General features: G+C 37.4%; 2 long non-coding RNA genes across 2 annotated transcripts; both read left to right on the top strand.

Moving 5' to 3' along the window:
• Positions 1 to 13,771: 13,771 nt before the first annotated feature.
• Positions 13,772 to 17,277, top strand: LOC118546382 (uncharacterized). The gene is made up of 3 exons (XR_004922559.2): positions 13,772 to 13,873; positions 14,483 to 14,571; positions 16,900 to 17,277. It is a non-coding gene; the product is annotated as an uncharacterized LOC118546382 (long non-coding RNA).
• Positions 17,278 to 41,538: 24,261 nt separating this feature from the next.
• LOC118546383 (uncharacterized) lies at positions 41,539 to 60,138 on the top strand. The gene is made up of 4 exons (XR_004922562.2): positions 41,539 to 41,656; positions 43,958 to 44,033; positions 59,794 to 59,949; positions 60,050 to 60,138. It is a non-coding gene; the product is annotated as an uncharacterized LOC118546383 (long non-coding RNA).
• The last annotated feature ends 11,951 nt before the right edge of the window (positions 60,139 to 72,089 follow it).

The following is a 72,089-nucleotide window of genomic DNA, read 5'->3' as shown; positions in this document are numbered from 1 at the left end:
GTGGCATTCCTATACAGCAACAACAAGACAGAAGAAGGAGAAATTAAGGAATTGACCCCATTTACAATTGCACCCAAAACCATATGATACCTAGGAATAAATCTAACCAAAGAGGCAAAGAGTCTGTACTCAGAAAACTATAAAATACTCATGAAAGATATTGAGGAAGACACAAAAAGATGGAAAAACATTCCATGCTCATGGATTCGAAGAATAAATATTGTGAAGATGTCAATGCTACCTAGAGCAATCTACACATTTACTGCAATCCCTATCAAAATACCATCCACTTTTTCAAAGAAATGGAACAAATAATCTTAAAATTTGTATGGAACCAGAAAAGACCCCGAATAGCCAGAGGAATGTTGGAAAAGAGAGAAAGTTATTTAAAGAAATAATGCTGTACACTAGAAACTAATTTAATATTATATGTCAACTATAAAAAAAGAAAAGAAAAAGTAAAGAAATAATGGCTGAAAACTCTCCAATCTGGGGAGTCATTTGGGTATCCATGTTAAAAAAGCTCCAAGGTCACCAGACAAAATCACCTTGAAACAGTTCTGTTTAAGACACATTATAATAAACTGACAAAAAGACAAAGGGAGAATCTTAAAAGCAGCAAAACAAACAAACAAACAAAAAAACCCCAAAAACCAAAAACCAAAAACTAAGAAAAAAAAACCCCACAAAAAACTTGTACCTCACAAGTAACTCCCCATAAGGCTATCAGTGGATTTCTCAGCAGAAATCTTATAGGACAGGAGAGAATGGAATGATATATTTGAAGTGATGAAAGAAAAAAAATGCCAATCAACAATAATTTACTCAGCGAAGCTGTTCTTCAGAAATGAAGGAGAGATAAAGACTTCCCTAGGCAAACAAGAGCTGAAGAAATTTATTACTGCTAAAACTGCCTTACAAGAAATGCTGACATTTTCAAGCTGAAATGAAAGGATATTAATTAGTAACATGAAAGCATATGAACATATAAAACATACTGGTAAAGGTAAGTATATAGGCAAATTCAGATATCTCTAATTCTGTATTGTGGTGGATGTTAACCGCTGAACTCAGTATAAAGATGAAAGGACAAGAGTATTAAAAATAACTATCACAAAAAAATAACTATAGTTACAATAACTTGTTGATAAACACGATATGAAAAGAAGTTTGTGACATCAAAACCATAAAATTAAGGGGGAAGGTAGAAGGGTAGAATTTTTGTATGTTATCACAGTTAAGTTGTTATCAATGTAAAATAGACTGTTATATATCTAAGATGCTTTATGTAAGCCTTATAGTAATCACAGAGCAAAAACCTACACTGGATTCACAAAAGAGAAAGAGCAGGGAATCAAAGAATACCACTATGGAAAATCATCAGTTCACAAAGGTAAGGCAGCAAGACAAGAAGAAAGAAACAAGGAACCACAAAATGGCCATAAAATTGTAGAATGGCATTAGTTAAGTCTTTACCTATTAATATTTACTCTAAATGTAAATGGATTGAATTCTCCAATCAAAAGACAAAGCGGCTAGATGAATAAAAAAAGATCCAACTGTATGTTGCCTCCAAGAGTCTCACTTTAGCTCTGAGAACAGACATAGGCTCAAAGTGAAGAAATGGAAGAAGATATTCCATGCAAGTGGAGATAAAAAGAGAATAGGGGTAGCTATATTTATACCAGACAAAATAGACCTTAGGCCAAAAGTGGTAACAAGAGACAATGAGGTCATTATATAATGATAAAAGGATTAATTCATCAAGAAGATAGAATAGTTATAAATATATATGAACCCAGTGTCAGAGCACCTAAATGTAGTAAGCAAATACAGGTCAGAAGGGAGAGAAATACACAACAATACAATAATAGAAGGGGATGTTAATAACCCACTTCCAATAATTGATAGATCATCCAGACAGAAAATCAACAAGGAAACACTGAGCTTGAACCATACTTTAGTCCAAATGGACCTAACAGACATATATAAAGCATTCCATCTAAAAGCAGCAAAATACACATTTTTCTCATGCACACACAAAACATTCTCCAGGATAGATCATACGTCAGGCCATAACACAAGTTGTAGCAAATATAAAAAGACTGAGATAATGCCAAATATCTTTTCTGAACATGATGGTATCAAACTAGAAGTCAATTACAGGGTAAAAGCTGAAAAAACTGACAAATATATGAAAATTAAGCAACACATTTTTGAACAACCAATGGGCCAAAGAAGGAATCAAAAAGGAAATAAAAAAAAAAAAATCTGGAAATTGAATGGATAAAGAAGATGTGGTATATATATACAATGGAATATTATGCAGCCATCAAAAGGAATGAGATCTTGCCATTTGCAATGACGTGGATGGAACTGGAGGGTATTATGCTGAGCAAAATAAGTCAAACAGAGAAAGACATGTATCATATGACCTCACTGATATGAGGAATTCTTAATCTCAGGAAACAAACTGAGGGTTGCTGGAGTGGGGGGTGGGGTGGGAGGGATGGGGTGACTGGGTGATGGACACTGGGGAGGGTATGTGCTCTGGTAAGTGCTGTGAATTGTGCAAGACTGTTGAATCTCAGATCTGTACCTCTGAAACAAATAATGCAATATATGTTAAGAAAGAAAAGAAGAAGAAGAAGAATGTAGCAGGAGGGGAAGAATGAAGGGGGGGAAATCGGAGGGGGAGAAGAACCATGAGAGACGATGGACTCTGAAAAACAAACTGAGGGTTCTAGAGGGGAGGGGGGTGGGAGGATGGGTTAGCCTGGTGATGGGTATTGAGGAGGGCACGTTCTGCATGGAGCACTGGGTGTTATGCACAAACAATGAATCATGGAACACTATATCTAAAACTAATGATGTAATGTATGGGGATTAACATAACAATAAAAAAATTAAAAAAAAATATCTGGAAACAAATGAAAATGGAAACTCAACATAGCAAAACCTATGGGATGCTGCAAAAGCAGTTTTAAGAGGGAAGTTTGTAGTGATAAATGCCTATATTAAGAAAAAAGAAAGATTTTGATAAATAACCTAACTACATCTTAAGAAATTAGAAAAAGTAGGACAAATTAAACCCAAAGTTAGCAGAATGATGGAAATAAAGATCAGAGCAGAAAAAAAATGAAATAGAGACCAAAAAAAAAAAAACAAAACAAAATAAACACAATCCATGAAACTAAGAGATTTTTAAAATGATAAACAAAATTGACAAACCTATAGCAAGATTAACTAAGAAAAAAGAGAAGACTCAAATAAATAAAACCAGAAATGAAAGAGACATTATAACTGATAGCACAGAAATACAAAGGATCGTAAGACTATTATAAATAAAATTATACACCAACAAATTGTATAACTTAGAAGAAATGGATAAATTTCTAGAAACATGCAATTTACCAAGACTGAACCATGAGGAAGTAGAAAATATGAACAGACTAATAATGAGTAATTCGCAGTCAAAACCTCCCAAAAAGGAAAGCCCAGGATCAGCTGGTTTCTGATGAATTCACTGGTGAATTCTACAAATATTTAAAGAAGAATTAATGCCAATCTTTCTCAAACTCTTTCAAAAAGTTGAAGAAGAGCAAATACTCCCAAACTAATTTTATAAGGCCAGCATTACTTTTATACCAAAGTCAGATAAGGACACTACAAGAAAAAAGAATTACAGGACCATATCCCTGATGAATATAGATGCAAAAATTCTCAATAAAATATTAGCAGACTAAATTAAAATCACATTAAAAGGTTCATGCACCATAATCTAGTGAGATTCATCCCTAGGATGCAAGGATGTTTCACATATGCAAATGAATAAATGTGATATACCATATTAATAGGACTAAAGATAAAAATCATACAATCATCTCAATAGATGCAAAAAAAAAGCACTTGACAAAATACAACATCATTTCACAATAAAAAACACTCAACAAATCGAGTGTAGAAGGAACATGCTACATTATAATAAAGGCCATACATGACAAGCCCACAGCTAACATAATATTCAGTTGTGAAAAGCAAAAAGTTTTTCCTCTAAGGTCAGGAATAAGACAAGGATGCCCACTTTTATTCAGCATAGTATTTAGAAGTCCTAGGCAGAACAATTAGGCAAGAAAAAGAAATAAAGGCATCCAAATGGAAAAAGAAGAGGTCAAATTGTCACTATTTGCAGATGACATGATATCATATATGGAAAATCCTAAAGACTCCACCAAAACACTTAGAACTAATAAATGAATTCAGTAAAATTGGAGGATACAAAATCAATATTCAAAAATCTGTTGCATTCCTATACACTAATAAGGAAAAATCTGAAAAAGAAATAAAGAATACAATTCCCTTCACAATAACATCAAAAACAATAAATATTCAGATATAAATTTATCCAAGGAGGAGAAATCTCTATATACTGAAAACTATAAGACTTTGATGAAAGAAATTGAACATGACACCAACAAATGGAAAGATATCCCATGTCAATGGATTAATAGAATTAATATTATTATAATGTCCTCACTACACAAAGCCATCTAGAGATGTACTGAAATGCTTATCAAAATTCCAAAGACATTTTCCACAGAAATATTAAAAATTGTCCTAAAATTGGTATGGAACCAAAAAGGACCTCAGATCACCAAAGCAATTCTGAGAAAGAACAAAGGTGTAGGCATTACACTTCCTTATTTCAAACTATATGCTAAACTGTCCTAGTGTTAAGTGCCTGACAATGAGCTTTTTTGATTATAATTTAAGTGACTGACATTAAGCTTTTGATTGCTAAGACATCCATTTCAAAGACATCCATCTTGAATAAACACACTGCCAGCTACAAAACTAGATAAAGAGCCAGGCTGCCCCATCCATGAATTTCCCTTTTTAGAAAGTCCCGGGAGGCCTAGAAAACTGACTGCTTGCTTTTCCCTTTCTGAATTTTAATTACTGCTCTGATGTTTTAAGTTCATTAATCAAGAGTGAACCCCTGAAAGACCTTATCCTTGACTCTAATAGAGATAGAACCCCAGGTCTATGCTCTCTCTCTGTCTCTTTGTCTCTCTCTCTCTCCTCTTAACTTTGCTGGGTGGCCCTGAGTGTGCCCTGTACCCTCCAGGACTTGTGAGAAATAAACCTCATTTTTTCAAAGTTCCCTGCCGGTTGTTGCTGAGGTACATCTTGCAATTATAATTAGAACCACAAGGGCTGGACCAGCCACAACACCAGTTCTGGTCAGGGTAATATCTGTGGGGGTTTTCCACGAGTAGTATGGGCCCAGGTGAGTGCACCAGGCATTCCTACCTGATAGCATCACTATCAAGAGGTTGCGACTGAAACAAAACAGCTTTAGTAATCAAAGCAGCATAGTACTATTGCAAAAATAGACACATAGACTAATGGAATAGATTCTGGAGCCCAGAAATAATCCTTTACATATATGGTCATCTCATATTTGACAAGAATACTCAATGGGGAAATGCTAGTCTCCTCAATAAATGGTGTTGGGAAAACTGAATAAACATATTGAATAAAATTAGACTCATATCACTCACAAAAATTAACTCAAAATGAATTAAAGGCTTAATCATAGGACCTGGAACTATGAAAAAGACATAGGGAGAAAGCTTCTTGATATTGATCTTCACAACAAGTTTTTTGGATATGACACCAAAAGCACAAACAATAAAAGCAAAATTAATTATTAAGACTACATCAAACTAAATTAGTGGGAATACATCTTTTGCACAGGGAAAGAAACAATCAACGAATGAAAAAGCAACCCACAGAATGGGAGAAAACATTTGCAAATCATATATCCAATAAGGGATTAATATCCAAAATATATAAAGAGCTCCTACAAGTCAATAACAACAACAACAACAATAAAACAATCTGCTTAATAAAATGGGTAGAGGAATTGATTAGATATTTTCCCAAAGAAGACATACAAATCACCAACAGGTACATGAAAGGTTGCTTGACATCAGTCATCATGAGGGAAATGCAAATCAAAACCACAATGAGATATTACTTCCTACTTGTTAGAATGGCTAAAATTATGAAGACAAGAGATGACAACTGTTGGTGAGGTTGTGGAGGAAAGGAAACCCTTGTGCACTGTTGGTGGGAATGCAAATTGGTGCAGCCACAGTGGAGATTCCTCATAAAATTAAAAATAGAACTACCACGTGATCCAGCAATCCTACTTCTGTGTATGTATTTAAAGGAAATGAAAACAGGATCTCCAAAAGATATCTGCACCCCTATGTTCATTGCAGCATTTTTCATAATAGCCAAGATATGGAAGCAACCTAAGTGTTCTTCAACAGATGACTATATAAAGAAGACTTGTTACATATGTAAAATGGAATATTATTCAGCAATGAGAAAAAAGGAAATCCTGCCATTTGTAATGACATGGATGGACTTTGAGGGGCTAGTGAATGGGGGAAATGGTGAAATGTTGGTTAAACGGTATAGACTTCCAGATATAAGATGGATAAGTCCTGGGGAATCCAATGGACAGCATGGTGATTATCGTTAATAAAACTGTGTTTCATACTTGGAAGTTGCTAAGAGAGTAGACCTTAAATATTATCACTACTAGAAATAAATGGAAATTATGGGAAGGTATGGAGATGTTAGCTAACACTGCAGTAGTAATTATTCTGTAACATACAAATGTATCAGCTCAAAGTGTTGTACCCCTTAAACTTAATGTTATATGTCAATATCTCAATAAAGCTGGAAAAAAATCAAATGGGCAATTGGTAAACATCACGTCATAACAACAGAAATTAGTTAAAATAAATATTCATTTGTATGAGGTTAAGATAGCTTGACATATTCCTTTAATAATGGGAGATAGACTCACCTGTAGAATTTGAAATACTGAGTCAACTGATATCTAACATTTTGCATCTATCTATAAATGAGGGATGCCTTTGTTAACTAGTGTTAAAGATTTTTTTTAAGGATAAAATGATGACTCTCATATAGGTATCAAATGAATATATATTAAAGAATTTATACTTATTCAATGAAAGAACCCAGCTAGTGTTAAACCTGGTTTAAAAGGAAAGTAAGAAGGTACAAATGTATTTGGAATAAAGAAATTGAATTGCAACTGGAGATGAAATGGCTTTCTCCACAGTGGGGGGAAGGGTGGGAGGGTGAGGAAATCAATGGAAACGCTACTAGACAAGACAGAATCAGAATGCTTATCAATATAGAAAGAGTTGCAAAATAGCCCAAAGAAAGTGAATGGCTAGAATCTGACAACGTGGAGGGATGTGCTGTATATAAACATGTTTCTTTCCATTTAGGCACAATTTTTGTTGTAGAACTGAAGTACTTGAAACTTTGATTAAAGCTTCCTGTCCCCTAGGAGGAACATATTGCACATGCTGTTTGCTCTGTGTATCACTCTAATGTAGGCTTTCATAGCTGACCAACCCTCCTTTCATATAAAGGTTCTTAAAGTATGTTAATATGGCAAATCAGGCTTTACTCCAATCTTGCACTCCTTGTAACCCATTTTGTTCTTTCTGTGAAGCTCTACAATCTTGGTCCAATAAATCTCCCTTGCCTCCTAATATATTTGGTTCCTGGGTCTTGGATAGCAAGAACTCAGATAGTGAGGTCTCATAGCTAGTCTAAATCTATTTGATTCCCAAGTTTTGGATAATGAGTAGTAGAAATGAGAATTTAGAGAGGGAACGATCCAAAATTTTATCTGGTGTATTCAAGATAGTACATGTTTAAAAAGAGAGAGCTCACCTTTCAGTTTAGCATCAAAGAATGATCACAATTTCCTTATTTTCAAGCTCTTAGACTGTTAAGTAGTATCAACAGAAGTTTCAGTTGAGGGGCGTCTGGGTGGCTCAGTCGTTAAGCATTTGCCTTCGGCTCAGGTCATGATCCCAGGGTCCTGGGATCGAGCCCCCCATGGGGCTCCCTGCTCAGCAGGAAACCTGCTTCTCCCTCTCCCACTCCCCCTGCTTGTGTTCCCTCTCCCTTGCTGTGTCTTTCTCTGTCAAATAAGTAAATAAAATCTTAAAAAAAAAAAAAAGAAGCTTCAGTTGATGTTCAGTTGGTGTTCAGTTGTTAATGGTGTGATTAAGGTCTGAGGGTCATTGGTAGAGAAAGCTATGGAGCTTTGAGATGAAGGAGGGTGAATTAGTGCGAGGGCTGGCACAATATGGGACATACTTTCTGCCATGTTTCCTGTAAAGTAGATGCTAAAATGCTTTGAGTTGACGCCCTCTTGGTGAAATGTTACGCGAAAGAAAAGACTATATGAAAATAGTGAATTAAAGATACTGGATCTGAATCCTTAAGGTCACCGGTAAGGTGCAGGCATGAACCCTAGAGATCATGAGGTAAAAGAACTGAAGTGGTGATGAGTGGTCTAATGTACTAGAAAGAATCAGGATTAGAGGAGCCTTTGAGAAATGAAGGGAAGAGGAATGAGTTTTTCTCATGAATTTGAGGGGGATTTGGGACCATGAATTAAATGACATAGTAGGAATGATCTTCACTTTAGCCTTTGGGGGAATTGGGTCCTTGGATTGCTGGGAAGATATTTTGGAGGAATGAGGCCTTTGATGTGCAAGAGCCATGGGAGGGGATCTGCATCCATCTACCTGTATGACATTGGTGAGGCCTGATTTACATGACCCAGGACATGAGAGAGACTTGAGTTCCATTGGTCTTTGAGGAACACAGGCTTTTGGCAAATTGAGTTTAATTTCATTCAACTTAATGACTTTGTCTTGTTCCCAAAGCACAATTCCATTTTCAGAGGTTAAGGATTTGTCATCATCAAGGACATATAGGCAGAGTACATTTTGAGCATTATTACAATAAGGGCATAGCTTTACAAGGTGACTCCTTTGAAGTGGCTAAAAATCATATATATGATTTGTAAAATTCAGTCATACTGCTTTAATACTTTATATCTTTTTATGCTTTATCACTTCTTTATGCATAGTATACTGTATTCTATTTATGACGGTCTGCAGTAAAAATTGGATTGATATATCATTTTAAGATTTGTTTGTCATAAAATCCTCTTTTGTCAAAAGGTACCTTTGTATAAATAGCGCCTATCTTATATTAATGTAGTATTAAAAGGTATTGTAACTAAAAGGAAACCCTTTCTCAAATCCCTCTTATCATTTTAAAACAAAGCTTTAAACATAAGCCATTGACCTGCTCTTGTAAAAATTGCCTTGGGGAATCAGGCTACCTGATTCATAGAATTGACTATAATAGCTTCTCCAGTGCCATTGTATCCTGTCAGGCAAATTCTTCTTCAGGGACTTCTCCGAATGCACATGACAGATTAAATTGTTTAAATACGTGCTTAGCGAATTTCTCAGAAGCCTTTGTTGGATCGAGATTGTGTGTACCCTGACATTAAATCCTGTGTAATATGTTATCAATCTCCTGCAAGAGTTTATCATGAAGTTACATGGTATTCGGGGTATTCTTGGTCTTCTGTGCCAGTGGGGTTCCCAATTTGGGGCATTGAGTAACAATGCTTTACATAGTGCATTTGAAGATTCATCTTGTCTAAGTAAAATAACGTCTTTTGCTCTTTTTCAATTCAATTAAATATACCAAATTTCTTATTCTTAAACAAAAAGTCTTAAAGTGTTGGTTCAGCTGCTCAGTGATGCCATCAAAGACCTGATGTTTTTCTCTTCTTTTGATCTAATATTATTACCTGTTGGCATAGCTCTAAGCATCACAACCTGGTATAAATATTCCAAGCAGTAAGGAAGGGACAGAGGTATAAGGTTTTGTCCTTATGAAGCTTTGCCATTTTATTCAGGAATGGAAATCTCCCACCATCCCACCCTGCCATTCCTTTGCCCTGACTTTCTCTTAGACCTCATTGGTCAGAATGGGGACAAACGCCTTCCCCTAGACCATTGGCTGGTATAAGCCAATCCTAGAGCAGAGGAGGGGCCAAAATCCTCTGGGAAATAGTGGTGATGGGAAATGGGAAAGGTGATTATATTGTTGGATAGGCAATAGACAATGTGCAATGTGCAACTGACAGAGGTATGTGAGGAGTTGGTCAAGGGCAAAACTAAGCTGAGGTAAGATTTGTTATTAAGGAGTATAGGTATGCACATTGTAGCGGGATAATTTAGAGGCAGTGAGTAGAATTAGGGAAAGCGTGGGTTTATAAGGGCAAAATAGTAAGTATCTATATTAGGCTGTGGTGGTCAGAATCAAGGAAAAGGAAGTAATCCAAACTTTTGAAGGAAGAAATGATAGCACCTCATGAGGAAATCAATACAAAGATTAAGAAAAGGTGCCAAAAGAGTAAAAGAAGTCCCAAAGTTCTTATCCAGGGGTCTAGAAGACAAGTGCTGTCACTAATAGCCTGTGGTGGTTGAGATAGGGAGCGATTTGGGGGAAAGGAATGAATCCAGGCTTAACACTCAATTCAACACAACCTCATTTATTGAGGACTTACCATCTGAAAGCAGTGTGTCAGACAGATTTTCAGGATATGAGAAAAAGGTTGAAAATCTATGATTTTCCCATTGGAGAAGAGATCGATCAACCAATGCATGATGTTTAAGAAAATTTTTAGCACCTGCTCGTGTACTAAGGTGGGCAGGCTTTAGGTGGGGGCAATCTGTGGCTATGTGGTCTCTTCATATAGTGAGATTTTAGGGGAATCTGCAAAGGACTTTAGAGAAAAACAAAACAAAAATTTCTATTATTAAGGACATATTCTTTGGTGATACGCATCCTTTTATGTCTATTTTAGAATGAAAATACTCTGTAGAGGGGAGACTATGGAAATCTGAAATAACCAACAACTTGGTGTAATGGGGAGTCAGGGAAGGAGAAAAAAAATTGGGAAGAGTCCAAACAGGAAGTTATGAGGATTTTCATCCATGCTGAGGGCAGCCCCATATTCAGGCCCATTACGCCCCCTGGTATCTCGTTTATGTGCTTCAACTGTCTAAATTCAGCAAATTCACCAAATAATTTCCAGCTTTCCACTATATGATAGTGATCCAGCTCAGGGAGAAAGGAGGTGCTTGGACAATTTAATGGAAAAGAAGTCTTGATGAGAACAGGTATTTTTAAAGACAGAAAAACAAAAACAAAAACAAAAAAACCCTGACATTGTAATCAGATTTAGCTAAATGAGACTGGAACCTCAGGAGAAAACCAAAGACCAGCCTGGGATAAAAACAGAAATAGCATTTTTTTTATTGGTGTGATAAATTTAGTAAACAAACTCTGCATCATTGTGAGGCATATCTACACTAAAAGAAATCTGTTTTGATTTTAGACATTTTTTAGAAGGTTATTTTAATTTAATTAATGAGAAATCATAGGTTAATTGCCTCCAACTTTAATGTGAGGGTATTATGCATGCAGGCATATTTTATTTATATCCCGACTGTTTGATGTACACAATCAATTCAAAAAGGGATAATGAAGAGGTGTTCTGTCCTGTGTGGAATAATAATTAGGGACTCTAGTGCAGAATATTTTTTATTAATTGTGCAGCTCAGTAAACATGTTTGACATAATACTGAGAAATACATTTGTCAAATTTTACTAATATTTTTTCTTTGCTCATTCCTTTTGCTTTTTCTAGCTTTTTTTTTCAGGATCTTTTTCATACTGACCCCATTTTCCTAAGCTAGGAGCCCCCCCAAAAGCCCTAACAGTTTGATTTAGAGACTTAGGACCACCTGCTAAGTTAGTTGCATTTTGAAATTCAGGAAATCATATTGGACATCTGACTGCTGTTTCAACAAGGTTCATCGAAGTTGTTAGGGAAATGGAAATTGGATTTTTTTTTCATAGATAAGTAGACTACCTCGGTCTATAATGCAGAATAAATAACATTAGTGAAATCTGTATGGTCTTTTGATTATTGTGTAATTTGCTAGGCAATTTACATATGATCCCTAGTTCCTTAGACAACGTATTTTCTTTACTAAGGATTTGGAAGTGTTATCACAGGTCCATTCCCTGCCGCCGCCCGCCCCATGAAACACAACCATGGATGGCTCTTTGTCCAAAGTACAAACTATGTTTTCAGAATTGTTAATGAAGCTACTTTATAACTCTTCTGCCATGCTTGGGGCATCAGCCAATTTAACAGAACATTTCCCTCAGTTTTAGGAAGTGATTTAAACTCTTGAATGTTCTCTCAACCTCCTGGTGCACATTTATTGATAAATTTGTATTTGAACCTTTTTTTGTGGGCAATAAGCCTGTCTCAAAGTTTTTAGGAGGCTTTTTCTTAAAAATCTGTATAGCCAGAAGCAATTTTCAAGGGCTTGGAATATGTAGCCAAAAATGTGCATGTCTTGGCTCCTTTTGCTGCTTTGGCACTTGCCTCTTCTGACAACCATTTTTTACGTTTTTCCCAACCCCCAACTCCATCACCACATTCGAGTCTTTTCCTGTAGCTGATTTTTCTACATTTTTCCTCTCCAAGCTTTCCATAAGGACATCTCAGCAGGTGTAGTATGTCTTGGTTAAGCCAATTGCTTCTAGTTGCCTCACGATGCAGAACTTCTGCTGAGCCACCAATGCCCAGGAATGAGTCTTTGGCCTCTAGTAAGTCATACATGTGAGATTTATAGAGAACCATATTGTTCTGAAAATCAAATGTGAATTTTACAGCCTTGCCTCCTAATGTCCAGTTCAAATAGATATGAGGTGAAAGTGACTATAGTAATAACATTCAAATGTTGTCACCATCTGGTGCCTGTTTGGTGGCCTATGTTATATGAGCAGGTGGTCCTGTGTATCTTTGAGTGGCCAGCTGTCCACGTCACAAAAGCCACTGTCATATTTAGTGTTAATTGGCATCTTGGTTGTAATGATCTGTGGAGAGGCCAAAGCTTGAACAGACCTCAGTATATTATTCCTCTTTGTCTTAAGAGCTCTGGGTCAAGGCTGACAAGCATGTCTCTCTGTCCTCTTTTCCTTATTTCTTATATGAAAGTCCAAAAGGGTTCTAGAATAAAGCATCATCATTCAATTTACTGAACACCAAATACACATATTGTTATGTTAGTTAATTCTTAGCTGAGGTAAGAGATCCACCAAGGAATCTTCAAAGAAACTTCTTGGAATTTAGAAAAGGTCAGTTATCTGTTTTGGCTGCCCTGGAGATGATTTGTCTACCTCCTACTTTAAATATTAGGATTTTAGAAATAAAAGTAGTCTTTCTTTTAGAAGTTTAATTTGGGGGTGGGGGAGCAAGTCTATAGATAGTGGCTATAGGCAGTGGCTACCAGAAGAACCAGATGGAAAAGAGTCTCATGCTCTACAACGAATCATATACAATTACTGTTATTTTGACCTACACAACTGGCAGTTTCCTATGGCTTAACTTAATAGTTCTGCTTTACGGTTTTCAGGTTTTAAGGAAATATCTCTTAAGTGAAGTATTCCTGTATCATAAATTCTTGGCCACAGGATTAGTGTTTAAAATAAACTTGCCCAGACTGAGTTGAGTGATGTTTTCTCCATTGCAGTAAGGTTGGTCATAAGACAGTATTAACACATCTTCCAAAATGATAATGCCTTCTGAGTTCAAGTTACTTGCAAAGAATAAAGAATTTTACTTGCATGAATTTTAGTTAGAATGGTAAGCTCTATTCAAAGTCAAACACACGCAAATGTTGACATTTAGAGTCAACTTTCAAAAGCAAGCATTAATCTTTTTATCTTATTCCCATCACACAGAGAGAAAGAAAACATACCCAAGAAGTTAAATAATGTTCCAGATGCAGCAGAAAATTTTCTGTTTCGTAGTCAACAAATTGGCTTGAAATGTTTGCATCAAAATAACCCATAGGTAAGTGTATAATCCTATCTCTGTTCACTAAGACTTCCATGGATGCTCCAATCCTTGTTTCTCTTTTCTTCACATGTCTCTAAATATCACTCAATTCTTTGTGCCGCACAATGTAGCTCTTGATTAACTGTTTTGAAAACTTTTTTTGTTTCATATTTACATTTCTTATGTCTCTATCTATATTACTAGATACTTGGAGTGAGGTATTGGTATTTTAATTATTCTGATTCCTTCGAGAATCTAACATTGGGCCAGGTTAGTAGGAGGAAACTATAAATACTAAGCATTTATTAAATATTCATTGAGCAAAAGTACAAGACAGGACAGTGAGCTTGATAAACAAATTAAACTTCCTAGGTCAGATTTTAAAAATGGAAATGAATAAAATAAGCCATTTGCACATTAAATGTCTTCAAGATATTGATCTCTGTGTCAAAGGTTAGAATTTGGTGTAAATTGAACCTTCATAAGAAAAGTAAAATTTAGACTGTCCATCTTTTATGCATTCCACTAAGAATTTTATAGTTCTGAATCAGCACTAACTGCATTAACAAATTATGTATGCTGAATTAGTCACATTACTCAAGTCCTATTCTTTTTCCTCCACAGAATATTTGTCACACAGATATTTAAATGGAATCGGAGCTGTACATAACCATGACACAATACTTTGTCAAAAAGAGAAAAAGGTTAATCAGGTTGGTGAGTAATCACAGACCTCCTTCCCTACCCCCTCTTACAGGCTCACAAGAAGTAGACTCTAAAAGAATAGGTCATTATTAAGGAAACAGAATCAGAGCATCTCAGTAAAATATAGTAAAATCTTAGTCATTAGTCTATGTACGATATTTTAACTCCTTTGACAATTAAGCATTCTTTGTTATAAAAAAGAGGTTCTATTTAGTGTCTGTCAAATAGTTCTTGAAAGAAAAATAAAGTACAATATTTCAGTATGAAACAGAATGAATCATAACTGGCATGAATTAAAAAACTAAATTAAAGTCAACTTCCAAATTGCCTTATTTGATTCATCAACTTAGGGAACTTCTTGAAAAGGCAGATTGCTACTCTGGAGGCATGCAAAAGAGGAGTGTAGAATATGGTATTTTGACTTTTGCTATTAGTCCTTTTCCTCAAGTTTTCCTTGTTGAGCTGAAGAGTGTTTTGTTATGGTTGCTGCAGGGATATGTTGGCCAAGAGCTTCCCTTCATGTCAAATGACTGCGCAGGGATACAACCCAGGACAGCAAAGAAGGGAAGACTAGGAAGATAATTGTGTTAGCAAGCCCAGACTGCCATACAAATGGCAGCAGAAAATGGAATGCTCTGGGAAGAAAGAGACACTGGAAAAATATGGCTTGATATTACAGAGGAAAATGAATATATTAGGGAAAAATCTTGAGTTCTTAAAATTATGAAAAAGTTAAATAATGGAAAGAAAATAAGAAACCAATTAGGACCTCTAGGAAAAGTAAAAAGCTGTATAAGAAAAAAGAATCATATTATACTATTTGGGTAGGGTGAAAAATAGTTTTGTGGTCATAATTTCATATTCACTGCCTTAGATTTTCAACACGTAGGATAAGCCTTTTAGGATAAAATATGGCTTATGTGTTTGTGATTGAAAACAGAATGTAAATGTTATCACCTTGGCAGATGACAGTGTTTGAAAGGAAAAAAGTGGAGAGAGAACTAAAATGAAGGAAAAGGACAGGAATGTTCTCATAATACAGAGTGATGAGTCAAGAGACACCTATTAGTTGATAGGATAAGAAATAAAGAAGAAACATTATTTACAGTTATGAAAAGCCTAAAAAATGTGACAAAACTATTTTAAGTGGACGGTAGGTGAAGATTGGGGGTGACAGTGAGCTAAATCTTTATCCATTATAGCAGAGAGTGGACGGTTAATGCGTAAAATTCCCGAATTCATAAATAGTATAAACATACTACTTGTCAACATGAACATAATCATGGGGAAAATACAAAAAATGATTTTCCCTGTGGATCTCTCCTAGATGTATAGATAGTGAATTGGGTACTATTTTTTTTTTATTATGTCCTACTCCATGAAGTGATTTTAAAATCATGTTTATGTATAATTTTAATAAGTATTTTTTTTAAAAAAAGCTATCAGAAAAATGGAAAACTCTCATTCACTGATGATACAACCACTGCACATTTATTTGCTTCTGTGTGTAGATTTAAACTATTCCAAGCTGGTCAGGATGTGTTCAGCACCATGACTTTCCTGGAAAAGCTTTCTGTGTATTTAGACCTGCATAAATTCTCCTTTCTTTCCATTCAACTTCAAGGGGTCATCAGTTTTAGGAGGGGAATTAAAAAAAATTATTTAATAATAAATAATGTATTTATCTGATTCAAATTCAAAGGGCACAAAATGAAATATAATGAAGTCTGAGCACTATTGAACTGATGAACATTATTTATGCTCCCCATCTACTCAATGTTAAAATTCTTATTCTTATTCTTATTCTTATGAATGAGAGGCATCCAGAATTCTTTTATGCACATAGAAGCTAATACCCACACATGCATGAGTACACATAGGAATTTCTGAAAACCTGCTGGATTACAAGTTTTTGGATGGTTGGAGCTTATAATCCATTATTTTTAAAAGGAAAAAAAACAGTATGTTCTCAGGCAATCAGAAACTCCCAACTTATTTCTCCAGTGGTTATATAGTAATTCACCGAAGATATCTGCACTATAAAATATCAAGAACCAAAATGTTTAACACTTAACGAACACATTAATGAGTATATTTGTGTGCAATGTGCAGTGATAACATTTATTCAAAATATGATCCATGAACTAGCAGCATCAGCATCACCTAAGAGCTTGTTAGAAATGCCCAATCTCATACCCAAACCCAAATCTAGTCAATCAGAATCTGTCTTTTGCTGAGATACCCTCTCTCAATTTGCTTTATCATTCAAACTTTTTTCTTATGTATGAGCTTTTCCCTACCTCAGGCTCACCTATTTTCTCCTTTTCCAATTTTAGGAGATATCTTTACTTACGGTATGTGGAAGATAATGATAATAACACAGAATTTGGTTGGACAACATCAGCAGAGACTCAGTTTTATCTAGAGAACACCTGAGAAATAATGGAAACTCACTGTAGTCTTGCCTGGAATCAGGCACCATGTTTATTGGTGCTTGCATGTAGATTCATTACAGGGGTTTCAATTTAGGTAGGGAATATTGGATAAACATTTTTGACAGTCATTATAGTGACTCTTATGAAACTGAGAGATCAGATAGCAAGAAAAATCAGTGATCCTGCCCTTAGCTTTAAAAAAAAAAATCAAATAGTACAATAATATAAAGACTGTGCTGTACTTTCATTTGTTTCCTTAGACATCAATAAATGTCAGTACTGAAAGAAACTTCCTCGGCCTTATTTTATGGCCACCAAGCACTGCACTGAGTAGACAAGCCATAATTTAATAAAATAGACCCCTTTTGATAGACATTTGGGTTATTTTTTAATATTTTACTATAATAAAAATTGTTGCATAAATAACTGTACATATGCCTTTTCATATGCATGAAGTTCTGTCTATAGAGAAGAAGAGAGTAGTTAGGTCAAATGACATGACCACTTGCAATTTTGATAGCATTGCTAGTTTGTCCTCCACAGATACGTAATTTACACTCTACATGAGTGAACAAGGTAGTTCTCGACACCTTGTTCAATAAGAGTGTGTTATCAAACTTTGGAATTTTTTCCATTCTGAACTGTGAAAAGACATTTCAGTGTATTTTTAATTTATGTCTTTGTTATGAAAAATAAAAATATGTTCATATGTTTCATTTATGAGCCATTTACTATTCTTGTCCTGTAAACTATCTATTCTAATCTTTTGCTTATTTTTCTATTGGGTTGTTGGCCTTTTTCTTAATAATTTGTTGGAATACTTTACATTAGGAAGATCAGATTTTTAAATGTCATATGAATTAAATTTTCTCCCCAATTTGTTATCCTTTGACTTTTCTTATGGTTGCTCTATCATCTATCTCTCTATTATCTATCTATCTATCTATCTATCTATCTATCTATCTATCATCTATCTACCTATCATCTATCATCTACTACCTATCATCTATCTCAACAGCTTTTATAATATGTTTAAATATTTTACTGAATCAATCTCTTCCTAGTTTATAGCTGTTTCAATTCTAAGATGGTAAAAGAATTCTCACATAGTTTATTTCTTGTTCATTTGTGGTTATATTTATTTACTTTACTTTTTAGTTTGTGATCCATTTGACTTCACCCTGTTTTAATATGGGGGGTACGGACTCAACTTACTTTTTTTCCCTCAGGGTTTCTCAGTTATCCAAATTCTATTTACTGAATGATACATTTTTACACAAAGAACTTTTCAATAATATAGTTTCCCAGAAGCCACATTCAGATATTAGTATTAATATATTATTTAGTATATTTTGGTGAGGCACCAAAAGAAAGTCCCAGGCCATATGTGAAGTCATATTTGTAAATCATAACAAGGAGGCTCAGTCTGCAAGTGAAGGTGAGAGAATTTTGTTTTTCTTAATGAACATGATCCGAATGATTGGCTGGAAGCCTACCCTTTATTTGGAGAAAGCAGCTGTTCTCCAGAAGAGGCTCAGTAATATATTTGCCTGGATTGGTTCCTATTGATAAGACACAATACCAGCAAATTTATATAGCGATTAGCTACCCCTCAAATGGTTCTTTGAGTTTCTATGGGTGATAGGAGTAGTATAAGTGTTTTCTGAATTAGGACCAGTTGCTGGGTAGATGGAGTAGCAGATCTGAGAATGTTCACAAGACTCACTAACATGTAGGTAGCTTCCCAATGACCTGACATGAAGCACTGATATTCATCCTTGGACACTTATTCCTCAGGCTGGGTAGCATAGTTGACTCATATTGAGGGAAAGTAGGAGTTTATGTACTTGTTTTCTAGCAGAAATCTTAGCTGAGTATTATCACCATTAGTTAACATCATGCTAATTCTCAAGCCGAGCTGCATCTTGACATGCATGGAAAGCATTCAAAAATATTGATGCTTGGACCCTATCTTTGGTTAAACCACTCTAACTCAGGACCTCTGATTTAAGTCCAGAGCTTCTCCTCTTCCTCTGTATCATAAGCTCCTTCAGCAGAATGAGACAGAAGAAAATGGGAGCATGAGGAAGGTGAGAAAAAAGATCATGTCATAGAGCATCAACATAGTTCTAGAGACTCAGGGGTTTCCAAGAGATGGCAGAAGGGTGCTAAATGGGGCAGGGGAAGGATGCTGAAGATAAACCTCATATTTCAGCACCTTTCTCCTCTATTTAGAAGGGCGAGTAGGACACTGCTACCTCGAATGTGATGAAGAAAATTGCTCCTTCAGTGGGGGACAAAATGTGGAACAAGTATCCGACTTTCCAGAGAAAATTGCTGATGTTCTCTGTACTTTGTTTTTCAAATGGTGTGCTTCCTCAAGGCCTTGACTTTTCCCCATATTTAGCCCTATAAATACCGAGACGCTTTTTAATGCCTCAGTTCTGAGGACTTGTTTAGGTTTTCTGCAGGACTTGATGCCTCTCATTTTCTTGCAGAAAAATAATGAAATCTTGTTAATTCATAATTCACAGGCTAAAATATTTGCTAGGATTTTGGATGCTCTAAACAAGGGCTTATCTTGGCTTTCCAGCTTATATTTATAAGGAAGTCTCTAAAATATTTTGCAAACAGTACGTGGGCCTAAGAAACAGTTTAAATCGTGTCATTCCCGGCAGGTCAGTGCCTTGTCCCGAGGATCGACCCAATGTTGTGTGCCGAGTAAACATTTATAACACACAATTGTAAGCGTTTAATGAGGCTGAAGTGCTTTTTGATTTTAAAAGATGGCTACTCATTAGATCTGTATCTCATTACAAACCCATTCAGAGAAGCAAAGGGTTGAGGTTGCAGTAGGGTTAAGCCCTTCGTCTGGTTGGTGCAGAGCTGGGGAAGCCGTAGGTAAACTCTTAGCCAGGCCCCATAGACAGTGCTCCAGTCATGGGGTGACTGACTTCAAACTGGGATGTGGCTGCAGAGGTCTCTTTCCCAATCCTCTCCTGTACTGACACAACTAAGCCTCTCCAAATTCTTCCCTTTCTAGTTCCTAGTTTCTTCTGGTGTCTGAGTCAGTACTGTGGGGCCTCAGCAGTACATCTCCCATCCCACAGCCAGTGTCTGTGTAGCCAGGGGGCTTTTTCTTCTTGTTCCCCATTACAGGTCCCATATCCTTCGTCCACCATAAAAACTGAGGAACCTTATCAGTCTCCTGAAATGCTGGAAATAGATGTGTCACAGTAGCTGGGACTGGTCAAAACTGCATGGATCTGGCACTTTTTTTTTTTTTTACTTTGCTCTAAGGCTCTTGCCATTTATGGAGCTGAGAGGATGCCGCTGCTTACAGAGTGGTGTGTTAAATAACGGAGTAATAAACAGGAGAGGAAAGCCATTTAGAAAAGAAAAACATAGTCACCTGTGAGATAATTCTTATAAGATTCCTATTTAATAATTTCCTCTCCTATTCATATGATCCCTCTTGGCAATGAATATATGGATTCCCCTCCCCCCCATTAGATTATGAACTATGAGAGCAAGGATTTCTTTTTTAATTTTTGTATCCCCATCACCTAACATCCAGCCCATCAGACAGAAAGTTCTCACTAATTATATGTTCAAGAATAAGTGAAAGCCTGGGCTGGCATATTTATTTTTTAAATTCTGACGTCTGAATGTTGGACGCTGCCATCAACTACAAGGTCCTCCACACCCCCTGTGGCCTGGCTGAGAAAGTTAACAAAACACCTAGCCTGGAGAAGCTCCTTAATCAATTTTAAATATTCACATTTCTACCATTCCTTGGGTGCATACCATGAGCAGGCCTTCGGCCCCGGGCACCTTATATACATTAGTGCCTTTAGTCAGGTCAACAACCTTAGGCAGTAGGTCTTCCTCTTCCTGTTTCACAGAGGGTAAAACTGAGACCCAAGGAATAACAACTAAAAGCCATATAATTGTTACAGAATTCATATAATTGAACCAGAATTCAAAGATGTGGAAAAGAGAACTCCTGCTTAGCGTTACTCCCGCACCTGAGTTTTTAAGGGCAACTACAGACTATTTTTTCCCCTTGGAGGCCAGGGAAAGGGGAGGGAAGGACAGACCAGAGAGCTGGGTGAGGGGCCCACAGCGCCCTCTGCTGATACCAGTCACCCCTCGCATTGGCTCTTCCTAGCTGGTAGCTGTGGCTTTCAAGATATCACTTAGTGAGAACATTTGAGAAATCACTTGAGGGGGATAATCTATAGAATGTGATGTAATTATTGCTCACTGAAGGGCGGCCCTGAGGAGTGACAAAGGCCCATATTGAAGCAGTTTGTGAAGAGGACTTGAACGCTGTACCAGCTGCATGTCCCTGGCTTCCTCCCAAGAGCTCCTGATGGGATATTCTCCATGATTTTTAAGACCACCTGGAGTTATTAGTCCCTTGAGGACTCCCATAAGACTCATCATTATCGTTTCCTCTGCTCCCCAGGTGCCTTAACTTAGGATCTTATTTATTGTGAGATGAGAAAATCATGCACGTGCAGGTTTTGTCTTAGGTGGCCATAAAAATTCTATTACTGCTGATCCCTACATGTAAATGACACAGGAAAGCTATTTCTTTTTTTTAATTTCTTTTTTTATTTTATTATGTTATGCTAGTCACCATACAGTACATCATTAGTTTTTGATGTAGTGTTCCATGATTCATTGTTTGCGTATAACACCCAGTGCTCCATGCAATACACTGTTGATGGGAATGCAAGTTGGTACAGCCACTTTGGAAAACAGTGTGGACGTTCCTCAAAAAATTAAAAATAGAGCTACCCTATGACCCAGCAATTGCACTACTGGGTATTTACCCCAAAGACACAGATGTAGTGAAAAGAAGGGCCATATGCACCCCAATGTTCATAGCAGCAATGTCTACAATAGTCAAACTGTGGAAAGAGCTGAGATGCTCTTCAACAGACAAATGGATAAAGAAGATGTGGTCCATATATACAATGGAATATTACTCAGCCATCAGAAAGGAAAGCTGTTTCTTAACGGCAGTAAATCTAATGTCTGTGTAATTCAAGGACCAGAAATCTGAACCCTACTTTTTGGCTAACCAAAAATTGTTCTCATTGTGATACTTAGGACGTGGTTTGTATGCTTTGTCTTATTACAGTAAATTCTGTTAATGTTTTAAAATCTTTAAATTGTTTTTCTTTTTAGACTTGAGTTTTGAGGCAACTTTAAAAGTTTGTTCCTAAGGAGGCAAGAGTTGTGTTTCAAAAAAGAAATAAGTCTTTGAGTCACTGGCATTTTTTTCCATGCATCTTTTCCAACACTGGAGTATTAGAAATATTTTTGAAAATGTTTGTGTAATAAAGGTCTATTTCTAAAAAAAACAGCACTGATGGGAAAGACATGAAATTTATGTAGAAAGAATTTGAAAATAAATGTAAAAACTTTTCACCAAGGGCACACAAAATAATTGGCTGAGAATGTGGTCAGTTTCAGTAATATTACACTAATAATTTCTAACTTCCTACACCATGTACACTTTAAATTTTTTATTAACATGAATTCATTATAGAACAAATGGCTGCACTTAAACATTAAAGCTATTTATTTATTTATTTTTTTACCAGTTCTCCTTCTTCCATGGAAAATATGATTCTGAATATAATGAATAAAACCAGAGGTGATTATGCTAATTTTGACAATGTCTGTGGAGTAAGTGCGTGCCATTTTCAAAGCTGCAATACTTCTTCTTAAAGGATAGAGGGCTAGGAGAGGAAGGGGAGGGGAAGAAAACCATCTTTGCATTTATCCTGTGTCCGAAGGCCATGTACTTTGCATGCTATGTCCTCTGTAACCTTCCTCAGAGCCATTCTTGGGCAAGTTTCCCATCTTCCCTTTGAGGGAAAACTGGAATCCAGGCACATGTTTGATGCCAAAGTGCATTTATCCTACTATCCCTCTATGTCTTTATGGGAAGCTTCTCTAAAAAAAATTTGATGGAGAAAGGGGAGTAATAAGAATTCTAAATGAAAGTAACTGTTAAGTTCAAAATAGTATAAGTAAGCCTGAATTTTACAATGGGGCTTGATAATAGTTTGCATGTCTATGTTTTAATGGAAAGTTAAAAAAAAAAACAGGTGGTATAAATATAATAATTGCCACCTAACGTAAAATGTTGGCAAGCACATAAAGATGAGGGGTTAGGTCTGAGCAAAGAAGAGAAATTAGACAATACTTGAATTAGGTTTTATTTGAATTCTAGGGTCAGTGGTATTTTGGTTGAAATGCAAGGGTTTTAGTTAACTTCTGCATCTCTTCTCCAATCTGATGAAAGCCATGGTAATGTCTGCCAAAAAATGCCCATTAAGACATAATCATTTTTGCATAAACGTTTTTTGAGGGGGTCACTGATTCCCTAAAGTTCATCCATGACCCCCTTCTGTCACCTTTTCCTGGGGTCCAAGGGTCAACATGGAAAACTTCTTTAAGTGTCATCTCAGATGTCATTCTCTAAAATATTGGCTGAATTTTGTTTTTTTGGAATTTTGCAAGGCCTGCAAACATAAATCTTTCATTAACACCCTAACTATAGCTGGGTCCTTGTTTAGGGAAGTATACAACTGGGGAAGTAGAAAGATATGGCAATACTAACAGTTCATGCTTATGTAGAGCTGAAGGATGGTTTCTGTGTATTGCAGATGTTTCCTTGTTAATCATCACAAGCTCACCATGTAGGAACGTTTAGAGAAGGTTAGTAAGTTGTCCATGGCTTTCTAGCCTGAGAAAGGGGAAACCAGAAATCCAAGAAGTCTGGCCCTGGAGTCTATGTTCTTCATTATGATACCTTTCTCGGCTGGTTCAAAACACATGTTTTGATACACAATTAATAAATTTACTAATTCATCTGCTATGGATGGTTGGAATTTGGCCCTTAGCAGCAGTTCCCCCCTAAAATGTTATAAATGAAGAAAATTAAAATTCAGTTACCTGAAATGTCAAAATATCTAGATGTCTTGTTGTACATGTGACTGAGCAGATTTATTAGATTTCTATGAGGTGTTGGGCTTTGAGTGCCATAGATAGTTATATACAGTGGGTGCAAAATTCCCAGGTCAACCAGCGTGTGGACCAGCTGGTGTTCTCTTTAACAATCTCCGTATATTCTTCAATCCTTGAATAATAAACACTGAAATGGCAAAAATACATTTTAAAATGACAGATAATTTTAATAGGACATTAACAATTTTTAAAGTTACGATCAGAATTATGTCCCTTAGTAAAAAAGAAATAATAATAACTCTTTTATAAATATTTCTAGACTCATGGCTCGAACCCAAAAGCAAAGCCTCCACTTCAGCACTGGAAGATACGTGAAACAGTTTTCAGAGCACAGAACTCTATGAGCTCAACACCAAGAATTGGTCTGCAAGGTCTTTAGAAGGGCAGGCTATTTGTAAACTTCTTTTGTTTTAGCTGGCAATATGCAAAACGTCCTTTTTCTGTGGTTAAATGATACTTGAGAAAAGGAAACACGTAGTAAATCTGGGTATTATATCTACTTGAAATACAAATGACTCCCTTATTTCTGCATAAGCACAATATACCACTTATTGGGGAAAAAACCGAATTTATGAATAGGCATAGGAGCAGGTTATGGTGCATTTTCTTATTCCCCACTGGGAGTTATTACTCAAACACTGTGTTTTTACCTGTCTTACAACACCTGTCATCCTTCCTTGTACTTTATGGCACTTTATCAACCTCTGCTATATTCTTAGCTTCTTCAGGGTGCTTATCACATCTTTATTTATCTTTGAACACTCTTCCTATGCCCTGCCCCTTTTCCTGAACCAATTTCTGCTCCCCTTGGAATTTTGTGCTCACAGGTGCACCATGAATATTTATGAGATTAAATTGAATGGTCTGTTACCAATTTGGGAATTTTTGGACCCATTAGTACAAATTCTTCAAAATATTCCCTTTCCCACTGAGGTAGTGAAGCTTCTAGATTACTTCTCACTTTTTGCCTCTGAGGATGTGAAGACCAAGGCTGTTACCTCCTCATAATTCCATGTGTCTGTCCTTGATTACCACTATCATTGTGGTCTCTCTCTACTGATTCCTCTTTGACACACCCGTCTTGGGGGTCTTTATAACATAATGGCCTCTGTTGATTCCCATTTTGCTTAAATAGGCATTCATCTAAATAAGAAAGTGTTTGTTTTTCTAGTGAGCTAAAGAGCACAGAAATTTGGAGCCTTCTTGTTGTCAGGAGTGGTGATGAGCTGATTCATGAGAAATATGTCACAACTGTGGTATCTCTTTTCAAAACAACTCTTCTTCCATGTCATAGTGCTTTGGTATAGCTTGTCTTGCATGCCTTCCTCCCTCCCTTTCTCCCTTCTTTTTTCTCTTTTTCTCTTTCTTCCCTCTTTCTCTCCTTCTCTTATTTCCTTCATGGAGAAAACCATTCAAAATGCTTCAGGTTGTGATTTCATTTTAGAGTCTTTTATTGACTTCCATTTTGGTATGTTAGGGGTTATGTAAAAAAAAAATTTTTTTTTGGTTTTAAAATGTTCATATTATTTCCTTATTTTTATATTATTTTCATATTAAAATGGTTCTAGATAGCTCCAAAACAGAATGCAAAATTCACATGAAACTTTAAAGAAATTTTCTTCTAAGGTACCTTTGGACTATATATCCAGAAAGACTAGAAGCACAAGATCTCCTTCCCTTCCTTTTCCTTTCTGTCATTAGGGATATTTCTGTGACTTTTTTTTTTTTTTTTTTTTGAGAGAAAGCAGGGGGAGGGGCAGAGGGAGAGAGAGAATCTCAAGCTGGCTCCACGTCAAGGGTCGGATGCGTAACCAGCTGAACCACTCAGGCGCCCCTTCTGTGACATCTTTGAGAAGCATTCAAAACCTCTTTGTTAATGCAAGCTTTTCTTTAGGATCTTACCTCCTTTAGTTCGTGTGTCTCAGGCTCTCGGTAGAATCCCACCATTCTCTCCTCAAAGCCCAGCGGATCTCTGGAGAGCCATGGGAGTAGGTGGTCGGTGGAGGTAGATGGGCTGAGCACACAGTGGTTTGCTGGGGCAGAACCTGTGCTGTGCTGAAGAACCATTGGAAGGGCTCTGGAAGAGCCAATTTTTAGCACTTCTTCCTGACTCCTCTATCAGTGAAATCAAGTTGGTAGCTTGAAATTGACCATGGTGGGAGTTATTTACACCACAGAAATTCGCAAAGGCTATAGATCAGGGTTTTTCCCCCCCGCCCCCCCAAGACCTAGTTGTTAAGTACGTACCAGCACACCCTGTAAGGTTGATGCTTGGTTTAGGTGTCTTTCTTATTCTGCTTTGTATGTTACTGCTGCACCCTCAACCACTATTGTGCCTTAGCCTCTGGGGATAAGGGAAGCAATCAACCTTTGCCCCAGGTTTCACAAATGGCTTGGTTATTAATCAAGTGGTCATTTAGCTTCGTTCCCTTTGTTCAATGCCATGCTTGCAAGTATGGAAATGTTAGCTCTAGACAGAATCATAGATAAGGGAGCGAAAGCCCAGAGTGATTAATGACTTAACAAGGTTACAATTCTAGTTAGAAGTGAAACTGGGACAAGAATCCAGGTTTTCTAAGTCCCAGGTAGGTTTTGTTGCTCTTCTTCAACTCTGCCTCCCATAAGTTAAAAAATCCTAAATCATAAATGTTCCATTGTAATTAGCTTCAGAAAACATTGCCGGCTACAGAATAAAATACTAGGTCTAATAATATTAATTTTTGCTTCTCTTTCTAACCTGAAAAAGAAGATACATTAAGAGAAATAGAAAATGTACATGTATGGTTAAAAAAAGAAAAACAACCCAAAGCTCTAATTAAATTAATTTGTGTTAAGAGACACGTACATTTACCATCTTCATCTGCCCACATTTTAAAGGCACGTCTAAATCTAGTTCTCATGACTTTAAACCAAAATGATATAATTTCCCTTGTTATTTTAATAGTTTCTTCCAAATTACTTGTCTAGCAAGAAACAGAAAGATAGAGGGCAGCATGGGACCAGCGTGCTAGCTGCCCTTCAGGAGAACAGGACTGTGTAACTCGCACATCTGAAGAGGTAGCCAAGACACAGAGAGAAGTAGCAGGCGTACCCACATCCTCTCCCCGACCTCTCCAAAAAATAATGCAGCGCCTTTTTCTCATTGTTTAAGAAGAAAAGGGAGAACTTGGACACACAGCCAATGAAGGATAAATGAGTGCTCTGCTAGTTCAAAGTCAACGTGCAGATTGGACAGAGGAAGCGTGCAGAGCTCAGAAGGTATTATTTTTAGAGGGTACAAACAAGAGAACTTGCCTGGCCGAAGGGGCTTTTGCAGGCCCTTCCAGCTTCTGTAATTGGATAGGTTTGGCAGCCTGAAAGAGGGGTTTGTGGTTCCTGATGAATGCTTCACTTGCACCCGGGCGTGATTTAGCGTGCTGCTGAATAAACACATCGTGGGACGGGGAGGTGATAACCACCAGCCTCAGCAGAAAGAGAGCCTATAAATATGCCAGGGGGTCAATAGAAGTGATTTCATTCTGCCTTCACAGGACTGCTGATGAGGTCTGACAGGGCAGCTCTACTTCATTACTGCATCACAATGGTGAAGGGAGTCTGAAGGGCAAGAAAGAGCCGTAGCCAGTGGTCCCAGCAGCAGGCTGTCACCTGAGCGGCAGCTCCCAGGAAGGCCAGGCGAGAAGACCCAGCGACAATAGTCTGGGATTTCCTGCCCTGGTTTTACTCTCCTTCCACCCTCTCCTTCTCTCTGTCTCCTGTCTCTGTCTCTCTGCCTACTCCTCCCTCCCTCCCTCCTTCCCTCCCTCCCTCCCTTTCCATCCCTTTGCTATTTTGCTATTTCTAGAAAGAATCCTTTCTCTTGCTGGCAGAGCATTTGTAACAAAGGAAAGAGAGCCGACCTAGATGCTGGAGCGGAGAGTAGAGAGCTTTTAACTGCAGGAGTGTTAGGATCTGAACACTCGGGTTAGGCTAGAAAGGAGAAAATCCTGGGGGAGTGTGTATGCTGAACTGTTCAGAGGAAGGGAAAAATCTTTCTAGGGAAATCACCCATAAAACAATCAAGGAGCTGAAATAAAGCTATTCTCCTGCACCTCGCGTTCCCTTTACTTCAGGAAATAACTAATACATTTCCCCAGACACCTCTGAGTTACCCCATTGTTCCTGGTTTTTTCTCTGGCTCAGGCTGCCTCTCTCCTCTTTTTGCTCCCAGACATCCATTTGCCTCTTGATATCATGTCTCCTTTTCCAAGGCCAGAGAGTATCTCTCACGCACCCTCTTCTGCCCTGCTCCTTCAGGGCCTGTCCTTTTCTGGCTCAGTCTGACAAACGGAATGGCGGCCGCGCCACCCGGATTGTTCAGCCATCTTAGCCCCGGGTTCTGATTGCTGCCTTATCAATCTGCCTGTGGACTGTCTAGAAAAATGGGAAGGATGAATGGTCGTGAAATAAATTCACTAGTCTGCTTGGCACCTTCCTCCTTTTCTATGCTTGGTTCGTGCACATGACCGCTGTTTATTTGGTCTGTGCAATTTTCAGGAACGTGAGGGGGTCAAGAAGGGGGTATTAAGGCAAGCTGTCCTACTTTTCCCTGGACGGTCTGCTTCCTAGCTGCATCTGTCTTAACACTGCAAATTACGTGCACATTTTTAGGAGCCGGTATTAGAGTCTTTTTAAAGATCACCATTCTTTTGGATTATTTTAGAAATAGAAACACGTATTACCTGTAGTGCTTAAAATCAGGTTTATTTTCAGAATTAGAACTTTCTTGGCGATGAGTTGTTCATTTTTCTTGGCCTGCTGACTTAGACCCATTTTCTAAGGTTTGTAGGTTTAATGCAGTGGTAATGGAAGGTTCATTGTTTGTGTTTTGGTGTACTGTGCTTTTGGTGTATGGTCACAGAGGTGATAAGCAGCAGTGCTACTGTGTGTGTGTGTGTTTTATATTTGAACGAACTATTCAGAAGAATACCCATGGATAATGAAAGCACTTGTCATTGTTTGGCTTGGATTTTGTTTAGTTTAATCTTGTCTCACTGTCCCTACGTTATAGACCTCCTGTGGGAAGTGCCAATGTCATTCATCTTTACACCCCCCAGTAGGCCTAGATTGGTGTGTGTGCACAATAGGGTGGAATGATTGTTAGTTGAATACAATCTAAAGCATATTTTAAGTATTTCAACTCCGGTAAAAACCATATGTAGAAGTTGTGTAGTGGGGAGGGAAGACAAGAAGGAAGACTAAAAACGTGCTTAGCTCAATTAGAAATTTAATTTCAGATTTTTACCAGTAGTTCCATTTATTTATTATTATCTAGAAAAGAAAATACATGAAATCACAAAATAGTCAAAATCTAGCTAGGAAATTAAAAGGCTCTTTAAGAAAAATAAATGAATAAGACTACTGATCAAGCAAAGTGCTGAAGGAATACCTGCAATTTCTACTTCATAAGCACAAAAAGAGCAAAAGGAAAGATAATTGATAAACCTCTTTGTCTTACAAGCTTTGGAAGTGATACATATCCCACTTCTCAAGCATTTTTGTTTTCGTTTTTTTTTAATTTGAACAGGAGAAAATCCTGTGACACAGATAAACAAACAAACATAAATATCCACACTGAAACAGGTAATATTCCCATGAAACAGAATATTAAGGCCTGAGAGGAAGAAGGCGGACTGAAGAAATCAGGCAACAGAATAGGGAAGTGGGAATATAACTGTGACTCTCAGTACTGGCTTCATGCTCAGCGTGGTTGGTAGAGCTCATTGCCGGCAGAGGCATGGTTTTGTTGACCTTGACTTAGTGCATGAAATGTTAATATATTACCTTAAAGATTCTTTGGCAGCATCTCTGCCTTCTTACCTAGGTAATATTTTTCTTCTTGCTTTCACCTCTGATCTAGTCCTTACCTATCCATATCTGTGATTTCTTTAAGATATGTATAAAGTCCAACCATTGCAAATGGACCCAGAGCTTGTTATATAACAAAGAGAAAATTAGGTAAATGCTTTAGTTTCCTTATCATTAGTATTCTTCATGCTTCTTACACTTGGGTTCCATTAAGTTTCCTGCAAAAGTGGGTATATAATTTTCATCAAGTGTAGAACAATTTTAAACATTATCTCCTCAAAGATATTTTTTTTCTGTCCTCTGTTCTCATTCCTGTGCCTTGAAAGCTCCAATTACACATATATTAGGCCATTTGAAGGTGTTCCACAGCTCACTGGTGCTCTGTTCATATTTTTGTCAGTCTTTTTTCTCTGTTTCACTTTGAGTTGTTTCTATCGCTTTGTCTTCAAATTCACTTTTCCCGGCATTTTCAAATCTGCTGTTAATCCCGTCAATTATATTCTTCATCTCAGTCATTGTCATTTTCATCTTTAGAAATTTGATTTGGGTCTTTTTTTTAATTTCATCGTCCCCTCCGTTCCTATAGCTTTTTGAATATATGGAATACAGTTGTAACCAAAGCAAGAGAAAATAAAGACCAGATAGGGAAGGGTCAGTGGGATTGAGAAGAGGGGGAGATTGAGGATTTATATGAGGAAATGAAATCAATGGCAGTTTAATCCTGACTAATATGCACAGTGGTGTCATGGAGAAGTCAGGGAAGGCTCTCAGGAGCCTGCATGAAAGATGGAGGGTGCTGCATCACCTTCCCTTTCCCTTCTACTCCACTCTTCTGCCCCTCCCAACTTGAACATATGCTCCCCAAGATGCACTTGTCTTTTTGTTCACTGCTGAGTCTTTATATTTAAAACAGGTCCTGGCACAGTCAAGTTTTGCTGAACAAATGATTCCGATTTTGCAAATATCGTCTCCAAGGATGATGGTATTGTCTGGACACTGCCTGCTTTGGTGAAATTTCACTGCTTTATGTGTGGTCTATATTCCAGTAGGGAGGACATCTATGTCCAAAGTTGAATTAATTCTCTGTACTTGCCCGTTCTGCTTACGCTAGTGTTTTGCAGCAAGTTCAGGGGTTAAAAGTGCGTCAGAGTAAAAGATTTCATATATATATACATACATATATACATCACATACATATATATATGTATATGTAAGAAGTCTGATCAGACATTCACGATGGGGCTTCCATATTGCACTCGAATAGACATAGAATGTCAGGACTGGAAGGGGCCTTTAATAATGATTGTAGTAACTAGTATTATTGAGAATCTAGTATGCATTAGAAACTCTGCTTTGTACTTTATATGGATTATTCATTTAATCTTCATAACAACTTTTTAATTTAATCTTTAAGCAACCAAATATCATTTTTATTTTTAATTTACAAATGAGAAACCTGATGCTCAGAAGTGTTGTACAACTTAAAAAGTTTCCACAGCTAGGAAACCACCTTCTTGGTTCTAATTACAACTAAGGAGCCAGCGTTAGGGCTGAACATGAGTGCAAAAGCCCTGATGGTCCAGGGGCCAGTCCAGGAGAGGAAGATCTAAGGAAATCCCTTCTCCTGTGATGCTCTTCTCATTTCCATGCTCCTGCTTGTACCTGCCCAGTTGCTTGCTGGCATACAGATGATAGCAGCTCTCAGAGTACAGATACACAGTGCTCCCTTCACTTGATGTTCTAAATCTATCACCCAGAGAAGTATTTTAATAATAACTCTGAGTTAAAAGTAGATGGTGTCTGATCAGCCAGTCAACTCATGTCCCTTGGCATGAGGAAGTCAATGTCCAATGACATTCTGGGATCTTAGGCATGAGCACAAACCATGGATTCCAGATATGTGTGCTCCTAGCTGAGACCAAACTCATGGTTCCAGAGAACAGAAGGTCAGAGCACTAAAATGGGTGTATTAGAATTAAGCTGGCTTCCATCAGAAAGCTTCATACAAATATTACACCCAGCTCTATAAGACACTCAATGTTTGGTTTCTGAACCTATTAATATATAATGAGGATATGATGTAATTAATATCATTTGTTTTGATTTTCTGTTAAATCCGCTTTAGTAATAAGAATGCAAGGTAATTATTCAGAAAGGCTTTTCAACAAATGTCAGTTTTCATTGATTAAAAATCAAGTCAGTGCTTCATTTGAAATGATATTTACAAGCATGCTTTAAGCTGAAATGAATAATTATCAGGTTATTGAACTGCAAGTTATCTGCAAAGAATTGTCTACTTTTTTTTTTTTTTTCATTTTGCACTAAGGCTTACTCTCAAATAATAATAGAGGACAAACCAGAGGGTGTGGAGAAGAAATGCCATGCTTTTGCTTTATGGGATTTAATTTTCTTTACGTAATGTTGAAGGCGGCTTCCCGTTGGCTGTAGCATCTCCCCAAACTGAAGTTTTGGAGAACCAGAGCCAGACATTGTTGCTTGGGAGGCACTTGGAGCTGTTCATCATGCAGCAATCTAAAGTTTCTGTTTTCCTGGGGTCCTGCTGCTGTGAGTGGTGGTTGTGCCAAGCCAATGTGGGCATTTCTTTTCACTCTAAAATGGCTTTTTCTCCTACATATTTCTCTTTCATTATTTCACATAAAACAATGGGAAAGTAGTCTGTCATCTGTTACTCAGAGTCGTACTGAAGGTTATGTGAATTCACAGCCATTTGTTTTTCCAGTGACTAAAGAATGCACACAGCAACAACCCCAACAATTTAGACTGCAGTGTATTCATATTTACAAATAGACGTGTACATATAAATCAAGTCACCAAAATTATGCACTGCCTGGATTTTAAAATAATGTTCTTTGTGCGACTAACTCTTATTCAAAGCCCTCCAACAAAATGACAAAAATCCATTACTATATGCTTTCTTCATTTACTCACTCATTATCCTTTGTACCAAATACTCTTGTAGGTGCCTGAGATGTGGCAACAAAGAAGCCATCCAAAGTCCTTACCTGTGGACCTCACATGTGAGCCAGGGAGACTAGCAGTAATGGACAAACATGTGAAATATGGAGTGTGTCAGGTGGTGGTAGACGCCATCCAGGAAAATCAAGCAGAGTAGATGTGGGAGCTGGGGCAGAGAAAGAGTTTCCGTTTGCATTTAGGTCAAGAGAAAAGCCACACTGAAAAGGTGATCATTGAGCAAAGCCTTGAAGAATGTGAGGGAGTGAGCCATATGGGAACCTGGAGGAAGAGCATTGTAGCATCTGGGAACAGAATGTGCAAAGGCCCTACTGTGGTGGGTGGCTGTGGAAGCAGGAAAAGGAGGCCAGTGTAGCTGGCATAGGGTGCAAGGGGAGGATAATAGTAGAAGAGACAGCAGATCTAATTGGGGACTTATTTAATGAAAATACCTAGTACCTGACAGCTCACATCTGTCATAAGAGATGTGTTATAATAACTTGAGTCTAGGAGGCTGTTGATCTGATGGGCAACTCATATCTTTCTTACAGATTCTTCCTCTGTGATGACTAGGAATTAAGCTACTGAATTACTGGCTATCACAATCTATTTTTTTAAAAAGATTTTATTATTTATTTATTTATCTGTCAGAGAGAGAGAGAGAGAGAGAGAGAGTGCACAAGCAGGGGGAGTGGCAGGCAGAGGGAGTGATAGGCAGAGGGAGAAGCAGGCTTTCCACTGAGCAGGGAGCCCAATGCAGGCCTCAATCCCAGGACCCTGGGATCATGACCTGAGCCGAAGGCAGATGCTTAACTGACTGAGCCACCCAGGCATTCCTGGCTATCACAATCTAAATGGGACTAATCCTGCATCTCTGGGTTCTGGGACCTGGTCAGAATTTATTCCCACCATGTCAACTAAGCCCACAAAGGTTGGCTTGTTTTTTCTGTTTTGTTTTGTTTTGTTTTGTTTTTAAGAGATAGATTAACAGGGAGAAAAAATATCAGAGATGGGAAGAATGACCATTTTGTTGTAATTGAGAACAGTGTTGGTTACAGGTATATATGAATTAGAGATGACAAGATTTTCAGACTTAATTCTGAGTTTACTCCTAAATTATGATATTTTGGTAATTGTCTTCATATGAAAACAGACTAAAATTTTAAATGCTATATTCCTGATTCCTGACACTCGGAATGTTCTATCTCTTCCTTTGGCTTTTCTTGGGTTCTACTTAAATGGCAGGAGAAAGCCAAGTAACATGTTTGGTTGAATGGTTAGATTAAAGTGGTGGGTTGTGGAGAGAATTTGTTTGGTACTTACTTTGGCAAGGCACTTACTAGGGCTTTGCACATTATCTTCTTTGGTCCTCAGGACGCTCTCTGAGGTAGATAGAGAAACTGCTTAATGTTCTAAGCAGTACCCTCTATGCTCTGACTCCATCACACATCTAGGAAAGGAGATTCCATTCAGTGATAAGATACAGCATGCAAAAGAGTCAAATCAGGACCCACATGTATTAATGGTGGCTGGTGGGAACACTGATTCAAAATATTTCTTCATCTCATCAGAGAGAACACTGTCTCCAAATTCCCTTAGGGATTGGAGCCATCATCTATCTGCAGTGTCAGAGGGCACTGCGTGCTTAGGTTACACATTGTAGTCAGCCAGAAATACAAATCTTGGGAATATCCAAGAACCCAACCAGTAAATGATCAAAAAGTTTGCAGTTAGAGTAGATGAAAACCAGGGGAATGTGAAGACCCTTAGTAATTCTATGGCATCAGAATATTAAATTTCTGTAATAACAAATTACGATATAATGAGGTCACATTAGTGGAATAAGAGGCCCAGATGCCTCAGTGATTTAATCTCTCTCTCCACATAAGCTTGCATCAAATTTTAATGAGTATTTTGATTGATAACATATTTAGTTCAAAACAGGTCTTTGAAGACAGCTGTAAGAGTATTAACATTTAAAAGATGCTATGATAGAAATTTCATTAAGTAGCTGATAAGAAAAAAAATTACTGTATAAACCTGCCAGTGTCAGACATACTGCTATGACCCATCAATTCCTACTGAATAAAGGGACAGTAAAATATCTTTATTGGACTATTCTTTGAACACTATAGGAGCTCATTTTCTTTTCTTATGAAAAAGCCAAGTGTGGAGACCCACAGGGCTGTGGCAAACTGAAGAAGGTCCCCTAAAGGGCCTATGTGCTGACTCACCCGCCCCAGGGGCCAGCGCAGAAGCAGCCCTTTGAAAAGTTCCCAAACTTCCTGTGGAAGAGACTCATTTCCTAATTTTAAAGCATTGGTCTAAGGGCGGGGGCCTACTGGGATACTCTCCCTGGATGGAGGGTGGTGAGCACTATCTTCCTGTTCTCCCTCTGTCTTGATGAAGCTAGTAGGCACCACCTTTTTTTTCTTTCTTTTTATTCCCTTCTTTTCTTTTTCTCTTCCCCTCTCCTCTTTTCTTTTCTTTCTTTCTTTCCTTTTTATTCCCTTTTTGTGGCAACCACCATCTTTGCACTCCCCCTCTGCTTCCCTTCAGGCAGTGGGTGACCTCTTCGTGCTCTGTCCCTCTCATTGCTCCTGACTGCCATTATCTCCCAGAGGGAATCCTTTACACACACTTGGTGCCCCAGTTTGTGTATCTGGTGACCTGGTTTTTGAGGCTGCCACCTAAGGAGTGCCCCTCGATCACCTGGCTCTGGAGGCCAGGGGGGTTTATGTTCCTGGGTCCCATGGGACTGTAACAGTTGGAGAGACAGTTTTTGGCAGGCTGCCACTCCCAACCCACTGCACAGACAGAAGAGGAACACACTCCCAGTTTTTTTGAGGGACAGACTTCTGGTTTGGCACACTTATAGGGGCCTGTAGAGGGGCTCTCCAGAAATGGAAGCTGGTAATGCAATCGTATTCCTGTCTGCCTCACTCCAGCTCAACAGTATCTTACAAAAAGGAGCTTATGCTTTTCTCTGGTGCCCTGATTTTTGTGGCTGCTGTCAGGGGACACTTTTATATCACCTGGTTCTGGTGGCCAGAGAGGCTTATGCTCGTGGGTCCCTCAGGGCAGTAACCAATGAAAAAATAGTTCTTAGACAGCAAGCCCCATCCCTCTCCCTTACCCCGGCCAGGGAGCAAGAAACAATAGACTTAGGAGCACAATCTTTCTGGAAAAAAGCCTATTAGCTTATCATCATAGCTGCAGCCTGAGGGGCAGGCTTCCAATTAAACACACATGTAAGGGCTGACTGGAAACCTGTCCTGAGACCTCAAAGAGCAGGCACTATCTTAACAGATATATACAGAACATTCTATCCAAATGCAACAGAATACACATTCTTCTCAAGTGTACACGGGACATTCTCCAGGGTAGATCATATGTTAGGCCACAAAACAAGTCTTAACAAATTTAAGATAATTGAAATTATACCAAGCATCTTTTCCCACAACAATAGTATGAAACCAGAAATCAGTTGCAAAAAGAAAACTGGAAAACGCACAAATTATGTAGAGACTAAACAACATGCTACTGAACAACCAATGAGTCAATGAAGAAATTGAAAGTGAAAGCAAAAAAATTTCTTGAGACAAAAATGGAAATACAACATTCCAGAATTTGTGGGATACAGAAAAACAGTTCTATGAAGGAAGATTATAGCAATAAATCGTTACCTCAAGAAACAAAAATTTCAAATGACCTAACTTTACACTTCAAGGGACTAGAAAAGAAGAACAAACAAAGCAGAAGGAAGGAAATTACAAAGACTGGAGCAAAAATAAGTAAAATAGAAACTAAAAAGACAATAAAAAAGATCAATGAAACCAAGAGTTGGTTCTTTGAAAAGATAAACAAAATTGATAAACCTTTAGCTAGACTCAACTCGTCAAGAGAAAAGGAGAGGGCTCAAATAAGTAACATCAGAAATGAAAGAGGAGACATTGCAACTGGTATTACAGAAATACAAAGGATCATAAGAGACTACTAGAATTGTACACCCAACAAATTGGACAACCCAGAAGAAATAGATGAATTGCTAGAAACATACAACCTTCTAAGACTGAATCATGAAGAAATAGAAAATCTGAACAAACTGGTGATGGGTAAGGAGATTGAGTCAGTAAGTAAAATACTCCCTACAAACAAAAATCCAGGATTAGTCAGCTTCACTACTGAATTCTACTAAACATTCAAGTAAGAATTAATATCAATCTTTCTCAAACTCTTCCAAAAAACAGAGAGGTGGGAATACTTCCAAACTCATTTTATGAAGCCAGTGTCACCTTGATACCCAAACCAAACAAGGGCACCACAAGAAAAGAAATTTACAGGCCATTATCCCTGATGAACACAGATGCAAAAATCCTTAAGAAAATAGTAGCAAACCGAATTCAACAATACATTCAAAGGATCATATACCACGATCCAGTGAAATTTATTCCAGGGGTGCAAAGGTGGTTCAACATCTGAAAATCAATCAATGTGATACATTACATTAACAAAATGAAGAATAATAATCATATGATCATCTCAGTGGATGCAGAAAAAGCATGTGACAAAATTCAACATCCATTTATGATAAAAAGTCTCAACAAAGTGGGTATAGAGGGAATATGTGGCACCATAATAAAGGCCATAAATGACAAGGCCACAGCTCACACACTCAATGATGAAAAACTGAAACCTTTTCCTCTAAGACAAGGATGCCCACTTTACCACTTTTATTCAACATAGTACTGGAAGTTCTGGCCAGAGCAAGTAGACTAGAAAAAGAAATAAAAAGCATCCAGTTGGAAAGAAAGAAGTAAAATTGTCGTCATTTGCTGATGACATGACAATATATATTGAAAACTCCAAAGACTCCACCAAAAAACTCTTAGAACTAATAAACAAATTCAGTAAAGTTGCAGGATACAAATTCAATATACAGAAATCTGTTGCATTTCTATACATACCCTAATAATGAACTATCAGAAGGAGAAATTAAGAAAATAACCCCATTTACAATTACTTTGAAAAGAATAAAATGCCTAGGAATAAATTTAACCAAGGAGGTGAAAGATCTGTACTCTGTAAACTATAAGACATTGAGGAAAGACATTGAAGAGGACACAAATAAATGAAAAGGTATTCTGTGCTCATGGATTGGAAGAATTAATATTATTGAAATGTCCGTACTACCCAAAGCAATCTAGAGGTTCAGTGCAAACCCTACCAAAATTCCATTGGCATTTTTCACAGAAATTGAACAAACAATCCTAAAATTTGTATGGAAGCACAAAAGACCCTGAATAGCCAAGGCAATCTTGAGAAAGGACAAAGCTGGAGGTATCATGCTCCCTAATTTCAAATTATGTCAGAAAGCTATAGTAATCAAAACAATGTGGTATTAACATAAAAACAGACCCATAGATCAATGAGATAGAATAGAGAGCCTAGAGATAAACCCATGCATATATAGCTGGTTGGTTTATGACCAAGAAGCCAAGACTGTACAAAGGGGAAAGACAATCTGTTTAATAAATGATGTTGGAGAAGCTGGACAGCCACAGGCAAAAGAATGAAACCAGACCGGTATCTTACACTGTACACCAAAATTAACTCAAAATGGATTAAAGACTTGAAGTAAGACCTGAAACCATAAAACTCCTAGAAGAAAACATAGGCAATAAGCTCTTTGACATAGGTCTTGGAGATGATCTTTTGGATACCAAAAGTTGAAGACAATAAAAGCAACAATAAACAAATGGGACAACAACCAACTAAAAAACTTCTGCACAGCTTTAGTTTTTAGGAAACCATCAACAAAATGAAAAGGCAACCTACTGAATGGAAGAAAATATTTGCAAACCATATATCTAATAAGGAGTTAATATCCAATATACATAAAGAACTCATGCAACTTAATAACAAAAAAATCCAATTAAAAAATGCCAAAGGATCTAAATAGACATTTTTCTAAAAAAAAAAAAAACTATACAGATGGTCAACAGGAATATGAAAAAATGCTCAGCATCACTAATCATAAGGGAAATGCAAATCAAAACAGTAAGATATTGGGGCACCTGGGTGGCTAAGTCAGTTAAGCATCTGCCTTTGGCTCAGGTCATGATCTCAGGGTCCTGGGATGGAGTCCCACACTGGGCTCCCTGCTCAGTGGGGAACCTGCTTCTCCCTCTCCCTCTGCCCCTCCCCCTCCCCCCTGCTCATGCTCTCTCATATAAATAAATACAATTAAAAAAAAAACAACAAAAACAACCAAAACCAAACCAAACCAAACAAACCAACAAGATATTGCCTTGCACCTGTTAGATTGGCTATTATAAAAATGATAATAAATAACAAGTGTTGGCAAGGATGTGAAGAAAATTCTATAACTATGGGTGGTGATGGATGTCAACTAGACTTATTGGGGTGAACATTTCATAATATATAGAAATATCAAGTCATTATGTTGTATACCTGAGACCAATATAATGTATGTTATACTTCAATAAAAATATTTAAAAAGCCAGGTGATACCAATAAAACAGGTAAATGTGTTAAATTAAAAAAAGAATCTGAAACTAATGATGTACTATAAGTTGGCTAATTGAATTTAAATAAATTTTTAAGAAGGCAAAAAAAAGAATTTCAAGAAAACACTACTTAAATATACAATGGCTTGGATGCCTCAGCTCTTGGTACAATTGCAATAGCTTTGAGGGCTTAGTATCTCAGTGGGCTGAAACAGACTCATGCTACCCAACTGTAATGTAATGTAAGCCACAGATGCAAGCTATATCTATACTTCAAAAATTTCTAGTGGCCAAATTAAAACAGTAAAAAACATGTGAAATTAATTCATGTTACTTAACCCCAACTTATTATCATAACTCCAAAATATTATCATTTCAACATGTAATCAATATAAACATTATTAATATTTTATATATTTTTTGTGCTAAGTCTTCAAGCCACTCCTGCTCCTTCTTCTACCCCAAAGAATGTAGGGCCAGTCGAATTCCTCATCCATAAGACAATCCCTTTCACGTTTTGCAAAAGGTCTTATTTCCTCCCTAAGTCATCTCTTTGACATTCTAAATATTCAAGTTCTAATAATTCTTCTCCTTTTGAGTCTTCACACCTTATTGATCACTGTCCTCTGGACATCCTCCAGTATTAGCAATTGGCCTTCTAAAGTCTGATTCACAAAACTGGTCTTATGAGTATGATGGACGTCACCCTTCCTTATTCTGAATTTATGCCTCTAAGAAGTGCAACAAAATATAATATTAGATAAAACTGATAGCTTACTAGATGGGACAGTAGACTCAATTAAAGGGTTCAAGGTGAAACTCAATTTCTTCAGCCTGAAAATGCATTGAAGACCGAGATGTATTTACTGTGAAGTGATGAAGCTTTAGCTTCAAGACCTTCTCTTGACTGGTCCACATCAAGGCTCTGGGAGGGCTTTGGCCATACATTTGGATGGTCATATGATTTTTTGGGTAAATTTTACAAAGCAACATACTGTCTCTTACCACTCTGACTTAACCTTGCTTTCTTCCCCATGTTTGGAATGGCTGTGGACATTTTTGGAATGAGCTAAGGAGGAGCTGAATCGGGGATACATTTAGTTTAAACTGGTACAGTGGGATAAAGATGTAATTTGCAGTCATTTGATGTATAGTTATTACAGCTGGACACATTTACGTGTAGGTATTTCAACTGACCCAATGTAGGAATGGGTTGCAGAAATCCTCCTCCTTTCTGCTAGGCCTCCTTACCAGCATCAGAACACAATGGCATGGAACACTACATCAAAAACTAATGATGTAATGTATGGTGATTAACATAACATAAAAAAAAAAAAGCCCAAAATGGCAGGATCAGAGGTTGTACATCAGTGTAACTATATCCTATAGATCCTAGTGTATCCTCTAGAAGCTAGTCTGTGAGAAGTTCTTTTAATCATCCATGTACAATTGTAGTAAATGTACAAATGTAGTAAATAAGAACAAAGTTGTCCTTATTGACATAGTTAAGACAGAAGCTCTCTTGGCAGATATATACATGGTAACATACCATATAAAATTATCACCATATATATATATATATTTTTTTTTGGTGGACTTACACAAAATAGTATTTATCAGACTTCTTGTGCTTTTAGGATGTAAACTTATAGCAGTACTACAATAAATAGGTCTTTTATAAGAAAAGAACTTGGGAGATATTTCCCCAAATTTGACAATACTCCTAAAAATTTATGTGACATTAAGTGTAATGAGTTATGAAATCAAAGGAACCCTTTTATACTATAAGTAATAAAAAACAAATTTTTGTCAACCAAATCAGTAAAAGATTGAAATATCTTTCTGTTCTTTCTAGAAATACATTACAAAATTAGCGTCATATGAAGAAGTGATTTAAAGAGTAAGTAGCCAAAAAATGTCAGGTAGTAAGTTAATATAAATATTTGTTATTTTCTGGTTGTTGTAATGTTTTTGGTACTTATCAGCTTTTAAAAGTTCATTGACATTTCTTTTTTCATTCTCATTAAATGATTGCTTAATGAATAATCATTATTATTTAATGAATGGTGAATACTTAATTTTGTGTTGTCACTTTGCATTCTGTAAGAGTCCCCTCTTCTGTCATTTCTACAGGTTTCAGGCCACACAAAATATGGATCCACCCTTGCTTTCAGCAATCCTGGTAATAAAAATTATTCATCACTCAAAACCAAGATCAAATGTCACTTCCTTTATAAACTATTTTCTGAATCCCTAATCAGGTAAGAGCTACTTTAGAATTGTACAGTGATTTGTTTTAACACCTTAAAGCCATTATTAAAATGTGCCTCGTTTTCTTTCTTTCTGACTGTCCTGTATTATTTGTATTATTGTCTGTCTTCACTGTCAGAGAAATGCAAGTCTTAAGCAGAAAAGTTGATATGGAGGGCATTGGGACCTGGAGATGATGCAACCCATTGGGTTTCCAGGGACATACCCAGGAGCATAGTTTCAGGTAATCAATGATCTAGAGGCTGCTGGTGTCAAAGAGGTCTAGAAGGTACCCCAAGGGTTAGATGAATCACAGGGACACTGAATCTCTTCAGTTGATCATAACCAGCAAGCCAAGCCAATGGTCATTACCAAGGCGATTTTTAACACTACTCAAGAAGGTTCCATGGGACATCTGGGTGGCTCAGTTAGTTAAGGTTTGCCTTCGGCTCAGGTCATGATCCCAGGATCCTGGGATTGAGTCCTGCATCTGGCTTCCTGCTCAGTGGGGAGTCTGCTTCTCCTTCTGTGTGCAGCTCCCCCTGCTTGTGCTCTCTCTGACAAATAAATAAATAAAATCTTAAAAAAAAAGGCTTCAGTAGAGAAATTCAAATTTAGAGGCAAGTATCAATCTAAAAGACAAAAGTATGGAAGGCCAGATAGCCTTAGAGAAATTGCATAGCAGGCAATAATCTTAGGGCCTTAGTCACGGCACCTAGAAGGACCCTAATTTCTAAACAGAAGAGCAAGGAGCTACAGCAGGATCACCAATAGGCTAACTTGCTTGTCATCTGGATACTTTGAGTTCTGCGTACACTAGAATGGGTATGAGCAGAGCCCATCTGCTTAGGGGTTGAATGGGCAGAGCCCGGAGGAGGGCAGTGTGATTGAGGAATATGCCAGATAATTGTTTGTGATGTTCTTTGAAGGCAGGAACTATGAGTTAAACTTGAATCTTCCTAGAAAAATGTTGAGCACTGGGTAGATACTTGGTATTTGTAAAATTAAAAAGGAAAATTTTTAGACATCTATCCTGTGTACACTCCAGAATTTGGCATTGTCTTTCTTGAAATGTGGCTCCCAGAAATCAACAACTGGCATCTAACAGTGAAAATTTTTACTTCTCTAGATCTTGCTGTAATTCTTTATAAATGCTATGTAAGATTGTATCATTCATTTTATGGCAGATACGGGTATTGTTTGTTTAATGACCATTACCACCTAATATGCTTGGAGTTAAGTAAGGTTTCTTTGCTTTCAGTGAGGTCTAATTTCAAGCCTTTCCCCCTGATCTTGAACATGTAACTGGTTTCTTCAACCAAAATACTGGATTTTATACTTATAAATGTTAAATTTCATCTTGAAGGCTTTTGTTTGAGCATTGCAGAATTTTGGAGTTATTATGAGTGTCTTTTATTTATTCTATTATATATCCCTTCCAGTTTTTTTGCCATGTAAAAATTTTAAAAATTTTATTTATTTTTAACTATGTATTACTTGAATAAAACCTAGATAGATTTTCTATATATGCAAACCATTGTGTGTGTGTGTGTGTGCATGCATATCTGTATCCTACAAATTTTTTACACAAAGAACTTTAATCAGTGTTAAATGGAGAACTTATTTAACCAAGACAATAAATAAAATATTGAGAAAAAGAGCCAAGGACAAACTTCTCCAAGTTTCTTAGGTCATTTGGATGATGTTATTGTGTGGATTGAATAAAAGGATATTTAAAGAATTTTTGGAACATGAAGGCACTTGATTAATGTTAGCTTCCCCTACAACTGTTATAGATTTTGTTTTGATTTTTAATTTTCAACATCTTTTATTTGGAAATAATTTGAAGTCTATGGAAAAGTTACAACAATAGAAATAGATCATAGAATGCCAATATACTCTTTAGCCAGATTTACCTATTTTACTGTTTTACCTCATTTGCTTTCATTTGCTTTATCACTTATCATCAATCTCTCTTTCCTTCTCTTTCATACTGTTATCAACTTTAGTAAAATTAACATTGTCACCATTAGTTTACCTAATCTACTGTCCAAATTCCAATTTTGCTAAGTGTCTCAATAATGTCCTTTAATGATTTTTTCCTGTCATTAAAGAATCCGTTCTAAGATCAGGTTTTACATTTAGTTGTTATGTTTCTTTAATTTACTTTAATGTGCAAATTCTTCCATTGGTTTTTATGACATTGGCTTTTTTGAAGAATTCAGCAATTTTTTCCTTTTTTAAAACACGACTTTCCTTATTTTGGGATTGCTTGTTGTTTTCTCATGTTAAAATCATGTTATCTATTCCAGGCTGGACCAGAAGAGATGTTGTAGCCTTCTGAGTGCATCATTCTGGAAGAACATGGTGTCTATCTGCCCCTCATTGGTATAGTAATTTTGATTACTGGGTCAAAGTGTTATTCATTTTGTCACTGTATAGTCATTATTTTTTCTATTGCAACTTCTAGAAATCCGTAAGGAGACATTGTAAGGTGATGCAAATATTATGGTCCTCATCAAAAATTTCCCCTATGTTTACCATCCATAGATAATTCTTGCCTGAAACAATCTTTACTCCAATGGTGCTAAATGGTGATTTTCTAACTCTAACTCTGCCTTTCCCATCACATTTACCTTTTGATTCTAGAAATTATACTGCAAGTAAGAGCTGTCTCTTCCAATTAATTTATTAATTAGTTAATTATCAATATGGACTCACGAATTTCTATTTTTGCAATGTCTATAATTAATTACTGTCCTTAATTATTTTGATACTTAAATTGTCCCTATTTTGGCCAGTGAGAGCTCCTTCATATCTTTGTGACAAATACCCACTGATTTGTTGTTGCTGCTAGTTGTTTTAGCATACTTATTTGGGGGACTAATAGGATATCCTAGGTTCATTTTGTTCCCTCCATGCTACAGGCCTGGTCAGCCATTTGTCTGAAAAGAACTGTTTCTATTTGGTACGGAATGGTATTAGACATCAAAATGTTACTGATTTTTGATAGAGATCAATATCACTTTTTTAAATGAATTATTCCTGGAATCTATCTTTTTTTCCTTTGGAAACAAGAATATCTCCTTATTCAAGTCTGCTACCACTTCTTCTTAATTACTGTCATGCTCTTAGAGATTAACAGGATCCTTTATGACTCTAAGATGTATTTCACTTAGATCCAGTGACTCGGACTCATTTTCTATTGGATACTCATTATTAGCTCTTTTTTGAAGTTCAGTATCTTCATTATAATGTAGTTTTCTCTCTTTCTTGTATTGCATACATTATGCTTAATAATGAGAATAGAAGCAAGGTATGATATGATTTGATTAGTTTTTTTGGAGGATCCTTTAAAAATTGAATATAAAATACATACGATAAAGTACCCACATCTTAAGTGTACAGTTCAATGAAATTTTACAAATTAAATACACTGGTGTAAAAACCACTAATAACAAGATATAAAAACTTACAAGCAACCGAGATGCTGCCCTAATTCACTCTGTCACTCATTATCTTCCTCAAAACAATCATTTCTTTCAATGTTTTGTAGTTTTCATTGTGTAAACCTTGTACTTCTTTTGTTAAATTTATTCCTAAGTATATTTTTGATGCAATTATAAATGAAATTGTGTTCTTAATATAATTTTAATTGTTCAGTGCTAATGTGTAGAAACACAATAGATTTTTGTATACTGATCTTGTATCCTGAAACCTTGCTGAACTCATATACTAATTCTGCTGTTTTTTTTTTTTTCTATGGATTCCTTAGGTTACACACACACACACACACCCACACCCACACACACACACACACATTCATGTGTCTGTTGAGATGCTTATGTAATTTTGGCCTGTTATTCTATTAATATAGTGTAATACATTGATTGATTTTCATATCAACGAACTTTGCATTCCTGGGATAAAACCACTTAGTCATGGTGTATAATCCTATTTATAGGTTGCTGGATTTAGATTTTAAAGAGGATTTTTATATCTATAGTCATGAAAAGATATTCTGTAGTTCTCTTTTCTTGTGATGTCTTTGGTTTGAGTATCAGGGTCATACTGGCCTCCCAAGATGAGTTAGGAAGTGTTCACTCCTTTTCTATATTTTGGAGGTTTGTTAAAGAATGGTATTAATTCTTTACATATTTGGTAGAATTCACCTGCAAGGACTTTTTGTTTTGGGCTTTTCTTTGTGGATTTTTTTAAATTACTGATTTCATGTCTTTACTTGTTATGGGTCTATTCAGGTTTTCTATTCTGTTTTCACTTTCAGTAGTTTGCATCTTTATAAGATTACTTACATTTCATCTAGATTATCTAATTTATTGGCATACAATTGTTTATAATAGTCCCATATGGTCCTTTTTATTTCTGTGATTCGTAGTAAATGCCCCTTCTGTAATTCCTGATTTTAGTTATTTTCATCTTCTTTTGTTTATCTTGATTAACCTATTAAGTATTTTGTCCATTTTGTTCATTGTTTTAAAGAATCAACTTTTGGCTTTTCTAATTGTCTCAATCGTTTTCATATTATTTATTACATTAGTTTTTATTCTTTATTATGTATTTCTTTTGCTTGATTTTGGTTTAATTTCCTTTTTTTTTCAAGTTTCTCTAGGTGAAAATTAGGTTATTGATTTGAGATCTTTTTTTTTTTTTTTTTTTTTAGAGGGGGAGAGGAAGGGGCAGAGGGAGAGGGGAGAGAGAGAGAGAGAATCTTAAGCAGGCTCCATGCCCAGTGCAGAGTACCATGTAGGGCTCCACACAGGGCTTGACCTGGGGCTCTATCTCCCGACTTTGACATCATGACCTGAGCAGAAATCAAGAGTTGGAGGCTTAACTGGCTGAGCCACCTAGGTGCTCCAAGATCTTTTTTTTTTTATAAAATATAGGTATTTATAGCTATAAATTTCTGTCTAACCACTACTTCACCTGCATCCCATAAGTTTTGGCAGGTTGTTTTATTGTTTTCATTCATTTCAAAGTATTTTCTAATTTTCCCTGTCATTTCTTCTTTGATCCATTGATTATTTAAGAGTGTGCTGTTTAGGGGCACCTGGGTGGCACAGTCAGTTAAGCATCCAACTCTTGATTTCAGCTCAGATCATGATCTCACAGTCCTGGGATCAAGCTCCACATTGGGCTCCCTGCTCAGTAAGGAGTCTGTCTCTCTTTCCCTCTGCTTGCTCTCTCTGTCTCTCTCTCAAATAAATAAATCTTTTAAAAACAGGAGTGTGCTGTTTAATTTTCATATAATTGTTAATTTCCTGAATTTTCTACCTTTTTTGATTTTTAATTTCATTCCATTGTGGTCAGAGACATATTTTGTATGATTTCAATCCTTTTAAATTTCTTTAGACTTATTTATTGGCCTTACTATTGATCAAGTGACCATATATATGTGAATATGATTCTACGTTTTCTATTTTTTCTATTGGTCTATTTGTCTGCCTTTGTGTCATTACCACAAATATTTTAGTTACTAGAGCTCTATAATGAGTCTTAATATATGGTAAGTCTTCCAACTTTGTTCTTATTCAAGATTATTTCTGCTGTTGTTAGCCATTTGGATTTTCATGTAGATTTGCAATCACCTTGTCAATTCCATACAAAAATTCCTTTGGGATTTTGATGGATTGCGTGAGATCTATGGATCAATTTGAGGAATATGGTATTTCTACCAAAGTGAACCTTTAATCTGTGTATGTTCTGCCATTAATTAGGTCTTCTTTAATTTATCTCAGTAAAATTTAGTTTCCTGGGAGAGTCTTTTACACACCTTTTATTAAAATTATTGCTAAGTATTTGATGTTTTTGGTGCTTATATAAGAGATATCACTTTTAAAATTTAATTTTCTCTTATTAATATTTAGAAATACAATTATATTTTGTATACTGAACTTCTATCCAGTGACCTTGTTAAATTTACTTATTAATTCTTATAGATTATCTGTATATTCTTTTGGATATTCCACATATATAATAATTTGTCTTTAAACAATTAGTGTTTTATTATTCTTTTTAAAATCATTTATTTTTATAAAAATAAAATTATTTATATATATGGTATATATAGTCAATTTATGTCAATGTCTATATATATATATATATATAGTCTTATTACATTAGTTAATTCTTCCAGCAAATGATTGAACTAAAGTGATAGAAAGTATCATTGTCTCATTCTTGATTGCATAGACAATGCTTTCAATATTTCATCATTATTATGATGACCCCATATTTGGGTTTTTGGAAATATACTTTCCATATTATATTATTATATTATCACTAATTTTCTATTCTATTATAGATATATTATATTATTATATTATCACTAGTTTCTATTATATTATTACATTATCACTAGTTTCTAAGACTTCTTTTGATTTAATTCAATTTTTAAATTTAATATAGTTATTGAGAAATTAAATTTGCCAAATGTTTTTAATTGAGATGACTGTAATTTTTCTTCTTTATTCTGTCACAATGGTGATTTTTACTAATTGATTGATTTTATGGTGTTAAAATAACCTTGCATTCTTGGTATAAACACCACTTTGCCGTGATATATTATCTTTTTTTTTAATATATATAGCTGTAGTTTATTTGTTAATATAAATGATTTTTACACATGTGTTTGGAAGAGAGATTGTCCTGTGATATTCCTTTTTAAAAATGCCTTTGGAAGAATATGGTATTAAATTTATGCTGGCCTTGTAAAATGTAGTGGATTGTGTTTCTTCATTTTTTATTTTCTGGATCAGTGTATGATTGGTGTTTTCTACCTTAGATGTTGAAGAATATACCAGTTCATCCATCTAGGCTTGAAGTTTTCTCTGTAGAAAGGTTTCAAACTACAGATTTGATTTTTTAAATAAGAGCAGTACTATTCAGATTTTCCCATCCCCTTTTTGCTAAAAATCTTAGTAAGTTGTATTTTCAAGGAATTTATCTATTTTTTCTTTGACTCACGGTTTTCATTTTTTTCAAAATTTTAAGCACTTTTAAATTATATTTTGTTACTGATTTCTAATATAATTCTTTTCCTGTTAGAGGAAGTTACTTTATGTAACTTCAGTTCTTTAAATTGATGCTTCTTAAATTTATTTCTCAAGCCCTTCACTTCCCTAGAGCTTTAGACTTTCTCTCTCTCTCTGTCTCATACATACACCCGCTTTTAGATAAGATTATAAGGAATAAAGTGTAGAGTGAGAAGCCCACTTATCCATGGGTGCAATCTTAGGAACACCAATGTTTGGGACGAAGAAAAGGATCCAACTAAGAACACAATGAAAGACTAGAAGAAAGAACTTTTTATTTCCAGAAAACTAAGAGATTAGGGCTTCAAAAAACAGTACAAGCCTTTGTGCAAATAGGTACTTATTAGCTGTTATAATTTCACTCTTTCCCATAATAATGGGATGTTTAGAAATGTGGCTGAAGCAGCAGTTTCTACCCTTATAGAAGCCTTTACAAAATCATATCTTATATCATAGTTCTCCCCAAATCCTAATAGGTAGAGTGTTAGAGTATAAGGCATTGAAGGTGAACTTGGAGGTCAATTCTCTCTCTGTGAAAAAACAAATGTTAAAAAAAAAAAAAAAGCCCAGCAGGGAAGCAAGACCAAGCTCGGCTTACAGGAGAAAATAGCAAACTGTAGGGAGAATTCCTGGAGCATAGAAGAACAGGACATGGGCAAGGATAAGGAAAGGTCTAGTTTTCAAGAGACCAAAATGAACTTTTTTCTTAGGCTAAAGGCTTAATGAGCTTCTCCCCAAGTCGAGAAACTCGCAGGTTTCCCAGTTTGAAGTCATTAGCATATCACAGGCGTGCCCCTTTTTCTAGGATGCTAAATTGTGATAACATTTCAATAGGAGAAGTGGGAACCTGACCTGCTGTTTTTCACTTCTTGCCTCATTAACATACTTGAGGGTTTGGGAAATAAATTTAAGAAGCACATGGCTTTTTAATTTCCCTTCCCAGATTTCCAACATTTTCGACTAGTTTAGGTATACTTTCTTGGAGATATTGCACTAGAATGTTTATATAAAATGCTTGTGGAGAATATGTCTAAAGCATTTTATAAAGGCTAACTTCTTTTTTGCTAGATTTTCACTCTGGGAGTTTGTTCCATTTCAGGGGACAGAGTTTGATCTGGAGTGAGCTATGTAACCACACAGCTGTGATGCCCTGTCATGGAGAAAAGCTGCATGTGATGGACATGTTATCTCTATCTTCTCCACTTCTGACAGATAATTGGTCCTGTTAGTGCTCAGGCCTGGGTTCTGCTAAGAGCGTCAGTGAGTCTGTGTAAGAAAGTTTGAGAGAAGCTGAGCACCAAGCCTCTTTTAGTGTTAAGAGTTCAGAAGAAAGGGAGAGCTAATTCTGCCTGGAGGAATGTAGAGGGTGAGGGCTGGGGTACAGCAAATGCTTCCGAATGACAAGGTAGGGAGCAAGAACATGTAGGGGGACGGTGGCAGGAAGTGGTGATGTGACCTTCCTGACAACCATCTGCAGCTTGAATGAGTTCTTCCAAAACTGATGAAGGGCTTGGAAAGGAGTAGATATCAGTGGAAACTGGTGTAAGGCCTAAGCTGCATGCCCAGAGGAATCTAGGAAAGGGAACAAGACAGACTATGAGAATGATGCTGGTATGATCCCTGGAAATGAGCTTGGAATTATGGGACAATCTTCAGACTTCCAGCAGCCAAGGAGTATGGCAGGAGATGGGCAAGAATTATGGGACAGTCATCAGACTTCAAGCAGCCAAGGAGTAAGCTGGGGTTCTGGCCAAGTAAGCCTCTGTCTCCCAGGGGCAAAGGGCTCCATCTGACACCTCCAGTCCATTTCTGTGGCATCTCCTCTTTTCTGTCCTGTTTCTCCATTCTCTTTATCCTTTCCATCAGAGTCTTCAAAATGTAGGAAAAAAAAACTCCAGGCTCTCAAAGTTTGTAAAGATCAAGTTATTTTGAGGGAAATTCAAAGAAGGCAGAGAATTAAACTTAAAATTTTTGGAAAATCTGGAAAAAATAGATTATATACAGCTAGAAGGAGGGACATTATCTGAAATGTCCTATGTATTCTACATGATGCAGAAATCTGCACAGACCATAATAGCAGTTCACTGACGCTAAGCCACTTTATTTTGCCTTATATGCATTCTGCATTGATTAATAAATAGTAGAAGAACTATTTTTTAGGGGTCATATGTTGGTATCCGAGTAAATCATTCTGTAAGCATAGAATATGATAGCAATATCTATGATCATAACAGTATTATTGATATGAAATGATGCATTATCCAAATAGTTTTCTTCCTTGCTTATGTTTATTTCCCATAGATATATATACTTATATTTGGTACCTATGTATATGCCTTGCTCCTGTCTCATATATATATAGAGTGTCACGTCCATAATTCTCAAGTTTCAACTCCTTCTTCTACTGTATTCTGTTTTGTGTAGTGGTATCATGGCCAACCCATGATTTATTAGATGTAGTGGGGTGGAGGACTCCATACTGTTGGGCTTCTGGTTGGATCTATATATATATGAGACAGGACACTCTATTGTGTCCCTTTGAGTTCATATTTTCATATCTTTATCTCATTGTCTTATATTTCTAAGCTGGCCATTTTATTTTTTTAAAAGATTTTATTTATTTATTTGAGAGAGACAGAGAAAGCATGAGCAGGGGGAGGAGAAAGGGGAAGGACAAGAAGACACCCCGCTTAGTGCAGAATCCCACACGAGGCTTGATTCCAGGACCTTGAGATAATGATCTGAGGCAAAGTCAGACCCTTATCTGACTGAGCCACTCAGGTGCCCCTAAGCTGGCCATTTTAAGACATACTGTTTACTTTCATCTTCTGAGGTATCATTTATTAGTAATTCTGTTCAACAAGGGGTCATCTACAGATATAATGAACATAAATCTAAACTTTATTTAGTCCAATAACACCAGCTGCAGGAGCCTTTGGAGGACATCATTTTGTATATGTGCAGACACCAATGATTTTCTAATTACCAAATTCAGTAATTTCTTTTCTGGTTAATCGATCACATTTGACATTGGTGGTTAACTTCTTGAAACACTCTTATCCCTTGAATTTCCAGATTTCACTCTTCTCTGATTCTCTTCTAACTTATCTCATTGTCTTTTCTCTATTGCTGTCCTCCCTCTATTTTTATGTCCCTAGTACGTCAGAGCTGGAATTTTAACTTATTCTTTTGTCTCTCTACATAATTTGGGCCATGTTACACATTCATATGGCTTTAGCAACTATTTTAAGCTAATTATTTCCAAATCTTGATCTTTAGCTGCATTGTGTCCCTTTGAATTCCAAGTTCATATTTTCAACTACCTACAGGAGGTCCATAATCAGATGGGTTGCAGGCATCTTAAGCTCACAACTTCAATAGTAAATGTATCACGTCCATAATTCTCAAGTTTCAACTCCTTCTTCTACTGTATTCTGTTTTGTGTAGTGGTATCATGGCCAACCCATGATTTATTAGATGTAGTGGGGTGGAGGACTCCATACTGTTGGGCTTCTGGTTGGATCTGACCAATGAGGGGCAAGCAGGAGAGAAAAGGTTAGATTACCCTGCTATATCTGTGTTTTGGAATTGCCCTTCTGGCAATGGATTCTTCCATGGCTCTACCTCTTGCCGAGAGTGCTCTCTTCCACACCTCCAGCTCTCATCTGGTAAAAGCATTTCCTCAAAAGGTAATTTTTTTTTTAACGTGAAGATAAGGTCAACCATTTTCTAACCATGTTTCTTTAAGTAAATATATATATTTAGTGTTAGTACCTACCAAGTTAAGCTTTGTGAAGATACAGAGATTAATTTTTCAAAAATGTGTTTTGATTTCAGGATGCTCACCATCTACTGGGAGAAACAAATGTACATATATAAACATAACACGGAAGAAATAAAAATTAAATCTCCTAAGAGATACAAATAAAAAAATTCTGGCAGTTGACGCAAATGTGCAAGATGTGGAATTTCTTAAGATTCTGCTAGTGCAAATATCTGCAAGATATTCTTGAAGTGGGTCAATTGAAATATATCTATCCAAAAAACAAAAAAACAAACAACAAACCAACAACAACAACAACAAAAACACCCCAAAACCAAAATATTTCCTCTTTCTATTGCTTCAGTGCTAGGTAGTATCTTCCTTTCATTGCTTGTCCTTGGATAGCTAAGTATCTCCTGATGTTTCTTTTAACTTTTCCCCTATGACTATATATAGTTTCTTTGTTAATTCTCCCCCAATTCCTTCTGAGCTTCCTTTCTGTTTTCTACCAGACCTTAACTGATCGGTGATCTTGGAGTCTTTCACATTGAAAACCGAGCAGGTCCCTCTGGCTCTTGTAACCTATTCTGCCTTCAATAGAAATTTGCTGCTCCAATCCCAACTCTTTGGAATCCAACTCTGACTTTAGTCCCTTGATAGTATCCTGGATTGAGGACCCCTTTTCCAATAAGGTATTCAGGCATTTTAAAATTTATAAACCTTTAACTCTGAAGGGAGCCTAGAATTTGAGGCCATTATCTCTGCAAGGGCCACCTAGCTGCCTATCACTTTTCTATCACTCACTCATTCATTGACTCTTCATAAATTCCGTAAGACCAAGAACTGGTGCTCCCTTGTTGCCAACTCTATTTCCAGAGCCTAACCAAGTACCCTTTACATTGTAGGCACTTTATATTTGTTAAATGGGTGAATGAATACATAAAGGAATGATTTAAACAAAAAAAATATTTGACTACCCTTTGTTTTAGGCCTCCGTTGGTGTGGGAAATAAGGATGGCTACAAGTGTCCCTTATCCCTGGATGCCTGCGCCTTTGCCCAGTGACTTTGCCAGTCCTCCTACCACAAGGTGGTGTCTATTTCCCCGCATCTGTACCTGGGCTGCCTTCTGACTTGCTTTGACCAATCAAGCTTGGTGGAAGTGATGCTGTGTGTCCTCTGTGGGAAGGCTGTTAAGAGGCCTCGCAGTGTTGCCTTGAGACAGCGTGTAAGGGAGCAAGTCTAGCCAGCTGGAGGAAGGAGGCCATGTGGAAAAGGACGAAGGAAGCCCAACTGACAGGTGGCACCTACTGCCAGACCTGTGAGTGAGGCTAGAAACTTCCAGCTCAGCCAGTCTTTCTAGATGAATGGGGCCACTTGAGTGAGCCCAGGTAAAGGCATGGCAGGAACCACCAGCCAATGTGCAGAATCACATGAGATGATAAATCATTGCTTTTGTAGGCACATGCCTTTAAAGATGCCATGACTTTAAAAATAAACAAGTCAGTGTCATTCCCTTTAAGGAGCTTATAATCTACTGGGAAAGACATATCACATGTACTAATAATTTCTGGTTCTGGTTTGAGTCGATTATGGATACAATTGTAAAATCTTCCTACTGGAGTTGTGAATGATTCTTGGCAGCGAGGAAAAGGACATCTAACAAAAATAAAAGGAAGACAGAGAGACCTTGAAAAAAAACTCACGTTTGGCCTAATACATGTGAAATATTGGAAATGGGGAGACACACATGCACAAAGCTGGGGAATTGGAGCCATTTATTTTATGCATTATTTGGGAAGGAGGTATGAATTTAGTATTGTCCTAACCATCTCAGCTTTTCTCCATGGGAGCACGCAGGAAGAATATATTTACACTGGGTTCTATACGGATATTACATATATTTTACATACAAGCTCTGACAGACTCAATTCAGAGCAAAGAGTAATCTTTCAGATACTTTTTATTGCATTTATATTATAAATTCCATTTGGTGGGCGAATATCACTGTAAGCCTCGGCATTCATATGCTAATGTTATAAGTTGGAGTTGTCAAGAGAATTATGCACAGGCTTGAGTACATGTGTGTGTGAGTGAGTGATATTTGTGTTTGCCAAAGCAGCATGTGCTCCTGAAGGGAGAGTGTGTCTTATCTTACTAGCTGTCTGGTCTCAGTTTCTCTCTCTAATGTGCCAGGAAGAAAATGTCTTTATCACTGAATATTTTGGTGATGCACAGATTCCAGGATGCCCTCCAGTGGTATGAGACATCTGTGTGTGTGTGTGTGCACACGCACACCCACATGTATATATGTGTGAATACATACACTCATTAGGAGTGGGGGATTAGGAGACTTTTTGCTTCTATGTTCTCCTTATTTCATGGGATATCTTTTAACATTCTCTCAGAATTTTGAACTCCTTTGGTTTCACTATATTTATGAGACAATTTAACATTCCACAGACGAAAGGAAAGTGCTCTGGTATTTCACTCTTAACACTTAAGTCGATCCTATGTTTCTATAAGAACAATAACCTTATTTAATTTGGTATCCTCAGTAGAAACCTTCTATATGTGTCTTAAATTTTAATAACTTCATAGCAGCAGAAGGCATGACGTTTGATATAATTGTAAGGGAGAGTTTGAGCAGTGAGACTAGGGGCCCTGGAAGAGCGCCAATTCAGTGAGATTGCAGGTGAGGCCAGGGATGCTCCACTAAAGCATTCTGTGGGCAGGGGGATGTCACTGAAGGATTATAAAGTGAGAGGTAATATCCAGGTCCAGGTTCATATCTTGGATGTCTCACTGAAGCAGGGGTTTGGAGGAAAGACCTGTCCATACCCGAGTGGATCTTCTCTCTCACCAAGCCAAGTAAGGTGTTTTACCCACCATCAAATGTTTCTTAGCAAGTTTGTCAAGAACTAGAATGTGGACTGTCATTTCTCTGGGTCCATGTATGGTTCTGGGTCCACCTTCATCAGAATTTCCCAGGAGATACTTGTTAAGGAAGCTAATTCCTAGACCCTATTTCATACTTGCTGAATTAACATCCTTGTGGATTGTTAATATTTTATCCTAACTTTGTTCAAACTGCTCCCTTTATCCTGAACACTCTTGATTTTTCCTTTTCTGTCTCAGTCATTTTTTCAAAATCCAGCTAAATCAGCACTTCAATCCTGAGTCCGGACAGAATTGACCACTTTCTCCATTGTGCTCCTACTATTCCCTTTAATTATTTCTTTTTTTTTTTTTTTAAAGATTTTATTTATTTGTGTGTGTGTGGGAGAGAGAGCACAAGCAGGGCGAGCCGCAGGCAGAGGGAGAAGCAGGCTCCCACTGAGCAGGGAGCCCGATATGGGACTCCATCCCAGGACCCTGGGATCATGACCGGAGCCAAAGGCAGATGCTTAATCGACTGAGGCACCCTCCCTTTAATTATTTCTACACAGAATATCATGACACATTAAGACACTTCTTTGTATTTGTATTCTTCCCACTCAATCTTTAGAGTGGGAAGTGATTATGACATATGTGTCTCTGTTTCCTCTCTGCCTACCATAGGAGTTTAGGGGTTTCATAAACATTGTTGGATAAATATACAAATACATGAAAGTTTCTTGAGTGTATCTACGTTTCTAATTTTTCTGTAGCCATTTGTGTCTCAGTGTTTTTTGAATGCTTGTTTTGTGCCTAAGTCTGTACTTATTGCCAGTGGAAGGTCATAGGTTTCTAGTTGGGGCAATATAGCACATCTAGTTGAAACTCATGTGTTGTGGTCGAGGTGTGATGCTGTGGGAGAGATCAGCATTGGTTAGTACCTCAGACAGCTAGGTGAAGAATTTGGGATTTGAAACAGATCTTGAGGGTCCAGTGAAGTTTAGGAAGGTGAGGAGAGGCCATGCCATTCACAGTCAGTGTTCAAGTAGACATGTATATGGAAGAGGTCAAGTTCACAATAAGAATTGAGGGTGAAAAAAAAAGGATGAGTGAATTGAAAAGAGTGGCAATCTATAAGTATGGAAGAATAGATAGATAATTCTTGGAGGAAAATAAATGAAACCCCTGGCAACATTTAAGAAAAGAAGTTTTTTATACAAAATGGAAAAAACAGGATGTAAACAGTGGGAACCACAAAAAGCAAATGAAAATATTCAAAATCATGAATTTGTCTACACTGCCCGAGAGCATCTTGTCTAAAGAAGGAAGCTATGCATGATGTGACGTATGTGCACAACGAATAAGGCCACGTTGCTCATTTCAACTTTTCCTATGCTTCACTGTGACTTAAAAATGAATCCGGGACCTACTACCCTGTCCCACGCTGGACATGTGAGGGCTGTCTTTTTTTTTTTTTTAAAGATTTTATTTATTTATTTGACAGAGAGAGACACAGCGAGAGAGGGAACACAAGCAGGGGGAGTGGGAGAGAGAGAAGCAGGCTTCCCGCAGAGCAGGGAGCCTGATGCGGGGCTCGATCCCAGGACCCTGGGATCATGATCTGATCCAAAGGCAGACGCTTAATGACTGAGCCACTCAGGCGCCCCGAGGACTGTCTTTCACGTTGTACCAGAGCTTCCAGTGTCAGGAGCTTCTCCAGCAGAGCAACTCTGGAGGAGACATGTCTTTGTGATGGGCAGCTGGCGGAGTCCATCTTGTAATGTGAATGGTCTCACTGGTGACACCGGAAGCTATTCAAAAGGTAGAGAATGGTGCCTAATGTAGGTCCCAATCACAAATCATCAGACATGGTGGAACTCTTGTTCCACCTGAGTTTCCTGACCCATATGCTACTTCTATTATTTGTATATAAATTTCTCTACTTGTGAGTAGCATTCTGTTTGGCTTCTGCTGATGAAAACTCTGACGCCAAGGATAAGGTATATGATTTTTCCCTTGGCAGACTCATCTGTAGCTTTGGTCTCTCCAGGCTTGTAACGAGAGAGCCATCCTATATGTGAAGCAGTCTGGGACTTTCTGCTTAAGTACTTCCAAAGAGGAAACATGAAATCCATATATAGCAAAGGGCCAGACGGATTGTGCCAGGAAGCAAACACTGAGGCAGGTGTGCTTGGCTAGTCAATGCCTAAAATCCAGAGAAAGTTGAAGTGTGTATGACTAAGATATCACAACAAAAATGACATATATAAGCTTTGAGAGAGAAGCATTGTACCAACAGGGTTTATGGTTGGTGAATTATGGGGCCAGATTAATGTGAGCTCAATCATCGGGACAACTTGGGAAATTTCTGCCTCCTGAGAGTTCCCAAAGATTCATTTAGATTTCATATCTCTGTGATGTGTGGCTCCATAAATTCTGGGCAAAGGCAGAAGGAGAAAGACTTGCACCTGTGGTCCAGGAGTTCCTGCCCACCTTCAGGGGCACTGATCCTGCCAGTTATAACTTGGAAGCTGTCATGTGTTTTCAGAAGAGGAAGGTGATTCTTGCAGAGTGGCCATGTACAGCAAGATTTGGGAGAATGGGGGTTTAACCTGACACGGTGCCATTTAGAGGGGGGACGTCCTCAGATGACCTTAGTTAATATTCATTCTTCTCTAAAACTGGGATTTAGCTGACAAACTACATGAGTTACTGCATCTTTTTATTTGTGTGAAGTAGAGGCTGGAAATTTATGGAATAAGAAGTGATAAATCAAAGAGATGGGAATGAATAAGAAATGGCTCTCTTAAACTTTTGTATTTGTTGATGCACCAGCAAAAAATAAACAGCCTGGAAAAGTGAAGACAGTAAAATACTTTTGAGTTCCTTCTAGAAATGCATGATATAAATGGGATGCATTATATTCATTTATGCTCCTAGAAGGCACAATTCTTTTTTGAGTGCTCAAAAGAAAGAATGATTTGATACATGGGGAAAAAGTGCTAAAAGAAACTTTTAAAATATTTGCCACTGGAACATCATTTCAAACCTGTCAGAAATGTGGCAGGAAATAGAACACTTCTGCCTTGACAATGTTTTTGGGAAAATGGGCCAACTAAACATCATTTGAAGGCAGTAAGGAGGAAAATGCTCAGAAACACAATTTTATTTCCTTTTACAAATTCTTCCTCCAGAGTTTTTAGTCACTCACAAAACAGATGTCATTTTTGAAAATGCAGAATTGCAAAACACAAAAAAATCAACATCCTTCAAGAATACTGTTGTGCTTTCTTCTTATTTGCTGGTAGAAAACATGTGTGTCTTGAATACCAATTATCTTTTCAGTTCAGTATTTTCTTCAGAGAACAAAAACTTTCTGGTACAGCTGCAGAAGCACAAACAAAATGGTATCACAGAAGAGCAACTAGCACCTTGGAACCAGCTGTTTATGCTATTTTGTCAGCTTCTCTTTAACCCTCTGAGTCCTGAATGAGAGTGGGGAACATTCTGGAATATGATTAACTCTGTGTGTCTTTGTACATGTGTTTAATGCGCTCTCAGCTTGCATTGGAGGGCTGTTAGAAGACAGACAGGCCTACATTCTAGTCCCAGCAGTGCCATGTATTAATCTTGCGACTTTGGGGAATTGATTTAACTTTTCCAAGCTTCATTTTCTCATCTGCAAAATGGCTATGATAATATTTGCCTCATAGTGTTGTTATGAGAAGTAAGACAATGCATATTAAAATACTTAGCACAGCACGTCGCATGTAATAGGTGCTTGATACATGGTAGTTATTATGAGATTGTGACCTATTTGAAGTCAAAGTCTTGTTTTTGAGCCCTGCTCTACTATTATGGTGGAAGGCACACAGAATATTTGCTATTCAAGTGACGGTTCCTCTGCAGCATTGCATAAATATCTGAGGTCCTGTGTATAGGCACTTTCACCTGTGCTGTGGTAATTCTTCCAGAAACCTGTATAATTGTATCATTATTGCCATTTTTCTAGATAAGAAACTAACATGCAGAAAGGCTCAGGAAGTTGCTCAAGTTCAAGGCAATTACTAGTATGCTGGGTTCAAATTCAAATTTTTAAGTCAAGCATTGTTTCCAGTGAGACTTCCTAAAACAAAACAGAGGGAAACAAAAAAGCCCAACAACTACACAAACCTAAACCAATAGCGGTGAGAATATATTGGTGTATCACAGTATGTGCCCAGTGGAAAAGTCAGTCTGTGAAAGCCGGGGAAAGCAGGCAGCCTCTGGGCTCTGATTCAATCAGGAAGCCTCAGAGGTGCGAGTGTTCAAATGGGAGATTTACTATGATCTGGAGGTGTGGAGCCAGAGGCTGCTTCCAATTGAAATTATAATTTCATCTTTCCAATCCACAGAAAGTACATTAGCTATAATTTGTTACTTTGAGCCAGGCTCATCCACACCTTTGGTGTTTTGCAGGCTCCCACTGACTTTTGGAAAAGGAAATTTAAAGGCATCTACAGAGCATGTGCGGCACGTTGACCGACACATGGCCAGGAATGGCGAACTTTCCTAAGAAAAGCAACTTTTATATAAAAGGCTCGATTCCACACCCTTTAGCTTCATGTAGACGAGGTAAAAGGGTTTCATTTTTTAAATGAAGTAAAAAGTAAGATATTGTGGTTTCTTTAGTGTGAATGGGATTGATTCAAAAAACATCCTTTTTTCCCCACAGACTCCTTTGAAACAAAATCAAAGAGGATACGGGGCAAAGGAAAAACAACCTATCCATCTCCGCAAAGGAGGAAGGTATTCGTACTAGATGGTGAGTCCAGGGGCAAGGACAACATGCCATGTCTCTTACTGTCTCTCTTCTCAGTAGGCATTTCTTTTTCACAAAGTCAGGGCAGCATAATCTGAAATTAAAATCCCCGATACCTTCTGCATGAAGGTTGGAAGCGGATGCTCAGGTCCTCCGAGTTGCCTGGGATGTGGCTGCCGGGGCTGCATCCCTAATAGATGCAGTGACTTTGAGGAAGAAGAGGCTCGGCTGTCCGGGGACAGTGCCGGCCAGCATGACTCATGAGGAAGGGCAGGGTCCAATCGAAGAAGAGCAACACTGAAAGACCTTTTGGGTAGAAATCACAGTCTTTTGCTTGAAGGCATCTTGCTGCTGGATGACACCAGCCTTTCTTGTACATGTTGCCTGTGTCGTTTCTCCTCAGTGAAAGCCCCAAATGACCTTGCAGTTGGTTTTCCATTTTGCTCCAACTGGAATGTACAAGAGGGCTTGCTGTTTGCTACTGGTGACTTTGGAGGGAAGCAGATAGTTTAATTTCTCTAGTCTGTGTGTCTGTCTGCCTGATGCCCCTGCGGTCAATCCATGTTTTCCTGGAGTGATGGTGGGGAGCAAGATTGGCTGGTATCAAACCCCACTCTGTCTTTAACTTTTGGAATATTTCCCTAGATTATAATTGGTGTTGGGGAAAAAAAGACCCTCTGCAGATTTTACCAGTGATCTGTTAGCCCTAATATGATTGGGGAAAGGGGTGGAGATGGAGTCCTGGTCGCATGACTTGGAACTGATGGCGGTATTCTTGTCACAAGTGAGATTGGAAAAGGAAGAGGTGCTTACTCATCCCTTCTACTCTGTTGACATAAAGTCACCATCCTCAATGTTAAGGCTACTCTTTATTCTGGAGTGGTTTTGGCTCACCAGTGGATGGTGAACTTTTGCCATGATGAGCCATGAAAACTACTCTTGAAGATTAAGGGAATATAAATAATAATTCGTATCTCCATTAGGGTGATGGAACAACCTGGTTTGCTTGGGATTGAGGGGTTTCCTGGGATATGAGATTTTCCATTTTAAAACCACAATAACACCAGGGGCGCCTGGGAGGCTCAGTCGGTTGAGGTTTCGACTCTTGATTTCGGCTCAGGTCATGAACTCAGGGTTGTGAGATTGAGCCCCATGTGGGGCTTCACGCTCAGCGTGGAGTCTGCTTGAGATGCTCTCTCTCCCTCTCCCTCCACCCCTCCCCACATTCACACACACCCTCTATCTCTCAAGTAAATAAACAAAATCTTTAAAAACACAAAACCACAATAATACCAGAAAAATAACCTATCACAGGAGGATAGCAGAGCGTAGAGAGCTGAACTGAGAAGCAGAAGCCCTGATATTAAGATCGGGCTGTTTAACTGACCAGCTGTGTGGCCCTGAGTAACCTTTCTCCAGGGCAGTTTCTTCAGCTGCAGAATGAAAGTTCTGGCTGGATGGTCCATGGGGTTCCTTCCTGCTTCCATGGCCCATGATTTCAAGACTATTGACAGTGACTGGCATGGAAGCAAAATAAAAAAAGAGATCCTATAATGTCTTTAAAAGGTTGTATTTCAGCTTGCCCAGCCTAGAAACCTGGAAATGCCTCCATCTCTGTTGCAAGCAGCCTGTGCTTGTGCATCTCTCTGCAGTCTCCTAGAGTTCAAAGAAAGGACACATCCTCTGGACTTCGCGCACCCTGCCCTGTTTGTTGGAACTCTCCTGTGCACTTGGCCCTCCCTCCCACTGTCACGACCTTGGTTCAGCCTGCCATCACCTCCCACTTGGACCTACTTGGCTTCTGCTTTCATGTTTCCTAAAATAAAAAAACTACATTATTTATATATTCTGTGGTTTAAACTTCATTCATTCCATTAGGCTTTCTCCACAAGTCCCAATTAATTTGACCTACTGAGGCTTTACCATGCCTAACTATAAATAAAAAATTATAGGTACATGCTGAATTTGGGCAAATCTTCTCTTTGTGGTAGAAAAAATAACATACTTCTTGATCAGACTTATTTGTACTTCTATCATCGGCCCTAATTTGTAAGTTTAAACTAACCCCTCTGCCATTATTGCGAACACAGATGTCGTGAAATCCTACTTGTTTTAAAATTTTCAATTTGAACTCACACTTTTTCTATTTTAAGGTAGCTTATACAAGGAAATAATATAAAACAGGACCATTAAGTATAAGATTAGAACAGAGACCATCTACAGCAACAGAAAAAGAAGATGTCCCTTGGCATTTCAAATATGATTAGAATTACTAATAACAGCTAATAACAGAAGTTGACTGTAATGGAGTGCTTACGACGCCCAGTAGTGGTCCTTTCCATGAATTATGTCATTATTTCCTAACAGGGCACACAGAGAAACACTCGAGGCACATAACTCTCATTGATTATTTGATCAAAGAAAAATATATACATTGATTCGTAGAAAGCAACATTTTCCTGAGCTAAATTAAAGGGATGGTTTTATTATGTTCTACTTTTCTGAAGCACTTTGATAACATGCAGAAAACTTTTTTTCAATTACGCTTTTGCAAAAGCCACCAACACTTTTTCAAAAGAGTGCTTCTTGTTTTGACCTATAAAAGCTTAAGTAGTGACATAAAATTGTAACTTAGCAGAATATTGAATTCATCACGAAGGGCTGAGTAATTTTCTTTTCTGATAACCTGCATTCATATAGGGATCGAGTTTAGGGAACACAGAGTGGAGAATTGGCCTGCCCATTTGAACATTCTCTTTAATATCAGATGTCTTGGGTAAGCCATTGTGAGTTTCTAGCTTACAGTTAGATCATGATCAATTTCTTTAAATATAAAGCAGGTGTTCTGTGTTTCTATGGTTAACCTAGGGCCATATCTTTTATGCACCAAATGTGTTGGCAGCAAAGTAGATATTCTCATTTGGTTAAAAACCCAGTTCTTATTTTATCCTAGGCAAAAGGCCTACCCACTTGGACATGGGCAGGGACTCCAACGCTACCTGAAATAAAGGTAGTGGATTTCTCAAAGAAGAGCTTTTAAATCTTCTCAAGCACTTGCACCATCAGTTGGCAGAGGTCCTAGAGTTCTGAACAATATATATGAAGGAACTCGTTTTAGCATGAAACAATTTTAAAGGCATTTGTTACCAACCGACGGTCTTGTCTGAGAAGGAACTACATCCTGATAAACTAGACAGAGTGAAATTAATTGTAAAAGGCATTTCCTTATAGTTGAAAGAATTGATGCATTGTGTGGCATTACTTAAAATTGGTGGAGTTAATTGAAATGTAATTAATGTTGGGAAATGCCTTTCAATTCAGTGAGTTTGCTTTTATGCTTGATGTTTGATAGTGATTTACATTTCCTGAAAGTAACTCGGAAGTGAATTGATGTTACATGATAATTAAAACAAACCACCAGAATTTTTAAAAAAAGAAGTATATTCTCCTGTAGTGTATGTGTGTGACAAGGGAGGGGGAGGCCATATATCGGGTGTATCTGTTAGCTATAGCAAGTTGTTTGATGTAAATCAATAAGACAAGGAGGGAATTAGGACATAACCTTAGTTAACATCATTTACATGGACATTTACATGTACTGTGAAAATATTTTTGTTGATTCTGATTTTAGCTTTAATATCATGATACAGTAGAGTCTAATATCATGACCATCTTAGATTTTGTATCCATTGGCATTATTGTTCACAATAACAATAACAATTAATTCTGAATAGTAGTTATAATGTTCCAGGTACCATGTTAAAGGATTTGCGCATATGAATTTATTTGATCTAATGTACTCTAAACCTGGGAGCTATGTATTTTATTATTATCCTCATTTTACAGATGGGAAACTGAAGAACAGAGATATTAACACAGCTAGTAACTGAAGAATCCTGGATTCAAACCAGGGCACTCTGACTTCTGAATCTCTGCTCATAACCACTAGATAATATTGCTGCAGTCATAGATGGTGAATTTCATAAATGGTCTTAAATTGCTTTCATCTGATATTTCATGGAGATAAAGCACTCTATAAAATTGATCACGGTGAGAAAATTATGGCTAAAATTCTCTAACTCCTCATAAAGTCATTCTCTTTGGAAAAAAAAATGTGGTCTTAAAGTTTGTTTAGAATCAATCTGTCATGTTATTTGAAAAGAGTGTCTAGTAGTCCAATAAGCCTATTGTTTGGAACAGAGAAAGCATTTTTCTTTTGGAAAACAAGGCAAACTCGATTTCATACTCTTCCTAAGGGGATTATGCCCCCAGAGCTAATTAGAGTACATAATTTTTAAAAATTGGGTTTACTTGAGATAAATTCTTAAGAGATTCCTTGATAAGAGACCTTCTCCTGGGGTCATCTTTTCTAATAGTTAAGTGATTGATCAGATATTTTAGAGTAGATGGAGTTCCAGGCTGCCAGCTGGGCCAGTTCCTGGAACCTACAAAATGCAGAGACCATGATGGCTGAGTGAAGTGACTTGTCCAGTCATCGACAGAGACAGGCATTTCCATACTCCTTTCACAAAAGTCACGCAATGTCTCAGAACCTGCACTTAATTGCTCCTTACAGCTGAGCCCAAAACCTCCCACTGGGGTCTATTGTAATTATTGTACTCTAGGACTTTTTTTTTTTAACTGAAAGAATTTGTTGGTTAAAGGATCTACATTTGCTAGGTTTTAGACAATCAATAGTTATTAAACCAAGACATACATTGGCAAACTCCCTTCCCCTCTTGCAAGTAATGGTATAATAAAGCTGATTTAAGCCTCTCTATGATGGAGATTATATATAGAGAAGAAACTTCTCCCAAAAGACAGGATGAGTTAAGTACTATCAAATCAAGTAGAGTAGATTAATTAAAGAGTTGGAAAATTCTCACTTGACTCAGCCTTCATATTTTTGTAATAAATAATAAGATAATTTAAAATGAAAATTATTAAAAATGTATTATACCATCAATAATTTCATTATCAAAAGCACATTCTCTCCTGTCTGCCCTCAACTCCCAGATGATCAAACATGTTTGCAAGTTGCTGGAGACAGGTAAAGGCATTCCGATAGTCCAAGGAGGTCAGAGTGATATTTTTGAAACAGAGTTGTTTCAGGTGTTGGGATCCAGAGACTATGGTATAGTGCCATAAGGAAGTTGAATGTTTCCTTCCATTATTTTCTTGGAACAAAATTCATTCATTATTATTTCAATAATATATATTCAGTCCCTACTATGTGTGCTAGGCACTTCATTCAAGATAGTCTGTTTCAAAAGTGCCATGGGTAGAAGCGATTAATAGGTAATAATGATAAGATAATTAAGAATGTAAATTATTAGATCATCTTTATGATGTCAATAATTGATTTACATAATGCACTTTCTTTCTTGTCTGTGTTCAGTCAAAAAGAGAATAAAACATATTTGGCTACTATGTGTTTTTTTTTTTTTTAAATCATTCTCAGCATATTTACCAATGGGAAAATCCAAGACATTAAGACTTTGTGACACAGTTTTTAAAATTCATAACTGAAGACAATGAAAGAGCATACCTGACAAGTTCATAGATGTCATTATATTCTCTATTGTGGAAGTACCCAGATAAATATACAAATCTGGCTTTTTTCCCTATTTTGTCAAGATGATCTTTTGACACATTTCCAAAGGTCTCTCAGACCTTTATAAAATAGGTAGTATTTTTGAAATGCCTCACAGAAAGATTATAGTATATAAAATATCTTATTGTTTTTGCATTTATTCAATAAAAATGCACTGTGTGTTCCTTTTATATTAGTATTGTTTTTGGCAGAGAGCATAACATGATAAAAAGATACATTTTGCTTTTCAAGGGATTCACAATTCATCTAGGCACAATCAAGTTGAGAGTCAGACATGAAAATGAGCGTGGTCTGCAGTGATGAAGTGCTATAATAATAGAATAAATAGTGACATGTCACAGAATCACAGAGGAAGAAAGCATCTACATTTGAAATTATTGATATGGTATAGAAAACAACCTCACTTCTCCGATTAAGTAGCCCAAACATTTGGGATAAATCATTTGTGCCATAGCACAAGGCAGTTTCATTTTTATTAATTCTGGACTTTTGAATTTATAATCATAAAGTTTTACTTAGAGTAAGAAAAAAAAAGCATGAAGCAATCTGCTATTGGCTTTTCTATTTTGGTCTCCGACATCAAGGACTTTGGGAGGAGAATGTGTGAATGTGTAATGCAGTGTCCATGTATTATGCTTTTCAATTTTTTGAAATCAAAGTACTCAATCAGCATTAATTAGGAGATATTGTGCTGTAATTTCCAAGTGCATGTACAATGGGTAGTCTTCTAAATTGTGTGCAATTTTCCTTTTCTTTCGAATTTCCACATGGAGCTTTCCCTATTATATATTAAATTGAGAGGCAGTTAGTTTCACATTCTGGGCATCCAAACATTAGGTTTTTTATATTTCTATGTGTCATGTGCAAAGTATGCCTCCTCCTGAAAAACTTGATCCTTGTTGTTCTCCCCACAGCACAGACTTTATGGGCCTCTGGTAACAAACTTGGAACTGTTCCTTTTGGTTTTATAAATCATGTCTAAGGGATTCTAAACCACATTTAATTACACATGACAGAAAAGTTTCATGTGCTAATGTTCTTCTGGTTGACCCACCATGAATTCCTGCTAAAATTTTCATAAGCCTTGGAGACTATTCTCCAGAGTATCCCCCAGAGCATTTCCTGGACTCCGATGATGCAAGAGTGTACCATCCCATTGATGGTTGTCCCAGAGCACCCCAGGATGAATACTCCCATTCCCTGAAAGCTGCTCATGGACCACGAGGCTACTATCAATGGCTGAAATGTGATGCAGCTTCCCCTGAAACTTCCTCCAACTCAGCCTAATGGAGATTAAGATCCATTAAGAGCTCTTTGCTGCATGTGCAATTTCTATTGATCAGATTGACTCATTTCATTTTAGCCAATGATCCTATTACAAAAGCTGCCTCCTTCCAATGTTTTACCGGCACAGGGAAACCTGCAAATGCTCTCTACTGTAACAGGCGGTGCACAGAAGGGCACTGGCCTGAGTTGTGTTTTCCAGTCCCCGCTGAACATCCTTTGCAGCACCTAAATTCTTACATGTTTTGGGGAGTTATTATCATTCATCCTCTTACTTAGGATTGGTTTAGAGGCTAGAAGCCTATGTGATTCATTTATAACTAAGCATTTGATTGTGAAACTCTGTCAGCCACAGTACAGATGGAGACAAAGTTCAGTATGAGCAACACTGTGGCTTGAAAATGAGGTTGCCCTGAACTGGAAACATGTGAGGAAAGCAGCTAGAGAGAGAGGAAATGTTTGCTTATAAGGACACACTGTATTAAATTAATAGTCATCTTTGTTTGTAAGAGGAGGTGTTAAGCTCCCAGCAGGCCTTATTGTTTTAGTGGTCAACGCTAAGTGGAATCACAGGTTTTTACAAGTTGTAAAAAATGGACCTTCTAGGAAGAGCTTATGGGAAAAGCTGAGTGGAAGGACACACAGGAGTGCGGCCACCCTGAGTGGAGTCCTTCTTTGTCTGATTACATGAATATACTATGTGGTAATAATAATGGCTTGCATATAAAGTCCCTTCCTATTGCCCAAATATTTTCACATAGATGAGTAATAAATTCAACTGCCATTTATTGAGCCCCTATCATGTATTATATCTTGAACATGTATTGTGACATTTAATCACTTTAAGAACCCTCTAAACTTTAAATTACCACCGGCTCTGTTTTTTAGATGAGGAGTTAAAAACACAGGGAAGTCAAAAGACTTGCCCAAGGTCTCTACCTGGAAGCGTCGCAGCCTGGTTTGGAACTCAGTCTAAGTCTGTTTCCGAGGGCAGATTTTGTTTTGTTTTTAAACCACCCCACACTTTAACTGTCTGGATTCTCTCAACGGTTTTGCTCAGTGGGTAAGCTATTGTTATTAACTCTAAAGCTCAGCAGAGATAAGCCAACTATCCTAAGTGTTACAAGCGGATGATAGTAGGGTCAGGATTAGAACCTGGCCTGACATACCATATTACCTTCTCATGCAATTTTACAATCACATCTAGATACAGTTGTGGAATATTTATGTATCTTTTTATGCTAGTCAATAATTACGGAAGTAAATTTATGCAGTTGAAATTCATTATCAGTGCCTGGAACTCTAGGTTTAATTCTCTCACTTTTACCTCTACCTTATAACCCCTATTCTAGGTGTTTGTAAAGTAAGTATCGAGTTTCTCTGTCTCTCTTCAGTAGACGGAGAGCATTGTATTAGGCCCAAGTTAAAAAAGAAAGGATGAGGATGGAGAGAGCCTTTAAAAAATAGTTCTTACTTATGTTGAGGCAGTAGAAATTCCTTGAATTTTTTTCATGACCAGATAACTCCTGATGTAGAGTTGGGATGGGTTCCACGAGGTGATAAAGTATTTATTAAATCTATTTGCCCAAATCACATTGAGTTCAGGAATAACTGTTTAGTTTCAATTTTTAAATTTAATTGGACTACTTTTGGAAGTCCAAGTGAACTACTTTTCATGGGAAAAGCAGTTATTTTAATTATGAAATTAGACAAACATATGCTATGTTTCGTACAAATGTGTCTTAGTTTTGAGGCGAATTAGAGCTACAATGGATGTTTTTTGTTAAAAAATAACAAATAGCACTTGATTTTTAATCAAAATTGTCTGAGAAACAAATGAAAAAATGCAGAATGCTCTTAAGCAGGAAAAAATGTGGTAGCAATCCGTTTCCAAGAACATCCTCGCTGCCTGTATCCTAGCTCCTCATAGCATAATCCTTCACGACACTACCTACACTGTGTCACACATGGGCAGGAAAAGTGATTGTAAAGCATACGGAGAATATAAATCTTGCTCTGTATATTGAAAAGTTCAGATGTTTTCTGGCAGATGTGCATCTCCTAGGATTGCGAATAGAAACAAATAATGATTTGGGCTGGGAAACAAGCCAATGACAGCAAAACATTTCTCTTGAAAACAGTGGTTGACTGATCTGGACTATGCTAAGTTTCTTAGAGCTTCAAAAAAATAGGGCTTTTTATATTTATTGACTATAAACAGAACATATTTTGCTTATTTCCTTATGTCTGCATAATATTTCAAATAGCCACTGAAGAATATGTATTTTTAAAGACACTATATTTGGGCTTCTGAGAGCTGCTCCAAATGATCGTGTCTCTTTTCTTTGAAAGTGGCATTAAATAAAGATATTCCCTCATCTGGTTGAGAGGGAGCAAAATCTCAGAACTAAGAAATATGCTTTGGTGACTTGGGATGTATAGGTGTATGCACGTAAGGGGTGCATTAAGAGCCTGAAACATTAGGGGTGCAACTCCAAAGCAACTTATTTTTCATTCCCATTGCCCAGTCCAACATGCCTTTTCTGCCCCTGGATGAAATTCAGTGAAGGTCCATTAGTGTTTCTGGATTCTTTAAAATAATGGCAAGTCCTCCGGTACTTCTAATTATAAAAGAAGTCTTATTTTAGTAGCAAAATTACCTCGTCTATTGTAATAATGACAACTCAGAACTTGCCTGGAAATTAAAGCTGTTTCCTCCTCCAGTTCGAGGTGTTGCAAATGGGAAGAAGCTGCAGTGAGGACGTGCAGGTTGGGCTGGCGTCTTCTTGATTTCTCTGTCAGGCACTCCTTTTCTCCATGGCAACCAGCCCCTCTTGAGACTGACTCTGGTTCTTCCAGGGTCAGAGACAGCGGAGATGGGGCCCCAAAAGGCCTTCCTTGACTTGTATTGTTGTGATCTGGAGTTGACATTCTCGTAGCTTGGTGAATACTTAAATGGGAGAAGTATGGGTATGCCTACCTTCTCACATAGATTGCTTTGTGGACTCCTCAGAAATATCCCCACAGCCACAGGTACATTTTGGTCTTTCACCTCGAGGCTATTAACACCCTTAAGGGGGTTGATGTGCAGAATCACCCTAGAAAGAGGGCTTGGTTATCTCTTTCAGGAGCTCTGAGTAGTTAACCCAGCATCCCCTTTTGTAATGAGGGGGGTCCTTGGCATCTATCACTCTGTGCTCGGTTTGCTAGGCTTGAATCAAAACTGAGAGAGAAAGAACATCCTATTAAAAATATTCTGTTACACAAAAACACTGAGGTCAGCAGCTTGGTGCACTGAAGCTGTCTGAAATGATCTAGAAGTGGTCATGCTGCGTTCTGTGCTCTATAACCCTCCCAGGCGTGCTGTTAGGTACAGACTGTCTTTATCCCTATCTTACAGACAAGGAAATGAAGCTAAAAGAAAGAGCCTAATTTCTGCAGGGCCCAACAGCTATTGAGTGGGGCTGGATTCAGAACCAAGACATGAGTGGAGAGTGTGAACTTTTAGAAATGTATAATCTTGAGTCCAACCCAGACCTACTGTACCAGAAACTCTGGGAAGGGACCCTACAATGTGAGTTTAACAAGCCTCCCACGTGATGCCACTAACAATGCTCCCCTTTGAGAACCACCACAGTACAGTGTAGTGGTGGAAAACTGAATTCTAGTCTTTGCTTTGGCATTAATTACATATAGAAAGGCACAGAAGTTGTATCAAGCCTGTTTGTATCAGGTAGCTGTCCATTGTTGAAAGATCTTTAGCTTTCTTAATGAGGGAAACTTACACCAAATATAGTGCTACTATGGGGCAGATACTGTTCTAAGTGGTTTACATACAATAACTCGTTTAGCCTTCCTGTGCTATTGTTCCCATTTCATAGCATAGAACAACCCAGATGGGGCAGTGTGGATATCTGCTCCATGTTACAGTTCTAGGAAATAGCAGATCAGAGCCACTAAGCAAAACCGTCTTCTTAGAAGGGTGAGTCACCGCAGTTCTGGTGACCTGGTTGTATTTGGGTCTACACGGAAATAGCAACATAGACCACTGGTTCTTTTTTGGAAGTAAAACTTTAAAAGTCCTTTCTCTTAGGACTTCTGAAAGGTTGGATGAGAAACGCATTTATGGAGATTTTCCATAAAGAAAGCCATTTATTCATTCTGCTAGATATTCTAAAATCTATTCTGGGATTAAGCCAGAGCATCATGTGAATTTGCATGCTTGTAGATATACTTTTATAAACTGCATTTTAGCATTATGCCATTGACCTACATTGAAGAATGTTACAAGAAACAGTGTCATGAAATGCACTGTATTTACTGTAAGAATATTGCTAAAGAAATTTCTCACCCTGGTACTCCGTAACCTCTTTTTGAGAATCTGAATGAGGTATTTTTTTTTCAGTCATTGGTAGCAGGAATAATCTTGTTTTTCCTGAGCATCTGATTTATTTTTGTCTTGTGGACATAGAGAACCATATAATCATACTTCTGCCTTTGTGTTATGAGCTCAGCTCTGTCTCCCCCGCGCCCCCCCCACCAGAACCATATGTTGAAGTCTTAACTCCCAGTACCTCAGGATGTGACTATATTTGGAGATAGGGTCTTTAAAGGGATTATTAGGTTAAAATGAGATGATTAGCATGGGCCTTAATCCATTATGACTAGTATCCTTATAAGAAGAGGAAATTAGTACATAGAAAAGCACAGAGGGTATACCACATGAAGACAGAGGGAGAAGACAGCCATTTCCAAGCCAAAAAAAGAGCTCAGAAGAAACCAATCCTGCCGACACCTTGATTGAGACTTTCAGCAACCAGAATTATGAAGAAATACATGTCTGTTGTTTAAGCCACCCAGTCTGTGGTACTTTGTTACGGTAACCTTAGCAAATCAGTACAGTTTATACTGGCTCTTGCAAAGCTATATTCATGAACCATATCTAGCAAATGCAGATTGAATATCATTCTTTTTATGTGTTACCCTTGCTCCTGACTTTATCTACTATTTCTGTTTCTTATTTGCTCTTTACCTATTTCCTTCTTTTCATTTCTC

Source organism: Halichoerus grypus, chromosome 5 (assembly GCF_964656455.1).
Source record: "Halichoerus grypus chromosome 5, mHalGry1.hap1.1, whole genome shotgun sequence".
In the NCBI taxonomy this organism is placed as follows: Eukaryota; Metazoa; Chordata; class Mammalia; order Carnivora; family Phocidae; genus Halichoerus; species Halichoerus grypus.
The sequence above is the reverse complement of the archived record's forward strand: the minus strand, read 5'-3'. Positions and strand labels throughout refer to the sequence as shown.